The sequence below is a fragment of the Nicotiana sylvestris genome, chromosome 5 (assembly GCF_000393655.2).
Source record: "Nicotiana sylvestris chromosome 5, ASM39365v2, whole genome shotgun sequence".
NCBI lineage: Eukaryota > Viridiplantae > Streptophyta > Magnoliopsida > Solanales > Solanaceae > Nicotiana > Nicotiana sylvestris.
The window spans coordinates 90,926,091-90,990,038 of record NC_091061.1 but is presented as its reverse complement, the minus strand read 5'-3'; the positions used below and the strand labels follow the sequence as shown (position 1 = coordinate 90,990,038).

Genomic DNA, 63,948 nt, shown 5'->3' with positions numbered 1-63,948 from the left:
ATGGTATACATGTATATTAACAGAGTATATGATTGCTCTAGAATACTGCTACAACTATCTACGACTATACCATTGTACCAAAACATTAAAGGATACAATAAAAGTATGAGAAAATTACATGCTCACATTGCAAGCTAAATATTCGCAAAGCAACTTGCTTATTCTGTATACTAACAGGGTATATAGTTATATGAGGTCGTTCCAACAATTGCCTATAACTATAAAAACTATTATATAATACACATGCATAAAGGAAAATTAAAAAAATTCAAGATAGCATACTATTCTACAGTTACTAAAGAAAAATCAAATAGTGTACCAATTAAATGTAGCTAATACAACCAAAAAATATTTCAACTAACATATGATACCAATATAGTATATAGTTATACCAACAAAGTATATAATTGTATGCAAGAGTTTTACTTTTTTTTAATTCAATTATTAAAATAAAATAATATCAATTGTCACATAATCTAATTAACTCAACGAGAGCTTATGCAATGAATAATACCTCCATGGAATTCTATTAAATAGTTCATTTAGAAAAGTATTTGAAAAACAAATGAGAGCTTCGTCTAAATTTCAATATGAACTTCCCAAAAGGTACTATAAAAAATATTTTATAATACCCAATTCGAATCAAACAACAAAACTTCAAAAAGAATTTTTAAATTCAAGAGCTTCAAGCTCAACAATGGTTGGTCTTCAAATACACACAAAATTCCAGATCTGGAGTTTGAAAAAGAGTTCAACAAGAAAATCTCTGGAAAACAACTTTGAACACAACATCCAATTAAGTAATCGGGTGTTTTTAGGTGATTAGTACGAGGATCGCGCGTGACGTTGAATAAAAATTTCATATAGAGAAAGCCAAAATCTGTCGAATGCAGTGAGATTGAGAATTTTGAGAAGAATATATTAAAAACCTAAATTTTTTTTTATAGATTTACTTTCTAGCTTTGTTTTCCTGGAATACATGAAAAAGAGAGGATAGAAAAAGTGGATTGATTAGAGATTACAGGGAGGGATATAATCCAATTAGAGAAAGTGAAGAAAGAGAAGGAGAAGAAAAATATAGAGAAAAAGTACAAGGCAACTTTAAACTACATAGTTGCAGTAGAAGAATAAATAAGAAAAATGGGTATACGGGTAAATAGTTTTGGTCGGCTAGGTGTATAGTGTAACTATTTTAAAAGTAGGTAAAAGCGGGTAATTAGTTTGTCTTTAGTAGGTATATAGCATAAATTGCTCGATAAAATAGTTTTGGGGAAACTCACTTTTCTCCATCTTTATTTATAAGTAGTCATCATTAAATAAAATAAAAAAGTAATTACGTACAATTTTGATTTTCAATTTTATGCGTTTACGGTGCAAAATCTATTTACAGGATCAAATCACTTAATAGGTAATTGTAAGTAAATTTACTGGTAAATATAAATTAGTTATCTGAAAAATATAGTAATTAATTTGTATCACAGGCTAAAATTATTAATATTGTGAAAATACGTATATAGCTTAATTCCATAAATTTATCACACCATCAATATATATTGTATAGGGGTAAAACTGAGGCTAAAGAGCGCTCCGATTTTCTGGTGGGTGAAACGAAGAGAGGATGTAACTACAACGAATCAAAATCAAAGTTGAGAACCTCCCGTATCAAGGCTCAAACAAAGCACCTGCCCCTGAAGCCATCGAGACCATGGCTCGGACCCGATTGGAATAACGAGACCTCGGGGAGCATTGCTAGACGTCCGCACATGATTAACAAAGGACTGTGGTGTTCGCGCCCGACCGAATATCACAGCGTGAATCTTGGTCCATATCAGCAGTTGATCAGTGATTAGCGAAAAGCAAGATCATTACCTTTCTTAGAATTGTACTTAGGGTAAAACTCCCCTACTATATAAAGAGGAAGTTTATTATTCAATATACACATTGTACATGCAAACCAAGGCAATTCACATCTGTTTTCTCTGTTTCTAAAGAAACTCAAGGTTCTTATCATTGTTCATGAGTTCTTCATAACTGTTGGCTTCGAGCCAAAGGCAAGCTACTTGTTAACAAAGGACTGTGGTGTTCGCGCCCGACCGAATATTACGGCGTGAATCTTGGTCCATATCAGCAGTTGATCAGTGATTAGCGAAAAGCAAGATCTTTACCTTTCTTAGAATTGTACTTAGGGTAAAACTCCCCTACTATATAAAGAGGAATTTTATTATTCAATATACACGTTGTACATGCAAACCAAGGCAATTAACATCTGTTTTCTCTGTTTCGAAAGTAACTCAAGGTTCTTATCATTGTTCATGAGTTCTTCATAACTGTTGGCTTCGAGCCAAAGGCAAGCTACTTGTTAAGCTTTTAATCGAGCCCGGATTCGGTATCATCACTGGTTTGGCGGTTTAATCTAATTTTTATCTTCTTATCTAGCGTCATTTATCATTTGTATTGAATTAGTCCACATATCCTTGAAACCGCGTATAAATTCAATTGTTATCCATTTTTTAAGGGTAAACAGTTTGGCGCATATCATAGAGCTAAGGATAATAGTGGTAATTTGATACATATCTCCATAACATACTTTATTTTACCGTTGTTCTTTGATATTTTAATTTCAGATCTATCTAAGAATGTCAAACTCTCAATCTGCTCACTTGAACGTTGGTGCTGAATTTGTCCACCATGGCGAAAACAGCAATATAGTTCCTAGCAACCAGGTGCCCCCTATTGACCCCAACGGAGTCCCACTTGCAGACCCAATCGATGCCAACTCACATGTGGCCATCGATTTCAACCAGCCGACCGACCTCGAGAACAACGTTCGCGGAGGAGCCCGATCAAGTGCTCGAGGTACGCCCAACGGTGAAGGCGACGGGATCAATCTGCGATAGATCTTCGAAATGTTATAATCCCAACAGGCAACGATAGCCCACATGTAGAACCAAAGCCCAACATACGGTGATATACCAGCAGAGTTGAGCCCGAACCATCCCTAGAAAACACCCAAAGAAATGAGTAAGTCACGAAAAGGCCGAGTGAAGCGGAGCCCTGGACCAACGCCGAAATAATAAAGATGCTTAAGGAACTGACAAAGGTGGTAGAATCGGGGGAGAAGAAAATTGAGGCCAACGAAAAAGAAAAGATACATATAACTCTAGAGTTGATCGAAATCCCAGGAGCGCCCCCGATATTGTAAGGCCTGGACTCCAAGAAATTTGTCCAAAAACCTTTCTCCCGAGCGCTACACCGAAGCCAATCCCGAAGAAGTTTCGTATGCCCAAAATTTCAAAGTATAATGGAACCACGAATCCAAACGAACATGCGACCTCCTACACGTGTGCCATTAAGGGAACGACTTAGAAGATGATGAAATCGAGTTGGTTTTGCTGAAAAAGTTCGAAGAACCCCTGTCGAAAGGAGCAATGATATGGTATCACTACTTACCCCTAAATTCTATTAATTCATTTGCTATGCTTGCAAATGCCTTTGTAAAATAGCACGACGGGGCCATCAAGGTTGAGACCAGAAAATTGATCTTTTCAAAGTAAAACAAAGAGATAACGAAATGCTCGAGGAATTCGTATCGAGGTTTCAAATGGAGCGGATGAACCTGCCTTCGGTTGCGGACGATTGGGTCGTTCAGGCATTCACTCAAGGACTCAAACCCCGAAGTTCCTTAGCTTCACAACAGTTGAAACATAATTTGATAGAGTACCCAATAATAACTTGGGCCGATGTCCCTAACAGGTACCAGTCAAAAATCAGAGTCGAGGATGATTAGCTCGGGGTACTCCCCCCCCCGGTCCATTTATCTCAAAAGAATTAATGACAGGTCTAAGAGAGTCGTCGATCATGAACCAAGACCAAACATAAACTGGCATCAACCGTATAATGGATATCAAAAGGGTAACGGAACTAGGCGTAACCCTGCGAGAAATGAAAAAAGGAACATTCGAAGCTACAGTAGGTGGGGACTCATGAGCAAAAACGGTTTCAACAGGTCACTCGGGGCCAGGGAGGCACCAAGGTTATCAGAATACAACTTCAATGTCAATGCTACTAGTATCGTATCTTCTATCGGGCACATCAAAGACACCAAGTGGACTCGACCATTGCAGTCCGACCCTAACTTAATATGTAAGTATCATGGCACTCATGACCATAGAGCCGAGAACTGCCAACAGTTAAGAGAAGAAGTGGCTCGGTTATTCAATAACGGACATCTCTAGGAATTTCTGGGTGATCGAGCCAAAAATCACTTCAGGAATAGGGACTCGAACAAACAGACCGAACAAGAGGAACCTCAGCACATCATCAATATGATCATTGTTGGAGTCGACGTCCCCCAGGAACCAATGCTAAAGTGCACCAAGGTGTACATCACAAGGGAAAAATGAACCCGAGATTATATCCTGGATGGAACTATTTCGTTTAATGGTGAAGATGTCGAAGGCATTGTATAACCCTATAATGGTATACTGGTAATATCTGTACTTATAAATAAATCTCGAGTTAAGCGTGTATTAATTGATCTAGGTAGCTCAGTCAATATTATCATATCGAGCGTCGTAGAGCAGTTGGGTCTACAAGACCAAATAGTGCTGACAGTCCAGATTTTAAATGGATTCATTATGGCATGTGAAACTACTAAAGGGGAGATAACCCTACCGGTGAACACCGCCAGGACCATTCAGGAAATAAAATTCTATGTGATCGAAGGGTATATGAGATACAATGCTATATTCGAAAGACTATGGATTCACAACATGAAGGCAGTACCCTCGACACTACACCAGGCACTAAAGTTCCCCACACCAGGAGGAATCAAGACAGTTTACGGAGAGCAGCCAGCCGGAAAAGAAATGTTCACGGACGATGAGGTGATCCCTATGTCCGCAGTCTCGACATCAAAGAACACGGAGCTGATTATGAAGGGAGAAACCAAATAGCAATCAACGATACTGGCCTCGGCTGAATCGGAGAAGCAAGAAGCAGGCAAGGATGAAGATTACGGATTCCCTAGATCGTTCATCGCCCCTGATGATTCCAATGCCACCAAGTCAATGGTCAAGGAGCTGGAGCAAGTCATATTGATCAAACACTTGCTCGATCAGAAATTATACCTGGGCACGGGATTAACTCCTGAGCTCAGGAAAAAACTCATTAAATTACTTATAGCTTACATAGATTGTTTCGCTTGGTCACATCTTGATGTGACAGGGATCCCCCTTCCATCCCCCCCCCCCCGCCCCGAGATCACCACTCACAAGCTGAGTTTGGATCCGAAGTTCCACCCGGTTAAACAGAATAGGAGACCTCAGTCCAAAGTTAAGCACACATTCATCAAAGACGAGGTATTTAAACTCCTTAAAATAGGTTCCATTCGGGAAGTTAATTACCCGAATTGGTTAGCTAAGGTAGTGGTAGTGCCTAAAAAGGAAAATAAACTAAGAATGTGCATAGATTACAAAGACTTAAAAAAGGCATGCCCTAAGGAATCTTTTCCTTTTCCTAACATCGATCTCGATCGATGCGATTGCCGGGCATGAGATACTCAGCTTTCTCGATGTCTATTCCAGGTACAACCAAATCCGGATGGACCCGGGCGATCAAGAAAAAATTTCCTTTATCATCAAGTTCGGAACCTACTATTATAATGTAATGCTATTCAAACTAAATAATGTCGGTGCCACTTATCAATGCCTAGTAAATCGGATGTTCGAAGAACAAATAGGAAAATCAATTGAGGTTTATATCGACGACATGCTAGTAAAGTCCCTACGAGCAGAGGACCATTTGAAATATTTGCAGGAAACCTTCGACATATCGAGGAGATACAATATGAAGCTTAACCCGAAAAATGCACGTTCGGGGTCGGATCTGAAAAAATTCCTCAGGTTCATGGTATCCAACCGGGAGATCGAGATCAATTCTGATAAAATCAAAGCTATAAAAGACATCACCGTGGTGGATAGTGTTAAGGTCGTTCATGTCACGCCCCAAACATAGGAAGGCATAGCTGGCACTCGGTGTCGTACTGGCCCGAGCGAACCATTCTCTAACTCATTCTTTCTATGACCGTCATGGGCCAACATGGCAATAACCGTAGTGCATAACTGTAAGAGGGCGAACACTGTATTAATAACTGTCGTTCTTAAAACATGAATACATATGGGCCGTCAAGGCCTCTGACATACCGTACAAAATGAAACTCTGTCTACAAAGCATCTAAGATTATTCGACATCAAATGGGATAGGGTACCTGCCTACCCATAAGTCTGTAGCAAAACTCTGACACGATGACTCATAGAGTTGGCTGCACTCCGAATGAGGTGGAGTCTTACCGATCCTTCGCTGAATATCAATCTCATCTACTATGAGGTCTCGTCAAACTGATTGTCTATACCTGCAGGCATGAATACAGTATCCCCAATAAAAGGACGTCAGTACGAATAATGTACTGAGTATGTAAGGCAGAACTGAAACATTGCCATAATTCAATATTAATTAAAGACATATCAGAATCAACTTGAATTTCTGAAGTGCCACCATGTATGCATACTTATTATACTTATATATATATATATATATATATATATCCTTCGCTGAATATCAATCTCATCTACTATGAGGTCTCGTCAAACTGATTGTCTATACCTGCAGGCATGAATACAGTATCCCCAATAAAAGGACGTCAGTACGAATAATGTACTGAGTATGTAAGGCAGAACTGAAACATTGCCATAATTCAATATTAATTAAAGACATATCAGAATCAACTTGAATTTCTGAAGTGCCACCATGTATGCATACTTATTATACTTATATATATATATATATATATATATATATATATATATATATATATATATATATATATATATATATATATATATATATCAATCTCATCTACTATGAGGTCTCGTCAAACTGATTGTCTATACCTGCAGGCATGAATACAATATCCCCAATAAAAGGACGTCAGTACGAATAATGTACTGAGTATGTAAGGCAGAACTGAAACATTGCCATAATTCAATATTAATTAAAGACATATCAGAATCAAGTTGAATTTCTGAAGTGCCACCATGTATGCATACTTATTATACTTATATATATATATATATATATATATATATATATATATATATATATATATATAATGCTTTTCTTTGAGACTATTATCCATTGCCCAACTGACCAACTGATCAGTGGCAACTGCCCGACCGACCGTAGCTCGGTGGTAAATGCATAACTGCCCAACCGGTGGTAAATAATGATACATAACTATCCAATCGGTGGTAACTGCCCGACCGGCCGTAGCACAGTGGTAAATGCACGAAGATGCACATGTCAATTATATTATCAACATTAATATCTTTATCAAATACCTCAATAGAGACTTAGGAACATACTTAGACATGCTTGAATATCACTTTTACATGAATGAATAACATAGACATCCTTAACTGCAAAAAGTAGAACCACTTATGGAATATCATTATGTTTATTGCATCGTTATTTGGATCATGCCAAAAGACAGAAGAAATAGCCTTAACATACCTGAGTCAATTTTCTTGACAATCCCTCTAATCAACTACGGTAACAACTCAACCCTGTGAACCTTACACGACAAGCCACTTTCGTGCGTTCTCTACAAGTAATTGGGCTAAACAGTCTACATGATTGTATTACCATGCTCTGATAAAAAATGAGCTCAGCAGGGAATAGAAGCCAAGGACCCCTGGAACAAAAGTTCCTACAATTTCATTTTACTCATCTTTGAGGTTTGGGAAGCAGATATACCGAGAATGTCTAGTAACCTTTTCAAGTCAATGTGATTTTGGACATCTTAGGACAAAATTCTTCTTGTACTTCTACCAGCTTGAGGTTTGTAAGCACAACAAAGGAAAATAAATTTAGATAGCTACAGAGAGAAGCATACATGGGATTTCTAACTCAGGTACAAAGCTCAGACTCAGCTAACGCTAAGATGACATCAACAAAAAGAATATGACAACCAATATAACTGATGTTACCATCACTTTTACTTGATTACTACTTTCAGAAGCATTATCAGTAGGCTTTAAAGATAAAACTCTCCAACCCTATATACACATATATATTTAATGTTGCCACCACCTTCTTAAGGTCATGAGTAGATGGCATTTGCTGTCAAATTTCCATACTTCCACGTGGGTTGTTGCCTCCTTAATATTTATCCAAAATCTCACTTAAATGATTATTTTTAATTAATTTATTACTAATTTCTCACTCAATTTAATAATTAACTAATTATCCACATAATTAAAAATTATCTCAAATTACTTAAAATACTACTCACTTATAACACACTTTATACACCTTACTAATATAGTCATGTGGTACCTTGTATGACACTAGTCTATGAATATGGGATATTATAGCATGGACCGTATTTTATCCTAAATTGTCAATTTTCGACGAAACTCATTTTCTTTGACTCGTTTTATCATCTCACCTTCACGACTTTACTTATCACTTGTTTGAAATAGCGTAATGATTATAACCTCAAAATAATTTTGTCCTCATTCTAAAGTACTACTATTAAAATATTAATAAATTATGGTACCATATAAATCAATACATATACTATTATTTTATTAAAACATCCATGTAAAAATACATATATTTTCTCAACTTTTAATTTTCCTACTCTCATATAAAGAATATAAATTTTCGTACGATTAATTCTTAAAATGGTTAAAAGGTAACCTTCTTTTCTTGTGAGAAAATAATTTTTATCCTTACAATAAAGAAAATCTCATAAATTTTCTTATATTATGTGTATAATTTAAAGCATATTTGAAAGTAGTAATATTAATAACTATATAAAACCATATTTTTCATACTTTTTACAGAAATGATCCACTCAAAATACTACATCAAACGTATATAACGGTATCAATGTTATTAAACTTGCGAGGTCTTGCAATAACATAATCACAAAATCCTCTATAATCTCATGAATGGTCTTAATCCCTTCAAGATCATATGGATTACTACGACTCATCCTAATATTAAAGTACAAGATGTAACAGTTCAGAGGTTAGCCGGGTCTATAGCCGCCTGGGCCGGTTCATATCGACGTCCTCAGACAAAAGCCATCGATTCTTCTCATTATTGAAGAAGAAGAATAACTTTTCTTGGACCCCGGAATGCCAACAAGCTTTGGAAGAACTCAAACGATACCTTTCGAATCCACCCTTGCTCAATACTCCGAAGGCGGATGAGTAGTTGTACCCGTACTTGGTCGTATCTGAGGTAGCAGTAAGTGGAGTCCTAGTACGGGAAGCGGAAGGTACGCAATTTCCTATTTACTATGTTAGTATTAATTTTGGGCGACGCCGAAACAAGGTTTCCTCACCTAGAAAAATTGGCGCTCGCTTTGCTAAGCGCCTCTAGAAAGTTAAGGTCGTATTTCCAATACCACCTTATATGTGTCGTAAATCCTTACCCACTAAGGAATATTATGCACAAACCCGAGTTCTCAGGATGGTTGGCCAAATGGGCCGTAGAAATTAACGGGTACGATATCGAATATCGACCCCGAACCACTATCAAATAATAAATTTTGGAAGAATTCATGGCCGACTTTACGCCGACCTTAATACCCGAAGTCGAAAAGGAATTGTTATTATCCTTGGAGACTTTCTTGGGAATCGAGACCCTCTTTACAAATGGTGCCTCGAAAGCGAACGGGTCCGGACTCGGTATCGTGTTGAATCCGCCTACGAGAAACATAGTTAGTCAGTCTATTAGAACTATGAAACTGACTAACAACGAGGCCGAATATGAGTTCATGATTGCATGTCTCGAATTGTCTAAATGCCTTGGGGTTGAGATGGTCGAAGCTAAGTGTGATTCCCTCATTGTGGTAAATCAAGTTAATGGGAGGTTCAAAGAGGAACGAATGCGAAGGTATTTAGATAAATTGCAGGTAAAGCTACATCAATTCAAGGAATGGGCCCTTGAGCACGTGCACCGAGATCAAAATAGCGAGGCCAATGCTCATGCTAACTTGGGGTCATCGGTTGATGATGATGAATTCAGCTTAGGAACAGTCGTACAGTCATGATATCGGTAGTGGAAGAAGGCTGGCCCGAAATAAATTCAATAAGTTTAACTTGGGATTGGAGAAACAAGTATATAAACAACTTGAAGACTAAGAAATTGCCCTCAGATCCTAAAGAATCGAGTGATCTGCGCACGAAGGTGGCCAGGTTCAGTTAGTCTGAAGGTACTCTATTCAGAAGAACATTTGACAGCCTGCTCGCCATATGCTTGGGGCCGGGAGATACCGAATATGTTTTGGGAGAAGTTCATGAAGGCACTTGCAGAAACTATTCGGGGGCACAATCTTTGGTTCGAATGATAATCTGTGTCGGCTATTATTGGATCGACATGGAGAAAGGTGTAAAGGACTTTGTACAAAGATGTGATTGATGTCAGAGACACGCACTAATGATCCATCAACCCGGAGAGCTACTACATTCGGTCTTGTCCCCATGGCCGTTCATAAAATGGGGAATGGAAATCATTTGTCCCCTACCGTGGGTACCTGGTAAGGCTCAATTCATACTGTTTATGACCAATTATTTCTCTAAATGGATCTAAGCTCAAGCATTCGAGAAGGTCCAGGAAAAAGAAGTCATTGACTTCATTTGGACCACATAATATGCCGGTTTGGGATACCGGCCGAGATAGTATGTGATAATAGGAAGCAGTTCATCGGAAAAAAGGTAAACAAGTTTTTCGAAGATCACAAGATCAAAAAGATCTTGTTAACACCCAACCACCCTAGTGGGAACGGACAGGCGGAATCAACAAATAAGACCATACTTCAAAACCTAAAAAAGAGATTGACCGATGCCAAAGGGAGAAGGAAATTCTGCCCGAAGTCTTGCGAGCATATTGTATAACCTCAAAACCTAGTACCTAGAGCCGTCAAAATGGGCTTGGCCCGTGATGCCAACCCAACCCAGTCCGCTACTTGGGTAGGGTTGGATTGGGTTTTTTAGCCCATTTAAAACTGAGGCTTATAAGCTCAGCCCAAGTTAGCCCGCTGGCCCTTGAGGCTTGACCGAGGTTGGGCCTGGGCCGGCCCGTAGGCGAAAAATTAATTAAATTTAAATTTAAATATTTTAAAAATGTAAAAACTAAAAAAATATAGTATTAACTATAATCCTCATTTTCTAATCTTAGATTGCTCATTTACCCTTTCATATCAACTATAATTTATATTTTTGACATTCATGTAGTATGACAAGATTAGTTTTTCTTTTGCTTAATTAACAACGAACTAAGAAAGTTTTAAGTGGCCAATAATAATTTTTTTCAAAAGAAAATATTGTTGTAAGTGGACAATAATCAGTTTGGTTACTTTAATATGTTATTAATTATTAAATTGCGCTTCAGTATAGAAAAAGGTCAAGGTTTAATACCCAAAGAAAATTGACAACACGACTATAATGATGAAATCAATAAATAATGTTAAACCTAAATTAAAAAACCTTAACATATAAACTTATTGAAGCAATTTCCGAACATAAGTAAAGTGAAAGAAAAGTACTAAAGAATTATTCATGTAACGTTAAAAAAGAAGAGCTCGAGAAATAGAGAATTTGTATTTCAATTACGAGATTCCTTGTCAAATATCAAGATTCTTGTACGCTCTAAATAAATAGAAGTCGTTCATATAATTAAGAGATTATGTCACGAAAAAATATCTAGAGATTTGAAAAAATATTTTTTTTCTAAAAAAATTGAAGGGCCGACTCGCCATAGCCCGAGACCCTCTTAGGGCTAGGTCGGGCTGGCCATTTTAAGGCACATATAGATGGAGGTCTTGCCCGCCCTAGCCCACCAAATTGAAAAGCCCACGAGGCTTGGGTTGGGTTGGGCTGGGCTAGCCCGTTTTGATAGCCCTACTAGTACCGGGGTCACTCTATTTTCATTAGTCTACGATGTTGAAGCACTAATACCAGTCGAAGTGGGAGAACGGAGCCTCAGGTTCCGATATGCGATCAAAGAATCAAATGGTAAGGCCATGAGCACAAGCCTGGAACTATTGGATGAAAGGTGTGAGGCCGCCCTAGTCTAGTTGGACGCCTAGAAACAGCGAATAAAAAGGTATTACAACCGAAGAGCCAACCTCCGACACTTCAAGATTGGGGACTTGGTGTTAAGAAAAGTAAAACTACATACCTGGAACCCGAACGAGGGGAAGCTGGGGCTGAATTGGGAAGGACCATATCGAGTCATCGGGATTACCGACAAATGTTCGTACAAACTCGAAGTAGGAAACGGTGCACAACTACCAAACAACTAGAACGTGATGCACTTAAAACGATATTACTGCTAAGGTACGATCCCATTTACCTTTTTATAATATTATGAATTGTACTAACACTTTTAGGCAACAGCCAAATGAGAATGTGACTATTAGGTATGAAAGCACGCTTTGCACTCTTTTTCCCTTGAACCAGTTTTTTCCCAAATGGATTTTTTGGCAAAATTTTTAACGAGGCAACAGTAAATCGTGCTAACTTAAATTTGAAGAACGGTTTTAAATCAGAGTCAATGGTCACATCAACAGTATCTGAGCCTTCTCAAGATGGACCTCGAATATTGGGGCCATCACCCATCGGGTTAAGCTTCTTAGCAAGGGAAGAAGGAAACTTTGTACTTGAACAACCTAGGCTCAATGGTTAGGAGTTATTGTAAGGGCCAAATGGTCAAATGAACCGTGCTCGCATAGGCTACCTTAGCCATAATACAAGTTTTTACACGCTTTCGATCATGTACGTTATACACAAAAATGAAAGAATGTTTCCACCTTGTTATTACGTATATTTGCCTTTTAAAGCATCGAGCCTAAGGGCTATCCCTATTCGGGTACTATCAAGACCAAGAGCTACCCCTACTTGAGTCTAAGGGCTATCCTATGTGGGGACTATCGAGCCCAAGGGCTACCCCCACTCGGGGACTATCATCCAAAATAAGTTTAGGAAACTTGAGCTATCAAATCCCGAAGGCACAAAATCCATTAGGTAGTGCCTAAACCTAAAAGGCTACGACCACCCTAAAAACGGTTTTGAGACGTACGAAGCCCGTAAACATAAGGCCTTCAATAAAAATTCAAAACCTGCCAAATGGGTTACCTCCGGCAAAAGCATCATCTAAAATCACTTAAGCATCTTAGGAAAACTTCCGACTACTCCGAGTTTTCAAAGCTTCGAGCAAATAAAAATTGCATCGAAGTCAGGCTATGTTCGGACCTCCAAAAAACAAACGACTTATTACTACATTTGATTCTATGCTAAGGCATTAGAAATATTTTCAAGAATAGAAATTATGAAAAGATGCTAAAAAAGCAGAGACTCGAAATTGCCAAAAAGGGAAATTTTATTTATTCCAAAATGTCTTTACAAAGGCCCAACAAAAAACGACCTCAAAATAAACAAAAAATATATACACAACACAAAAACTAAAAAATTTCTAAGGCACTCACGCATGATGTTCACCGGGGCCCTATTCATCGCCAGAACCATCGGAGCCTTCAAACCCTTCGGAATGCTCGGAGCCCTCCGCACCTTTAGGCTCGGATAGTTTCTTCATCTCGGCCTTAAGCATTTTTTCCTCCTCGATCTCGGTCGACAGGTCAAAGCCTCATGCATGGATCTCTTCAAGGATCTCCCTTCGAGACAGCCGCCTCATATATTCAGCATTGGTCTTTAGGCGGGCCTCGGTTGCTTCGACATCATCCCTATACTAGGCCACCATCTCTTCGGCATCGATGGAGGTTGTGTACAACTGGGACTTTATTGCTTCATATTCCTTACTGAGGGCGTCCTATTTTGCTAGAGCCAAACTCAATTGTGCTTGGAGTTCATCATTCAGCTGGGACCACTTGTCAGCTTTCTCCTTCGCCACCGAAGTTGAACCTCTATTGATGTGAGCTGTGCCTAGGCAGTTTCCTTCTCCGAATCTAGCCGGTCCATCCTACTTTTCCACCCATCATCCATGCCTTGGACCTCATTCATTTCCACTCGGAGTTGGGCAATTAAGTCGATCTTTTACTGCTGCGAGGTTCGGTCGTTAGTCGCCATGACTAGTTCCTCGTTTATAACTTCAAAGACCTTTACTTTTTCGACCAGGTTGGCATGTTCCTACCTCAGGGTCTAAGCCTCCGTCTGAGCCCTATCTAGCTCGGCCTGAAAGTCCTTGATGGCCCCGTCTTATTGCTCGCGGAGGAGCTTGTACATATCCCTCTTTTGAGCCTACCCATTGAGCTCAAGCTTGAGTTGATTGGCCTCGAACCGGTATCGGAGGAAGCTCTCATAGTGAATTAGCGAGGCCTGCGAAATAATGAAAGACGTGAGAGACATCAAAACCTGAGTAAAATCCAAAAAGACGTAATGATTCCTAACCTGGTTCAGTGCATGTTGCGCCTCATTGAAAAGGCATGACATATTCACCTCGTTCATTTTGCATGGTCCTCCTCAATCACCAAGCATCAGAGGTAGCTGGCTATGCCCACGGGGGCAGATAGAACCCCGAGCATCCTCTGGGACAGTAAGAATGACCAATATCTTGCGACTGGGGTCCACACTCAGAGCGAGAAATTGTTTAATCAATTTTGGGTTCGAACTCAGCCCGTCAGCTTCCGAAGATTTATCCTTCTTCGATACTTCTAGGTCACCCACCCCGAAAAAATCTTCCAAAGTGGACAAGTCCACACTATCAAAGAAAGAATGAAGGGGATCGTCCGTGCCATGGATCCTTTCATTGGAATTCTCCTTTCCCGCTTGGACCTCCTCGAGCATGGACTCGATGTTGGAGGGAATCCTCATAATTTCTATTATTCCAGGCGCTTCCTTGGAGTAGAGTCGACGTCCCTGGGGTTCTCAACCCTGTCTCCATACCAGTTTCCCGAGTCTGAGGGAATCAGCCTCACGAATCTCCCCCTAGGCTGATGCCAGCTCCACAGGAGGGGTCGATTCATGGGCAATAAGAATATTATATTCTTTGGACTCATCACTGAGCCAAAGAAGCGAATCAGAGTCTGGCACCGGAGAGCTAGAGCTCTTCTTAGGCTTACGAGCCACTCTTTTCTTTGGCTTCACCACGGAGCTCGGGGAGGCCGAAGCCTTTCTTTTATTCTTCTTTTTCCCCTACGGCAGCCCTGGGCTGTCCCGTAATTGAGGGATCAATGGACAAGGATACATCCTCGTCCCCTTCCAAAGTCCTAAGTTCAATGTTCTTAGTCAAACCTACAAAAAGAAGGAAGAAAAGTCAATATGATGTAAGTTAAAAGCATGGTATTAACTATTTGGAGAAAGACCTTACCATGAGAACATGCATCCCGTTGGCTCTTCGAAAGTTTGCACCATGCGCGTTCGGAGTACGTCATCTATTTGCAGATGCCCTCGATCCACTCCTTAAGCCGGTAGACCGCATTTGGAACCCGGGCCACGACTGCACAACCACAAGTATGAATAAAAAGAAAGAATATGAAAAAAAAATCGACGCTTAAGGAGAGGCTGCACTTACGAGATACATTCCACTTTTTAGGGAATGGCATAAACTCGGGAGTTATCAAGTCTTCGGTCTTCACTTGAATGAAGCGTCCCTACTAGTCTCGGTCCCAGTCTTCATCAATGCTCGAAAAGGGAGCCTTGCTTTCCCAACAAGTAAGCTTGATTGGCCCCTCCCTCCCCCCCCCCTCCCGGGAAGATTCGGGGACTAAATAAATGGAGCAGATGATCAATGGTGAACTGACGAGACTCGGTCTTCTTCACGAAGTAACAAAGGAGAATCATGATTCTACATAGAGACGGGTGGATTTGCCCCAGGCACACCTCGTATCTCTTGCAAAAATCTAAAATAACTAGGTCCACCGGGGCCAGCATAAAGGGGTAAGTGTAAACACACAAATACCTCTCCACATGGGTAGTAATAGCGTCCTCGGGCCCGGGGACTACCACTTCCTTAACTCCCCAATTACAGTCCTCTGGGACCACAAGAAGGATGTCATGGGTCACGGAGCATATGTACCTTGATCCTCCTTCACCCTAGTTCTGCTTGGACGACGGTTTCTCGACCTTGAAGTCGTCCGCAATTGAGTACCCCACAGGAATAAACATTTTCAAGAGGTTTCGGCAGCCAATTTGGTGGCAGCCAACTTGGTGGCAGCTACTTCGGGAGCTGCCATTTCGAGGGCAACTACTTTAGGAGAAACCGCCTCAGTACCGAAGGCCGGTTGGGAAGATGAATAGGCAACTTGCTGAGGAACATATTTAGATTTTTTAGCCATTGTTATCTGGAGAAGTTTGAAATTTTAAAGAAAGAATATGAAGGTTTGAAAGAACAAGTTTGAAGGATGAAGAACAAAGTATGAAGATTTGAAGGAAATTTGGATAAAAACCTAAAAACAACGATGAGAAATTGTAGATCATGGATGAAGACATGAAGGTTTGAAGAAGGTCAATAATAGCTAAGGAATTCAAGGGTAGAAGCTTATTCGGAAAGTAGGAAAGGAACAAGGGATGGAAGCATTTATAGGGAAGGATCACGTCGCTTAGAATTTGGAGGTAAACAGCCGATGATTAACACGTATCCAAAGTCAAAATGATGCGACTGATGGGATGTTTTGACTTTTTCGTTTCGATCGTTGTCACACCTCTTTTTTACCACCCGAGGGGGTATATAAGGGAGTTTATCCAATTAAAGTTACATTAATCGAAATGGGATTATTTTATTTAATTTATCAGAGTCGCCACTTGGAATAGTTTATTTGGTGTCCCAAGTCACCAGTTTATTTTAAAATCCCAAATTGAGGAAATTTTGACTTTATTTTAAAAGCATGCGAACCAGAAATTCTAAGTAAGGAATTATATTAACCTGGGAGAAGGTGTTAGGCATTTCCGGGTTCCGTGGTTCTAGCACGGTCGCTTAAACTATTAATAATGGCCTAATTATCTGATTGATACATGTTTTAAACCAATTGTGCATTTTAACCTTTTAAATTACTTTTAATTATTTTAAACTGCTTTTAGGATTTATGGAATTATTTCTTGAACAGGTTACGATTGTCGTACACTTGCCATTTTGGAACACACCGCAAACCACGCTACATGAAATGCACCCGCAGTTCGTGACATGTTTATTTTATTAAAATTCAAATTTGTTATGATCGGGTTACATGAAATGCACCCCCGAATTTTGGAATTAGGCATCGTAACTATGTCATGGGAACTGTACCCATAATCACGATGGTATATTAATCGCGCCTAAAGCAACTAGCGCGTGTTCATAATTTGTTTAACCACCTAAAGTTTGAGGTGCATTGTGGAAGTCCAAAGAGTTTATGGAGTCATTTGCAACGAAATACTTAAGGGTTGGCAGAATGACAAGTTGCATAGTTGTTGGCCCAAGAACATGTGAAGTTTTGAAGAATGACAAAAAGAACTCAAGTCATGGACCAGGTCCATCTTGTGAAGCACAGTCATGATAAACCTATACATGTGAGATGCACATGAAGGAGATACGTCCTATTGATCAAGCAGCAATATCTCTTGATCTGATCGAAAAGGTTGCATATTGGATAAGGGGAGAAAGTCTCCTTATATGAAGAGAACACAATCTAGGATGAAGATAGTGTTAGAATTTGAGATCATCATGAACTCTTCTACGATAGGAGAGCAACAATTGAGTTCCAGTCAAACTCTGATTACTAGCCCATTAAATATCAGTGTTGCTCTCTTTTACAGGTAATGCACATACGCAGAAGTTAACTAAATTGAGATCAAAAGAGCAAGGCGATTTTGCAAGCAATTTATATGTGATTTGAGTATGCACTTCTGAAGCTACTTGAACGAGATAGAAGAACCAGTTCCATTGTGTTTATCTTTTATTATAGTTCAATTGTAGTAGGTGATTTAAAGTTATACCTTTTAGCTTTCATAGAAGTAATTGTATTAGGTACCTAGAGTGTTCAAGTTATAGCTAACTTGAAATTTTCGCAACAGTTGAGGCTGTGTGCCACAACGGGATTAGAGTTAATCTTTAGGTTTACAAAGAGTTTTTGTAAATGCTGTTTTGGCTCAATGATTTTAGTAGAAGTTTGGAAAAATTCTACTGAGTAGTAGGTCGTGCTTTTTTCACCTTTTGAGTCAGGTGTTTTTCATGTAAAAGTCTCTGTATTCTTTATTTTCTGTATTTATTATTCCGCAAACAGTAATAGTTGGAACACCTAGAAGAACCAGGTTCTTCTATAGTTCAGTTAAGCGAAAATTGGGTACTACACAAATCACCCCCCCCCCCACTTTTGTGTAGTATTGACGCTTAAAGCACCAATAGTTAAATGAAAACCTCATTAATTAATCTAGGAAAAAAGCTTTCAACTAAACTACAAAGTTATTGGGTTAGAAAGGTCGAGCTTCCAATTTGGACTTTCAACAGATCACATGCTACTAAGAAATGGGCTCTAATTGAACTTTAAGAGGTCAGTTATTCAGTAGGTCCAATTGCCTTAGAAACACATTAGAAATTTAATATCAAGTATTGCACAAATTGACTTTTGTAAATTTAACTCAAAAGAATAAGATCATAGCAGCAAAGCAGCTAACCTCAACTATCAATATCCATATCAAACACACTAATTCATTTGCGTCGACGTATATTCTTTTACCTGACACCATTATATTTTAAAGAAAGAAATGGAAATTGAGTAATCCAAGCCATGGTGTCCAATACCAAACCAATGCATCACATAACAAATATGATTCTATATTAGCATAGACAATATATCATTTTTTGAGCTGAAACTAAAATGAAAAGAATCAACAAATCCATACAGTGAACCAAAGGAAAACATCAGAGAGCAATTCCACCATATATACACAACAAATTTCAGCATATTTATAGCACATGGATATCCAAACAACCCTTACATTTTGAGATTGAGATAAATACCTCTAAAAAGCAGTAGAGATAAACTTGAGTATCCAAATAAAGACAGAAGGGAAGATGGAGCTCAGCGACAAAACAGAAAATAGCAACAGCAAATCAGCATGAACCGAAGAAGAAAAATTCGAAACCTAAGAGGCCGAGCAAGCAAGAGCTGAGACTGGTCAGCTGCCTTAACGGAACTAGACCTAGATGATTTTTGAGCTTGACTTTTTATGAACAACAGAAATTGAGCTTAAATTGCTATCTCCATCCTGTAACATCAACCCCTCCATAAATAGAGAAATTGGGTTTGTATAACAACCAAATCATGACCAATTTGGTATTCCCTTTAGACTCTTTCTAGGATTTTAGGACTTTGGAGTGGTTTTACGACATCTTGCTCTCCTTTTTTGTGCTTAAGGTTTAAAAAATAAGAGGGTGTTTGGGTCTGTGAAAGGGAAGGGATGAATGCCGGCTGTTTAGCGAGGTGGAGGAAAAATGGTCATCTGGGATTATCACTTTTTAAGAAGAAGAAGAAGCCATTTATGTGTGTGTATATCCCTTTTCAATTTTTTGAGAGAAGATTTCTCCAAAATCTAAAGGGGCGCTGGTTTTTCTTGAAAAAGGAGGGTTTTTTGTTGGTTTCCGAAAATGAGGGATCAGCAAGCCTAGAAACAGCGTTGTCCTCTTTCTTCTCTTGGAAGGGGAAACTCTCTTTTTTAGGTCTAGGTTTTAGGGGTTTTAATGAGATAGGGGGGCTTGGGCCGGTTCGGGTAGGCTAATTATTTGGGCCGGATTTTTGGACTGGTTTTGTATTAAATTGGCCCAATTTCAAAATAAAAAACTCCATTGTTCAATTCCCCCTTTTATTTCCTTTTTCTTTGTTTTTCTCTTGTCTTTTTCTTTAATTAAAAATTCTAAATTAAATTCCTTAAATTAATCGAAATTGTAAAATTAAGCGAATTATTTAATTGTAAAATTTATAAAAATTACTTAATCCTACATTAAAAGAGAAAGATCACTAATCTAAACATTAAAAGGTAAAAAAATGTAAAACGAGCTATTTTTGTGATTTTCATTTTTAACAATTAATTTACTAATTAATCCAAAAATGTAAAAATAAAACCTAAATGCAATGCATGTTATTTTTGGTATTTTTCATGATTTTAATAAAAATAAACGTGCACAAAAAAACAAACAATTAATATAATCCTACAAATCCTACAAAATGGCAAATAATTGGAAAAAATATATTTTTTGAACTTTATAGGAGTATTTCATATAGGGCAAAAATCACATACTCACAGCTGCCCCTCTTTGCTCGGAAACACAGAGGATTTTTTGGCAAAGATACAATGAGTAATTACAAGCGATTTTTGCCCGTTTGAAACTCCTTGAGAAGCATCTTTTGAAAAAAAATCTGATCGAACCTTACTTTGGAGGTTGCCTACATATCCTTGGCTATAAAGGAATCAAGTCAGTGTAGTTCTGGAAGTTTTGGTAGCTGGAACTACCGAGAAACTGTGATTTTACTGTTGTTGCTACTGTTTCTGCTTGCTGACCTCCTTATTATACCGAAATAAAAGATAAAAATCTAAACTAGCTAAACCTATCAACTACGAGTTACAAGATTCCTATCTATAAACCTTCTAAAGCTTGATCTTGAGTCTTGGATGGTTCTTTCTGCAGACTTTGATCTAAATCTTGATACTCGTTAGCTGCAACCGCTTGTTCATTCTTCTTCAGCTTTTCGGATCAAGACGGGACATGCGAAGCTTGTGACTTCAATCAAATTTTGAGTAGTCCGCATCTTTTCTCCGCTTCTTACCTTGAGTTCAACTTCTTTTCTTGTTTCTTCTTTTCTTTTATTCGGGTTGAGATTTTTTCTTTTGGTCATTTCAAACCTTGTGCCTCACGGTGAAAACCTATTTAGGCACCAAAGCAAACAAACGAACGAAATTTTTCTGCCCAGTTTTTGCTAGGAAAATTTCGTGAATTATTGTAAAATAAATCTAAACTATTTCTTTATTGAAAGCAATAAAATCAGGATTGTGTATCCTTGGGAAAAAGAGATTAGGGAGTGGAGACCCTATGTTGGAAAAACGACTAGGAAGTGGAGACCCTATATTGGGAAAGTGACTAGGGAGTGGAGACCTTACGTCTAAAATAAAATCAACTAGGGAGTGGAGACCCTATGTTGGAAAAACGACTAGTGGAGACCCTATGTCTAAAATAACTTCAACTAGGGAGTGGAGACCCTATGTTGGAAAAGCGACTAGAAAGTAGAGACCCTATGTCTAAAAATAAACTCAACTAGGGAGTGGAGACTCTATGTTGGAAAGGCGACAAGGGAGTGGAGACCTTATATCTAAAATAAACTCAACTAGGGAGTGGAGACCCTATGTTGGAAAGGCGACTAGGGAGTGGAGACCCTATGTCTAAAATAAACTCAACTAGGGAGTGGAGACCCTATGTCTAAAATAAACTCAACTAGGGAGTGGAGACCTATGTTGGAAAGGCGACTAGGGAGTGGAGACCCTATGTCTAAAACTAAAATCAACTATAGAGTGAAGACCCTATGTTGGAAAGGCGACTAGGGAGTGGAGACCCTATGTTGGAAAAACAGACTAGGGAGTGGAGACCCTATGCCTAAAATAAAATCAACTAGGGAGTGGAGACCCTATGTTGGAAAATCAGACTAGGGAGTGGAGACCCTATGCCTAAAATAACTTCAACTAGGGAGTAGAGACCCTATGTTGAAAAAGCAGACTAGGCAGTGGAGACCCTATGCCTAAAATAAAATCAACTAGGGAGTGGAGACCCTATGTCTAAAAATAAATTCAACTAGGGAGTGTAGACCCTATGCCGGAAAAGTGATGAAGGAGTGGAGACCCTATGTCTAAATAACTTCAACTAGGGAGTTGAGACCCTATGTTGGAAAAGCGACTAGGGAGTGGAGACCCTATGTCTAAAAATAAAATCAACTAGGGAGTGGAGACCCTATGTTGGAAAAGCAAACTAGGAAGTGGAGACCATATACCTAAAATAAAATCAACTAGGGAGTGGAGACGCTATGTTGGAAAGGCGACTAGGAAGTAGAGACCCTATGTCTAAAATAACTTCAACTAGGGAGTGGAGACCCTATGTTGGAAAAGGGACTAGGGAGTGGAGACCCTATGTCTAAAATAAAATTAACTAGGGAGTGGAGACCCTATGTTGGAAAAGCGATTAGGGAGTGGAGACCCTATGTCTAAAATAAAATCATCTAGGGAGTGAAAACCCTATGTTGGAAAAACGACTAGGGAGTGGAGACCCTATGTCTAAAATAACTTTAACTAGGGAGTGGAGACCCTATGTTAGAAAAAAACGACTAGGGAGTGGAGACCCTAGACTACCATGATTTTGAATTTTTCTTTTTTTCATTTTTTAAGAAAATGAGTAAAAATGTAGGAAAGAATTCAGAGGAGACTTCCCTTTTGGATTGATTATTGCTGCAAAGTTGTTTCTATCCCTTGCGCAGTTTCTCTTTGGTTGCACCTGTTTTATGTTTCAAACAAAGAACAATTGTTAGTTTGAAACAGTGGTGGGTTTTGTGGCCTTGATTGTTTCAATCACTTGATCTCGTCCTGACTTCTTTGATGAAGATCACAATTGCAACTGCTCGTTTCCTGGGGACCAATTTCATTTCAGGCCCTGAGAACCTCTAGTTTTTTCCAGATTTTGCCATGACGGTTGGTCGGTGGAACTCAACCTTTTCGACTTTATTTTGCCTTCGTAGGCCTTTCACTTTTGACTTGTTGTTTTTCTTTTTTTTTTTCTTTTTTTTTCTTTTTGTTTTTAACCATTCGGAGCATTGGTGAACTTTTTGGCTCCTCAAACTTGCTGCAATGGCTAGTCACGTGGGACTTAACCTTTTCCAACTTTATTTCGCCTTTATAGGCCTTTTCATTCCTGGCTTCCTTTTTCCAGCTTTAGCTTCAGAGCATTTGGGATCCCTTGGCTTTTCAAAACTTTGCTGAGATGGTTAGCCACGTGTGACTTAACCTTTTTCAACTTTATTTTGCCTTTGTGGGCATTTGACTTTAATTTCCTTTCTTTTCAGGAGTTTTTCAATTTCAAAACATCAGCCGCCATGGTCGGTCGAAATTGACTTGATGCCCCGACGAGGCTGGGTGCCTTTTTGCATATTATCTCGTATCAAATGAGAACCCTGTAAATCAGTCTTACCATCCTTTCTTTGTCTTATTTTCGGAACAGAGTTAGACCGAAAGAGATTCAAAGAAAACAAATAATGGAATGGAGAATGAGTTTAAAACAAGAAGTGTCCCTTTCGGGGAAAGGAAAGAAGGACTTCACTGGAGTACATGCAGACTTCAATGAACATGGCATGACCTTTGAACTGGATGCCTAACCCGTGTAAACCGTCCGACTCTCAGAAATTTATCACAAATTTTGCCTTAAAATCAAGAAACCTTGCCAGGACTCTGTCGGTGCCGATGGCTGTGAGGATCCTCTTTTCGATTAGGGGTGCCGTTTGCGGGTTTTCACGAGCTGGCCTTTCTCATTTCACTTCTCACCATCGCCTTATAGTGCCCGTATGGGTTTTCACTAACAAGATGCTCTCATTTTGATTTCTTTGCTTACTGTCGCCTCACGGTGCCCGAGTAGGTTTTCACCAATAAGACTCTCTCATTTTATTTCTCTCATTTTGACTGTATCGGATCCAAGTAACTATATTCTTCGGTCCTTGAACATTCTCACCGATTGATCGGAAGGACTTGAATAGGGTTTGGGTAAAAAAAGATTTGGATTGAGTTACAACTTTGGAACCTTTTGGGCGGGATCATCACTGGACCATTATAATATCTGCCCCAGTTTCACTTTTTGGGGGGCTTTGGATTTTTGTTTTGGTATGACTGAACCCTAGAGAGAGGCTGCCTACGTATCCTTTCGGAATCAAGTCAAACGTAGTTCAGGAAACTTTGCTTTTAATTTTCTTTTGTTTTTCTTCTGTTTTATTTTCTCTTACTTTTTCCTTCCCTTTTTTCCTTTCATTCATTTTTTTCATTTCATTTTTTTTCTTTTTCTTCATTCATTTTTTTTCTTTTGCATCTTTCTTTTCCTTCTCTTCTTTTTGTATCTTTCTTTTCTTTTCTTTCAATCAAATTCTTTTTAGTAACAATTTCAAGTTCCAAAGAGGGTAATCAAAGAAGAGTAACCGGCTCAAAGGGTTTGCAAATGGTTGGTAATGTTTGGGTAGCGAGAATAAAAGCCTTCTTCATCCCAACCGGAGAACATTGATATTATATAAAGGATCCAACATAGTACCTTTTGACTGCATTTGCATTGACAATTTTTTCAGGGAAATTTCCTTCGATGTGTCCCAAGTACAACGCACTCTTTTGGTAGTACTCTTGTTGTAATGTATAGACCTTTCCAATTCTGGAACCAACTTTCCTTCAGTTGTTCCAACTCTTTGTTTTATTTCCTTAAAATTTATCTTCATTGCGATCTAATCCTTGATTCATTATTTTGAGGTCTGACAACTTTTAGGATTTGGGAATGAAGTCCGCAAGCATGTCATGTTATTGAAATCTGCATTTAATAGAACTAAAAAGAGAATAAGAAAGAAAAATGACAAGATTAAGAAAAGAGACATTCTGGACAATGAAATATTAATTTCATTTGATTTTTGATTTTTGATTTTTTTTCTTCCTTTTCTTTTCTTTTTGAAAATAGAAGGGTTTACATCAGAAAGTAAGACAATAAGGTAAAACATCCGGATTACACCCTGAGATAATCCGGACGCAGAAAGGATAGCAAGACTGGCTACTAAGACTACCGTTTGATGGGGAACTTTCATGCTTGGCGACCATTTCTTGGCTTTCCTTCTGTCTCGGCAATGGATGCAACGGCCTTCAGTGCCGGATCAAATTTCTCAGCTTCACAGATTATCCCGACTATTGGCCTGATGTTGTGGGCAGGCAACAGATTGTTCATCACATCAGGAGCTTCTTCATCCTGAAAAATGATTCTTTCAGCTTCCATCAAATCTTCAACTGCCCTTTTGAGGGTCCAACAGTCCTCTGTACTGTGTCCCACTGCTCCAGAGTGGTATTCACATCTAGAATTAGCTCGGTGCAAGGGGGACTCGGGGTTTGGCCGGTTCGAGGCCATTGGCTGCAATAGATCTAGCTCGATTAGCTTTTGGAACAAGATTGAATACGATTCACCAATATGGGTGAACTGATTCTTTCCGAAAGGCTCTCTTGGGCGAGGATTGTATTGGGGATCATTTGGTTGAGGAATGTATGGAGCTTGGTAAGGATGGGCATTTATGGGAGGTAGAGCTTAATTTTGTGGATAATGTTGTGATTGCGGGTAAGGTTGCGCGTTCATCACCGCATAGGGGGGCGGTGCCATGGCATAAGTAGCATCTTGAAGGGGATAATAGTGTGGTGGGACGATAGGAGGCGCATATGATTGGCTGAATGACCTGCGGGCCCCCCTCGAGCTTGAAACCATCATGGCTTCCTCTTCACTCCCATTTCCGTTCATCAAACCCTCCGAACCATTCTGAGCAGACTGTGATGTGGCCGTAAAAGCAGCATGACTCAAGATTCGACCTATTTTTAAACCGTTTTCAACCCTTTCCCTAATTTTGATAGCCTTAGAAAATGGCTTTCCCATAGCAGACATCATGTTCTGGAAGTAGTCCACCTCTTGGGCCTGTAGAAAGACCGTGACCATTTCAATTTCGTCCTTTGGAGGCTTTACCCTGGCAGCTTGCTCACGCCATTTGACAGCATATTCGCGGAAGCTTTCCGCGGTTTACATTTTCAAATTGGACAAAGTGTTTTTGTTGGGAGCGATGTCCATATTATACTGGACCTGGCGGACAAAATCTCGGGCCATATAGTCCCACACGTGCCATTGGGTAATTTCTTGATTTGTATACCACTCAGAAGCAATTCCGGAGAGGATTTTCCCAAAATAGGCCATTAGTAGCTCTTCTCTTCCACCTGTACCCCTCAGGTGGTTACAATATCATTTCAAGTGAGCGACCAGGTCTCCGTGCCCATCGTACTTTTCAAATTTTGGCACCTTAAAGCCAACCAACAAGTGGACATAGGGAAACATACAGAGGTTAGAGTATGAGAGACTCTTTTGGCCACTCAGACCTTGCATGTTTTTTAGGCTTTGTTCCAGGCTCTTCATCTTCCGAGCTATTTCCTCTTGCTCAGGATTTTTAATGACCTTTTCTTGCTCCACCGAGAGATCACATTGTGGAGGTTGAGTGAATGAGTATGGGGTCACATATGTCATTTCTAGTTAAAGTTGTTGACCTTGATAGATGAACATTGGAGGCGGTGCCCTTGAAGCTGGTGCCTGGGGGTGAACCACAGAAGGCATGCCAGGATCATTAGAGGGCATTGGAGGGTGCCCACATGAGATGAGCAGGTTGGGCACATAGGCGTTGGTAACCTCGCCTGACCTGGGTATAAACTCAGGGAACTCAGGAATTGCACTTGGTGGTTTCCTACCATTGGACCAGGCGTCCCACATTTCTAATATGTGGAGACGCAACATCCTGTTCTCTTCAGCAGCTGCTGATTCTAGTTATGGAATAGCCGGTGCCAGGATATCCTCAGGACCGATGATTGGTAGATTGCTTGCGGAGGCCATATGTGCCTTTGGATCTTGTGAAGGAGGGGAGGCTAGACTACCAACAAAACCAACCACCAAAACCTGGCTAGTTTGCACACCCAACAACCTTGTTAGTTTTGAGACATTTAACATATAGGAAATCGCACATTGGGATGCAGTGCACCTAGCGGTTAAACGCTTCTATAATGTGTTTGAACGGTTGCATGTTTCATCCCGGCCTTAACTAACTTTTTTAGTATCTACCTCTTTTCTTTTATTTCGGCCTCTCTTAACTCACTCTTGATTTTTTTCCATCTCGTTTTTGCCGCTCTTTTATTTTTTTGGCACTCTCTTTTCTTCTTCTTTTTTGTTTTTGTTTTTGTTAATTTTTTATTTTTGTCCCTTTTTTCACTCAATTTTCTTTCTCTTTTTCCCCCCAGTATTTTATGGCTATGATCGAATCGGATGAGGATTGCCTATGTATCACAACGCCGCATGAATCAGATCTTGCGTAGTTCAGGAAGATCGAGAATGGAGTAAATAAACTAACTCTTTTTTTTTTACTTTTTATAAAACTCAGACCATGAAAGCTTTAAGGCAAAAAGAAAAACATTTTTGACTTTTGATTTTTTGATGATTTTATTTCTTTTGGAATTTTCAAAAAAAAAAACTTTAAAAGAAGAAAGGAAATATTTATTTTCTTTTGGATTTTGATTTTGATTTTTCTTTTGTTTTTGAAAGAAAGACTTCTAAAAATTTCTTTTCTTTTGATTGGAACTTTGGGATTTTTAAAAGTAAAAAGAAAATATTTTTATTTGAATTTTCATTTATTTTCTCTTTTTCTAAAAAAGAAAGAAATATTATTTTTTTTGGATTTTGGATGTTGCCTATTAATTTTCGAAAGAGGGACTTTTAAGAAAATATTTTGAATTTCTGAGTTTTTTATTTATTTATAAAAGTACTTCTAAAAAAAGCAAAATATTTTTAAACTTCAATTTTCAATTTTTTTTTGTGACATTTACGAAAGAAATACTTTTAAAGAAGGAAAAGAATATTTTTTTTGATTCTTTTTTTGATTTTTTTAATTTTTTGGAAAAATACTTCAAAACAAAGAAAACCCGTATGAAATACTCCAGAAAGAAGGAAACTACTTTTTATGAGTTTTAAAAACTTCCTTTTTTTGTTTTAAATTTTCTAAGGAAAGATTTCTAAAAGAAAATATTTTTGGATATTTTAAAATTGGGGTCAGAACCAATGAGGTTTGCCTACGTATCTCACATCCGGTGAGAATCAGACCCTCATAGTTCGGTCAGTTTTGACGGAACAAGGGAAACATGACACTTGAAAATTTTGGCTCATTTTTAAATGACTTTTTTCTTTTTTTTCCAGAATTTCGGCAGAGTTTCTGAATTTTCTAAATACCTACCTCTCACTTTTTTTTATTTTCTTCCTCTATTCTAGAAGCCGGTCAACATGCAAGCCGAAACAAACAGATGCGCAAGTAGCACATAAATACATTAGGATGGTCTTTTTAATTTGGGTACACCTGTCCTAGACAGACTCAACCCCTGTGTTGAGTCCCCAAAGTCAAATGCACGTGATGCAAATAAGCGTTCTTACTAGGGATCCGGCATGAGACTATGTTATTCTAGGTTTAAAGCCTGGGCGTATTGTTCTAGACCTAGCTTACCCGAGCGGACATCTCGAGCCGGGGGGGGGGGACGAGGGGGGGCAGCGTACCGGGAATACAGAAGCTTCACCGGCTTTGCAACTTGTCCGAACCTCGTTCTAAAATTGGGATAAGACTCTAACAGAAAAGAAGTCACACGAAGTGCACACTTCCCAGATGATTTAGAAGACTCAGAGAGAGGAGGGTTTCGTAGCAATTTATATACAGTCCAAACAATATCAAAGCGGTAAAAAGCGGCAAATAGCACATTAGGATCAAACATGTAAAAATCAGATAATAAATAAAGCCAAGTATAACATCTATTCTAAGCTCAAATTCTTGAACCCTGAACCAAAAGTTCTGGGTTTTTCTCCCCAGCAGAGTCACCAGAGCTGTCACACCTCCTTTTTACCACCCGAGGGGGTATATAAGGGAGTTTTTCCAATTAAAGTAACATTAATTGAAATGTGATTATTTTATTTAATTTATCAGAGTCGCAACTTGGAATAGTTTATTTGGTGTCCCAAGTCACCGGTTTATTTTAAAATCCCAAATCGAGGAAATTTTGACTTTATTGTAAAAGCCCGTGAACCAGAAATTCTAAGTAAGGAATTCTGTTAACCCGAGAGAAGGTGTTAGGCATTTCTGGGTTCCGTGGTTCTAACACGGTCGCTTAAACTATTAATAATGGCCTAATTATCTGATTGATACATGTTTTAAACCTATTGTGCATTTTTAACCTTTTAAACCGCTTTTAATCATTTTAAACTGCTTTTAGGATTTATGGAATTATTTCTTGAACAAGTTACGATTGTCGTACACTTACCATTTTGTAACACACCGCAAACCACGCTACATGAAATGCACCCGCGGTTCGTGACATATTTATTTTATCAAAATTCAAATTTGTTATGATCGGGTTACATGAAATGCACCCCCGAATTTTGGAATTAGGCATCGTAACTATGTTACAGGAACCGTACCCATAATTACGATGGTGTATTAATCGCGCCTAAAGCAACTAGCGCGTGTTCATAATTTGTTTAACCACCTAAAGTTTGAGGTACATTGTGGGAAAGAGTTTATGGAATCATTTGCAACGAAATACTTAAGGGTTGGCAGAATGACAAGTTTTTGCATAGTTAAATGAAAACCTCATTAATTAATCTAGGAAAAAAAACTTACAACTAAACTACAAAGTTATTGGGTTAGAAAGGTGTTTTTCATGTAAAAGTCTCTGTATTCTTTATTTTCTGTATTTATTATTCCGCAAACAGTAATAGTTGGAACACCTAGAAGAACCAGGTTCTTCTATAGTTCAGTTAAGCGAAAATTGGGTACTACACAAATCACCCCCCCCCCCACTTTTGTGTAGTATTGACGCTTAAAGCACCAATAGTTAAATGAAAACCTCATTAATTAATCTAGGAAAAAAGCTTTCAACTAAACTACAAAGTTATTGGGTTAGAAAGGTCGAGCTTCCAATTTGGACTTTCAACAGATCACATGCTACTAAGAAATGGGCTCTAATTGAACTTTAAGAGGTCAGTTATTCAGTAGGTCCAATTGCCTTAGAAACACATTAGAAATTTAATATCAAGTATTGCACAAATTGACTTTTGTAAATTTAACTCAAAAGAATAAGATCATAGCAGCAAAGCAGCTAACCTCAACTATCAATATCCATATCAAACACACTAATTCATTTGCGTCGACGTATATTCTTTTACCTGACACCATTATATTTTAAAGAAAGAAATGGAAATTGAGTAATCCAAGCCATGGTATCCAATACCAAACCAATGCATCACATAACAAATATGATTCTATATTAGCATAGACAATATATCATTTTTTGAGCTGAAACTAAAATGAAAAGAATCAACAAATCCATACAGTGAACCAAAGGAAAACATCAGAGAGCAATTCCACCATATATACACAACAAATTTCAGCATATTTATAGCACATGGATATCCAAACAACCATTACATTTTGAGATTGAGATAAATACCTCTAAAAAGCAGTAGAGATAAACTTGAGTATCCAAATAAAGACAGAAGGGAAGATGGAGCTCAGCGACAAAACAGAAAATAGCAACAGCAAATCAGCATGAACCGAAGAAGAAAAATTCGAAACCTAAGAGGCCGAGCAAGCAAGAGCTGAGACTGGTCAGCTGCCTTAACGGAACTAGACCCAGATGATTTTTGAGCTTGGCTTTTTAGGAACAACATAAATTGAGCTTAAATTGCTATCTCCATCCTCTAACATCAACCCCTCCATAAATAGAAAAATTGGGTTTGTATAACAACTAAATCTTGACCAATTTGGTATTTCCTTTAGACTCTTTCTAGGATTTTAGGACTTTGGAGTGGTTTTACGACATCTTGCTCTCCTTTTTTGTGCTTAAGGTTTAAAAAATAAGAGGGTGTTTGGGTCTGTGAAAGGGAAGGGATGAATGCCGGCTGTTTAGCGAGGTGGAGGAAAAATGGTCATCTGGGATTATCACTTTTTAAGAAGAAGAAGAAGCCATTTATGTGTGTGTATATCCCTTTTCAATTTTTTGAGAGAAGATTTCTCCAAAATCTAAAGGGGCGCTGGTTTTTCTTGGGAAAGGAGGGTTTTTTGTTGGTTTCCGAAAATGAGGGATCAGCAAGCCTAGAAACAGCGTTGTCCTCTTTCTTCTCTTGGAAGGGGAAACTCTCTTTTTTAGGTCTAGGTTTTAGGGGTTTTAATGAGATAGGGGGGCTTGGGCCGGTTCGGGTAGGCTAATTATTTGGGCCGGATTTTTGGACTGGTTTTGTATTAAATTGGCCCAATTTCAAAATAAAAAACTCCCTTGTTCAATTCCCCCTTTTATTTCCTTTTTCTTTGTTTTTCTCTTGTCTTTTTCTTTAATTAAAAATTCTAAATTAAATTCCTTAAATTAATCGAAATTGTAAAATTAAGCGAATTATCTAATTGTAAAATTTATAAAAATTACTTAATCCTACATTAAAAGAGAAAGATCACTAATCTAAACATTAAAAGGTAAAAAAATGTAAAACGAGCTATTTTTGTGATTTTAATTTTTAACAATTAATTTACTAATTAATCCAAAAATGTAAAAATAAAACCTAAATGCAATGCATGTTATTTTTGGTATTTTTCATGATTTTAATAAAAATAAACGTGCACAAAAAAACAAACAATTAATATAATCCTACAAATCCTACAAAATGGCAAATAATTGGAAAAAATCTATTTTTTTGAATTTTATAGGAGTATTTCATATAGGGCAAAAATCACGTGCTCACAATTGTATGGAACCAAAGAACATCTATCGTTTTTCATTGCTTCGGCAAACCTACTCTCTGAGAAATAAAGGGAATATCTTTATATGAGTAAAACCGATGGTAAGGAGCGCTCCGATTTCCCTGTGGGTGAAACGAAGTGATGGGTTTTCAATGTCTTAGCCTTATACTTCTTATGTTTTGATGATCTAACAAACTTGTCATGAAGAATCAGATAGAGAACCTGGATATACATTTCATGTGAACTGGTCGAAGTCTGAAAATCAGCAAATGGATGAACGACCATGGGGAGGAACACAACAGGGACCTGGTGACCTGGTCCCTTAGGGTTCTCCGACACAAGCACAAGCCAGTGACTGTACGCAATCAATATAAAGAGAATCATAATAGGGACCTGCTCTCTTAGTGTTCTGTGACAAGAGTACAAGTCAAATACACAACTGGAACGTAGCAGAAGAAAGTGACCATCTAGAAACTGTCACAGAAGAGGAACACAACTAGGACCTGGTCCGTTGGTGTGTCCTGATAGGAGTACAGAGTCCACTATCCAGCTGGAATGCAACTGCCCAGAAGTGGTTGTGCAGACAGTACAATAGTCATTTCTCATTAGGAAGAAGCGTACACCAAGAGTTGACATCACTATCCATTGTGCTATATTTTGTGATAAAACAACCTGGTGCAAGTCACACCATTCTTTGTGCATTCAGTGATATTCTCTCAAGAAACAAAAGTATTCATCCGGCATTGAAGTCACTTGTGTGTCAAGAACAAGAAGACAACTCCACTAAGGATCAGTTTCTAAATGAGTTTATGTACATCCGTAGTTGAGTTGTAATCTTGTTATTCGCTCATCACTGTAATTCCTAATTTACTTTCTTAGAAGTGTTGTCTTAGGAACAAACCAAAATTCGTAAACTTCTGAGTTTATGTTGTGACTAGGGATAGTCATAAGTTTAAAGCCTTTGTAATTAGGATAGTTATAGAGTGGCTTATGGTGGTGCATCACAAGTTATTTTGACGTCTTTGCAATAGGTTTTTGCAAAGTGGCTTGTAATAGGGAGATTGCAAGTTAGTAGAGTTAAAAGCCTACAAGAGTAGGTCGTGGTTTTTTGATCCCCTTGTGTGGGATTTTTCCACGTAGAAAATCTCTTGCCTTCTTTACTTTCAGTTTTTACTGCATTCTAAGCATCATCTCATAGAGGACCAGGTACTCTATAGTTTGGTGGACTCATATAAACTAAAATTTGGTATCAGAACAAGTTTCTCCTATCAGGCTAACACCTAGGAGGGATCTTCAATGGCTTCTCCACCAAACTTTGAAGAAGGACAATCAACCTATAGACCTCCCAGATTCAATGGTCAATACTATGGCTGGTGGAAGACCCGTATGCATGATTTTATGATCGCAGAAGATTTAGAGCAGTGAGATATCATTTGTGATGGTCCACATGTTCCCATGAAGAAGCTTGAAGAAACAGGACCATTGGTGCCCAAAGGGAGAAGAGAGTACAATGATATTGATAGAAAAGCTGTAGAAAAGAACTACCTTGCCAAGAAAATTTTGATGTGTGGCATAGGACCTGATGAGTACAACAGAGTATCAGCTTGTGATACTGCCAAAGAAATATGGGAAGCTTTACAAACCGCACACGAAGGAACTACTCAGGTCAAACAATCCAAGATCGACATGCTCACCACTAAATATGAGCTCTTCAGTATGAATGATGATTAGTTCATACAAGATATGCACACCAAATTCACCTCCATCATAAATGAGCTTCATTCACTTAGATATGTCATTCCCAGAAACAAGCTTGTAAGGAAAATCCTCAATGTTCTACATGGGTCTTGGGAAATTAAGGTAAATTCCATCACTAAAGCTAAAGATCTACAGACCCTGACCATGGATGAGTTGATTGGTAATCTGAAGACATACGAGATGAAAAAAAGAAAGATAGTGAAAGAAGAGAGCCCAAGAAGGAAAAGAACCTGGTGCTTAAGGCTGAAAGCGGTGATTCAAGTGATGAAGATAGTGACATGGCCTATCTTACTAAGAGATTTCAAAAGATGGTTCGAAGAAATGGTGGTATACCAAAGTGGGGCAGTTCAAGTAAAACAAGGAGCAACGATCCCCGTCACAGATATGGAAAGTCAGGGCATTTCATCAAGACTGCCCACTCGTGAAATAGGAGCAATACAAGCAAAATCCTAACAAAGCAAAAAAAAGGAACTTGGTTCCAGATAAAAGATTCAATCGAAAAAGTGTTGCAAACAATATCGTTAAGCAAGCTTTTGCTACTTGGGGAGACTCCTTGAGTGAATCCAAAAGGGAATCAGATGCAGAAAATAGTTCCATGATGGTAGTGGAACTAAAGCAATGAAGTATGATTCATTGTTCGCGTTGATGGCCCAGTCAGATGATGATGATGAAGACGATGAGGTAAACTTCAGGGATGTTCAGAGAAATCTAAAATCCTATTCTTCTAAGAAGCTAAGGTATTTATCTAATGTCCTAATTGATGCCTATTATAGTCTTATAAATGATAAGGAGATCCTGACCATAGAACTAGGAGAGACAGAGCAATCTAGAGATGATCTAGTGGTCTGTGTAGTGGACTTAAATGAGACCATAGCTAATCTTAAAAAAGAATAACTAGTGTTGAAAATGAGAGAGACGATCTGATGGTAGTAGTTTTTGATCTAAAAGAAACAATAGAAGGCCTTAACAATGAAAAACACACGTTAGAAGAAAAAGTTGCATCTACTGAAGAAGAAAGGGATGACCTGTTAGTAATATGCACTGATCTAGAGGAAACCATTGAGGGACTCAATAGAGAACATAAGAGTGTAAGTCTTGGGAAAGGAAAGGAAGTAGCGAGTGAGATGCACATCATGCTTGAAAAGGAGTTAACTGTTGTGAAAATCAGTCTCTGCAGTGAGCTCGAGAGGAATCAACAACTTCAAGCTGAATTGGAGAAAGTAAGAAATGATCTTGAGAAATCTCTGAAGTGGACCTGGTCCTCAGATGCTGTTACTGCCATGTATCTCAACAATAATGGGAACAAGTAGGGCATTTGGTTCCAAAGGGAGAAAACTCCCTAAAACCCGCACAACAAGTATGTCATTGTACCTGATAACTGGCTATGTACCTACTGTGGGAACAATAGGTATTTTAAAGAAAATTGCCAGGCCAGGGTTCAGTCTGCTCAGAAAAACAAAGTGTTTACTGATGAAGTGACTACTAACAAAGGACCTGGTACCACTCGCAAAAAGCACCTGCATGGACTAGGAAAGCCCTCATTCATCCTTTCTATCATAAAAAGGGACCCAAACTAGTTTGGGTTCCTAAATCTAACCCTTTATTTGCATGAGCATGAAACAATCAGAGGAAGCGGACTGTGATAGACTATGGACCGTGGATGCTTAAAAGCTTGCAGATGAAAATATCATGAATCTCGTTACACTGAAAGCCTTGCATGAAAGGAATGTATCCTTAAGACGGAAGTAAAGGGTACATTCTCAGTGAATGAAAATGAGGAAAGGTTCTATTGACACTCAAGTGGGAACGTGTACTATGTGAATAGCCTGAAAGTACAGTCACCAATCTGATAACTAGCCAAGTGGTCTCAGTGGACAAAGGAAACAAGAACATCCACTCCGAATTAATTTTGAATCTCCACAAGTTGGTGGTATGAGATAAATGAAGTTGGAACCTTGGCATGAAGGATTGGTATATGCAAGCTTCTCACCTCCGAATAAATTAACGCAGCAGGACCTGGTCTGTAATCTGCCAAACTCAAGTGTCACCTGGACATGAGTTCACAAAACAAAGGAGGAGGGGGAAGAAGGGATCACGCACAATCTCTCAACACTCTAGGACTCCACAACAAAATGGTACTGCTGAAAGAAAGAATGGAACTGGAAAATGATACATGGACAATGCTCATCAACTATGGAATCACCAAGAGATTCTGGGCAAAAGCAGTAAATACTGATTTCTACTTGGAGAACAGGTGTTAGATCAGGTCCTTCCTGAATCAAAACCCATCATGAGCTGCCAAATGGAGGAAAATGCATGCTCTCAACAACAGGAAGGATCAGCTTGGGAAGCTCAATGCAAAAAAGACGAGCGAAGGAATCCTTTTGGGGTAAAATCCACAAAACAAGGCCACAAAGTCTCCATCAAAGGGAACACTAAATGGTAGGAGGTGCTCATGGGGTATTTAACAAGACACTCTCCCTTGTCAAGAAAGAAACGGTGATGATCAATATGATGAACCAACCCTGTCTCTTGGAAATATCTGAGGCTTCAAATAGGGAGGATGATAAAATGAGTAAGATGAAGGAGACTGGCGAAAGACAACGCAACATCATCCTCCACGTCTCACAAAGAACCTGGTACGTCACTTACTACCACTGAAGCTGAAGGAAGAGTAAAGATGCAACTCATGGCACTGTATAAGCAGCAGAACACAAAGTGTGGGGAAATCAAATTAACCTCTACATATCCCTCTTCAATCAAACTTCTGTCTCAAATTGGAAAACCAAGGGCTCCTATATGTGTGACAAGTCAATCACTCTCTTCTATTCTAGAGTTAGATAAGCATGTTTTTCTATGGAAAAGGAAAGCACTTTTGGAACGGTTCACTTGTCATGATTCATGCCTCATCCTTTGGGAGACAATGAAGCAAAACTCAATGGCCTCATCAACAATTGAAGAAGAATTTCAAAAATAAAAGGATCAAGCACATTGAAAGGTGAGATCATCTTCTAATGGTCAATACGAAGAAGTGATTGATCTATGGAAAGTATTGCAGAACCGAAGATCAAATTCCAGATATCTGCATCAAAGCCTTGAGTAGAGAATATTCTGGATCAATCAAGGTGAAGATAGGGTCACAAGAGTCTAAAGAAGAATCTGATCTTCCATCAGTTGGATATAAGAGACAACACCAGGTAAAGGTAGCTAAAGTGTTTTCTGACCAAGCCTAACTCACATCAATACCATTGTAGGTAAATACGTATGACGATCATAGAAGCTAAAGGTACAGTTATGAACTGCGAGGGAGGAGTTGCTAAAACCTTTTTCAAAAATTATTCTGGCATCAGGTTCCTGTACCTCAGGTTAGTAGTAATGTGCTTAATTTTGCATGCCCTCTCAAAACAAAAACAAATTTCTTTTTAACGAAATTAACTCAACTGCCACATCATCCGACTTTTCAACGTCTACGTGTCATGTCTTGTCTTTCAAATCCTTTTATCCCCTCTGTACGGTAACACTTACCCACAAACCTACCACCATTTTCAAAACTATTTAGAACCTGTTTCGCTCTCCACTCATCATTGGCCCTTCTTCCAATAAAACTTCTTCTTCTCTCACGGCAAGTCATGAACCTTCATCTCCTTTATATAGCTAGGATCTTCTCCTCATCTCTCTCTTTCTCTCTCTACTCATCTACCAAGTACTCATCTAATGATGATAGAACAATAGTCTCATTCTTCCACCATTAACACTACTACCACTTCGTTATTTTCCTTGAAATCATCCCTAGAGCGTCACTATTTCATGCCTTCTACCACCTTACCCACTCCTGGCTCCTCCTCCATTTCTACAGTTTTCCCATTTCTGATAAACCTTGTTTACCATCATTTTGAGAACTCTATGTCTAGTCACTCCTATGATCTCATCAAAGAACACTCAGGAGATTTTACTCCTCAAGTGTCAGAAGCCCCTGAGAATGATCCTGACCAGTATTTGAACTCCTTCATACTGGACTTAGTGACTCTCAAGGAGTCACTAGAAAAGGAAGCAGCTCATAACATCATGGCTATAGCTGCTGAGAGTCTGATGAATGGAGGAACATATCTCTCATCTGAGTACCAAGGGAAGAAATTCCATTCCTAGAAAATGTGAGAACCACAGTACTCCTTGAGTCCTTGGCTCATGAGATATTCTCAGAAAAGCCTTCTGATGAACCTGATTCTCTTCCATGCAAACTTATTCATATACTTCCTGTTCACTCCAAGCTCTTAGAGTCTTCCTCCAAATTACCCACTATCAGGTCACTGCAGCAAGAGAGTTTTGAATCTTCATTGCAGAAACGTAAGAGGAGTGTCAAGCCAAAGAAAAAAAGGAAAATGAATCTAAGGGATTTCATCAAGAGTGTGTCAGTAAACCGGATAGACAAAGATGCTTCCAGGGAACCTGGTTCCTAGTACAACAATCTATGATAGTTCAAAAGTCTACAGAAAAGGCCTCCGATAAAATTGTTGAGGAATAGAAAGGGTCATCCGTGAAGTACAACAACAAGTATAAACGGAGTCAAACTGAGCTAGCCGTGTCTGAGGACAATATTGTGGGGATATCAAGCTGGAAAAGAAAGCCTGCCGAAGGGCCTAGCAAACAAAAAAGGGAAACTGTTAAAGAACCTGGTTCAATAAGGTCCATGACCTGTGATGGTAGTCTTTGGCAGCAGAGATTAAGAACTCAGAAAGTGTTGTGGGGTCATATATTTGATCCAGTAATTTTGGGGATGGCAGGCATGAGACAAATTCTGGAGATTGTGGAATTTCAATAATGAGAACACTTGTTTGAAGGGAGCATGCCTCTGGTATACGAAGATGCAGTACAAACTTTCTACGTATCTCTTTTCACTGTTGAGGGGGATCACATCTGTGCACTCGTAAATGGAGTAGACATCGTACTCGACGCTTCAACATTAGGAAAGGTTCTCAGAATTTCGTGTGAAGGTATATCCTCGGTTAAGGGTGTCTGTGGAATAAACTTTCGGAGAACTATCATGAAAGAGCATGCTATTCAACAGGGGGAACAAGTGCGTAAGAAGGTATTGCTTCCTGAGTACCAGCTTCTCTTTGAACTGGTCAATAAAGTACTCTTACCCTGCTCTGAGAGGTGCTCTATTGCTATGAAATCAGATATGGTCCTAATGGAAGTACTTGATGAATTTGTCCTAATCAATTTGCCAGCAATCATGATAGATCATATGCAGAAGGTGACAAATTTTAAGGGTGGAAATCATGGGTTACCTTATGGCTTTCTCCTAACTCAGGTGTTCAGATTCTATAAGGTCCCCCTGGGGAATCCCAGAGTGGGCACACGCAAGCAGACCTTTCTAAAACTACTCTAGAAGAATGTAAATGTATAGAAAGAGTTGGTGGAAGCATCTCGAGCATTTCTCAGCTGATCAACGCTCAAAATGTAGCTTCTGAGGAAATAAGAAGGCTAAGGGCTCGAAATGCCATACTGGAAACTCAGCTCAGTCAAGCAGCTAAAGGACCTAATTCTGTCAATGAAAAAGTTGCACGACTGACAAAGGAAAATGATAGACTTCAGGCTCAATTACTTGAAGAGCAACTGTCTGCAAATGCTCGACTGGACTAGGTTCTCAAAACCATTGTTGTCTCTTCCTCCAAGCCTCCTTCCTCTAGTGTTCCCTAGGACCCTCTTAGTGTCCAACTATTTTTGCTCCGAAATCTCATGGCTGCTGTTATACTTTTGTTTGCTTTTTGTGTGATGGCATGTTGAACTTAACCATTACAGCTCTTGACTTACTTAGTCCAATGTAAACATTAATAAAATAGCTCCCCTTTCTTTGCCTGTACATTACTGATTTTCTCTTGCTTTTCTTTTCTGTCATGTTGTGTGCACATATATGGCATGAGCTAGCTGTGTTAGACTTCTTTATGCTTATTACCTGTTCTTTTTAATGATGCCAAAAGGGAAAAAGTGTATAGGTAAGGGGTAATATGTATAGGTGCGGGGTAATATGTGTAGCTGAGAGATAATATGATTTGTGTATAAGTGAGGGAAAATCACAAAAGAGGGAGATCTGAGATTAAGGGGGAACTTCGTGTAATTCTGGCATCTCATCTGGTTGTTTCTGCTCTAAACAAATATTGTTCATGCCTATGTTTGTCATCATCAAAAAAAGGGGAAATTGATGGGTTTTCATTGTCTTGGCCTTATGCTTCTTATGTTTTGATGATCTAACAGACTTGTCGTGAAGAACCAAATAGAGAACCTGGATATACATTTCATGTGAACTGGTCGAAGTCTGAAAATCAGCAAATGGATGAATGACCACATGAAGGAACATAACAGGGACCTGGTGACCTGGTCCCTTAGGGTTATCCGACACAAGTACAAGTCACTGACTGTACACTATCAATATAAAGAGAAACACAACAGGGACCTGTTCCCTTAGTGTTCTCTAACAGGAGTACAAGTCAAATACACAGCTGGAACGTAGCAGAAGAAAGTGACCATCCAGCAACTGTCATAGAAGAGGAAAACAACTAGGACCTGGTCCATTGGTGTGTCCTGATAGGAGTACAAAGTCCACTATCCAACTGGAACGCAACTTCCCAGAAGTGGATGTGCAGACATCACAACAGTCACTTCTCATTGGGAAGAAGCGTACACCAAGAGTTGACATCACTATCCATTGTGCTATCTTTTGTGATAAAACAACCTGGTGCAAGGCACACCATTATTTGTGCATTCAGTGATATTCTCTCAAGAAACAAAAGTATTCATCCGGTATTGAAGTCACTGGTATTTCAAGAACAAGAAGACAACTCCAGTAAGGATCAGTTTCTAAAAGAGTTTATGTACATCCGTAGTTGAGTTGTAATCTTGTTATTTGTTCTTCATTGTAATTCCTAGTTTGCTTTCTTAGAAGCGTTGTCTTAGGAACAAACCAAAATTTGTAAACTTCTGAATTTATGTTGTGACTAGGGATAGTCATAAGTTTAAAGCCTTTGTAACTAGGATAGTTATAGAGTGGCTTGTGGTGGCGCATCACAAGTTAGTTTGAAGTCTTTGCAATAGGTTTTTGCAAAGTGGCTTGTAATAGGGAGATTTCAAGTTAGTAGAGTTAAAATCCTACAAGAGTAGGTCGTGATTTTTTAATCCCCTTGTGTGAGATTTTTTCACGTAGAAAATCTCTTGCCTTCTTTACTTTCAGTCTTTACTGCATTCTAAGCATCATCTCATAGAGGACCATGTACTCTATAGTTTGGTGGACTCATATAAACTAACACGAAACAAGGACGTAACTACAAGGAATCAAAACCAAAGTTGGGAACCTCTCGTATCAAGGCCCAAATAAAGCACATGTCCCTGAAGCCATCGAGACCATGCCCCCAGACCTGATTGGAATAATGAGACCTCGGAGAGCATTGCCAAACGTCCGCACATGATTAACAATGAACTGTGATATCCGCTTCCAACCAGATATCAAGTCGTGAATCTCGGCTGTATCGGCAGTTGATCAGTGATTAGCGAAAAGGAAGATCTTTACCTTTCATAGAATTGTACTTAAGGTGGACGTTTATTATTCAATACACATGTTGCGATACGCATACCAAGGAAATTCACATCTATATTCTCTGTTTTAAGTTACTCAAGGTTCTTATCTTTGTTCATAAGTTCTTCATAAGTGTTAGCTCCGAGCCGAAGGCAGGCTACTTGTTAAGCTTTTAACCGAGCCCAGATTCGGTATTATCACTCGTTTGGCTATTTAATCTAACTTTTATCTGCTTATCTAATGCCATTAATTACTTGTATTGAATTAGTCCACATATCCTTAAAAATGGATATAAATTCAATTGTTATCCATTTTTTAAGGGTAAACATATATAAATTAAACTCTAAGTCAAATCATTCGTAATTTAACTAAACACCTCTCTGGATTTGTTAGAGATGTATAGTAAGGTTGCATTTTCTGTTTTCTCTAATTATTTTCCTGTAAAAAATAAAAGAAATGTTTTTCCCTTTTTTCTTTCCTCTTCCAAATTGGGTTCCAAGCTCATGCGAATATAAAATGGTTGTACTACCAGTCTACCACCCTAAAAAATGGCAAGATGTATAGACAATACTATTTAGTCAATGCATATTTCACATTTGTACCTGTTAATTTGCCATCTGTATCCGAGTCTGGAACCTAAGTAATAAGTTTTTTGACTTAAGAGATAAAATTAGGTACAACAAAGAGTTGAGAACCATTTTACATACGCAATATGTTAACGGTCAGTTACCCCGTTAACATGGTCGTTAACGTATAGGGATGTAATATATGCGATATACTGCATATTATTATTTCATCCAAAATTTAGATCTAGGTTTAAACAATTAGATTTCTATTAATTAGAGTTAATCTTAGCCAATATTAATATCTAAAAGATGGATTAACCTATTTTGTAGCAAGATGCCACATATACTATTTGAGTAGCAATAAATAGCAACAATAATACAATACCCAATGATTCAAGAACAAAAAAGGTAGCATTAAATGGTAGTAAATAATGATGAATGACATTTATGTAAATAAATGTGTGTGGGTCACCCGAAAAGGGTTAGATTATTTGATATTCCTTCTGACAAGGATAGGTGGTAATAAGCCTTTGAATATTCGGATCCTCCTTGGATCGTGGGAGAAAGATAGATAAAGATCTCAAGAAAAAGGTTCATTTTATATGCCAATGATAAAGTGAGAAGCTTTAGAGAATGTTAATGTATTGCTTGTTCTACAATGAGTGTCCAACCCTCTTCATAACTACATATCTTTCTATTTATAAGGGCACATGGGCCACAAAACCCTAATAGCACAGATGGGAGGAATATTCACTAGAATATTCTCTGTAAGGAACTATTTCTAAACTAGTCGTTACTGCTCTGTTAAAGGGAATGTTCGTCCTTTGTTGGCTCCTCGACCTCGACTTCATCTTCTGCTGAAAATAGCTTGATGACATGTGGCAGCCTTCAAAGGCTTCCTAAATGTTTATTAGACTCATATATAATTATGATAATTTTTAGCCCATATAATTAGTTCCTTCGCTTGTTGAGGTCATCTTCATGGTCGAGTTCAATGAGCGGATAATAGCGGTCGTGGTCGTTGTGATAAATATGTGATGTGGCCTGATGTACCTGGAACATCAAGAATGTATGCATCCCAATCATACTTGTGAGCATGTGATTTTTGTCATATACGAAATACTCCTATAAAATCCCAAGAAAATAGATTTTCTGTTAATTATTTGCCATGTCAAGAATTTTTGTAGAATTTTATGTAATTGTTTGCATTTTTGTGCATGTTTAAGTTTTATTTAAATCATAAAAAATACCAAAAATAACATGCATTGCATTTAGGCTTTATTTTTATATTTTTAGGTTTAATCAGTAATTACTTTTTTTATAAAAAAATAAAAATCACAAAAATGACCCATTTTTACATTTTCCTTTTTATTTTTTAGATTATTAATTTTTCACTTTCAATTTAGGATTAATTGGCTTTTATAATTATTGTAATTAGGTAATTGGTTTAATTTCACAATTTAGATAATTTAGGATTTTAGTTTTAGGATTTCTAATTAAAGAAAGGAAAAGAAAAGGAATAAAAAAGAGGTATTTGAAAATGGGTTCTTTTTAATTGAATTAGGTTGATTTTTGCATCCCAATTTAGCCCAAATCCTTTCCCCAAAATACCCAAATCTAGGCCCAAATTCGTTCCACTCGGTCCAGGTCTACCCAACCCCAAACAATCCCGTTTCGTATTTGAATGATCACAGTCGTTGGATTTTGTTAATCCAACGGCTCGGAACTGAGGAGCCCTTTACTATATTACTGTCCGAAGACAGATCCCCCCACCCAATCAAACCCCTTTCACTTCCATCTCCCTTCTCTCAACAAACCAAACCCTAGCCGCCCCTTTATTCCCTCGCCGCCTATGCCACAAACCACCCGCCGGAAATCGCCCTACGGCGGTTCCGGTGCTCCAAACATCACCATTTTTATACCACAAAATCCTCATCCCCTCCTTATCCTAGATCCCCAATCATGTTTTATCCAAATCCCCGCTGAATTGCTCAAATTTCGGATCTAAGATTCAAACAAAAAACCTTAACTCTTCCAAATTACCCAAAATTCATACCAAGTGATCCCCACCACCCCTTCTTCCCAAATCCACTACCAGTTTCCTTCAAATCACCATTAACACTGTCAATTCCCAAATCCGAGATTCTGAAAGAAAACTGAAAACCCCTAATCCGTTCCTAATCTGGTTTCAACGGGTTCAAAGAACTGATTTGAGCCAAAGTTTATGCCAATCGATTGTTCTTGACAAGAACAATTGATTAGCATTAGTTTTGGTTGATTTCAAGACCTACCAGATTCCGACCATGTAAGCACTGACCGGCCAAGCTTCATCAAATACCATCGTCCTTTGATCTGCTCTGTTTGTTCAAGTTTTTCCGGCCAAAATCAGTTCGTTTCTGTTTCTTCTCTACTTTTCACTAGTTAGTTATTTTTATTTTTATTTAGGTATCAGTCTTGCTTGTTTTGATTGTTGGCTTGTTTGAATTTCAGTAAAATAAGTTTACTTAGTTAATCATTTTAATGAAATATAGTTCGATGCATTTAGGATAATTAAGTCGGGTTAGTTTAAATTAAGGTTTTGCTTTTTTTAATTGGTTCTATGTCTGATTTAGCCGCATGGTTTAGGTTCTCTTTTCTTTCTTTAATTGCTAGTTTCATTACTTGTATGTAGGTTCAAGTTTTTCTTAATTAGGTTTTAATAATTTTCCTTTGAAACTCATGCTAATATTAGGTTTAAATATTTCTTCTGTGTTTGTTTAATTTCTGATTCTGTTCATATCAAATGATTTTAGGTTTAAGGGTTGGTTGCTCAATAATCTGTTCTTTTGATCTTTGCTTGTGTGTTAACTTCTGACTTGTGGTGTTGGTTTTGATTTGCCAACAAATATGAACCCTAAGGACTTAACTGAACCAAAAAAGTTTAGGTAAAACTGCAATAAGCAGACTTTAGAAGGGCAATTTGGGGTTTTCTAATTAAGAAAATATTAGAATGTTCTAGAATATGGTAGTTGTCCCCATTCTTAGCGTGAAAATGCTGGTAATGGATAAGAAAAAGGACAGTCAGCTGTATAAAAGATGTTGTACCTTTCTGCAGTCTAAAATTATGTCAGAATATTCCCTTTTGATGCTTTGTTTGTGCACTCTGTAAAAGGGAAACATTCCCTTACTCTCACACACACAATCATCAGCATTTTTTCTGCACAAAAAGGTCCTGAAAACACATAGATAAAACATTCTGAAAATCACCAAAAGAAAAGAGCACTTTGAGGATTTAGGGGTCCTTTTGTTCATCACTACCGATTTTTGAACTAAAACCTCTTAAAGTTCCTCCTATTATGGCAAAAATCTGATTCAGTGTTTCTTTTTAAGGTTCTGGTTTCTTTGGCTGTGGACTGCTGGTTAAAAACTGGTCATTTTGCTAGCATTCTGAGTGTCATTATACTGGGTTTGTTGTTGTGTTTGGTTGCTGAAACTTATTGGTTTTTCCTTGACCTTTATTTGGTCATTTTGTTGTTTCTCTTTCAAGGTATGTAACCAATCTTTACATCAAATGAAATCGTTGGTCTAGATCTATACTTCATGTCTATGTGTATTGGCTGTCTGATTCAATGGTAGAATTCAATATGTGTTCACTTTCTTTATCAGCTTTTTCTTGTGTTGTATATGCATTTCTGTAGTATGAAAATTTTCTATGTGAGTTTAGCCCTCAGCATGTATACCTTTTCTAGCCAAGTATCAGTCATATGCATTAGATTTCTACATGATCTTCAATTTGTTCCATGTTATTTGATAAAAAAAATGTCCAGTAGGTAGGTCAGAACTTGTGGATCCAGCCACCTGATGGTTTGGTTTACGATTCAAGACATTGAGCAAATTATATCTCGTGGAGCATTTCCTTGATTTTGGACTTGTGCTTAGTCTAGTTTTGGTTTTGTTTTGTTACATAAAAGTCTGGATATTCTATAATAAAGAATGGTTTGTAGTATTTTTTTTTTTTTGGAAACATGATTATGTATAACAATTTGAATATGTGTATCAAATTGATGTAAAGCTTTTGCCCAAGGCTGAAGGATCTTAACAGGCTGGGCTTAATGTTGGCCCAAATGAGGGAGGTTTGGTTGAAATCGCCTTTGTATGGTTTCTGGGCTTCTACATACTGCTGAGATTCAATTTGAGCCCAATCCATACTGCATGTAACTGTTCCCTACAATACCATTAACGAGTAGTCCAAATTAAACCTCTACGTCCTGTAGCGTGATAGTCGCCTCGTCGGTAGGGAAATAGAACGTATGCCTCTCTGGCCTCCAGCACTCGATCAGAGCTGTGATCAATGGCCAGTCGAACTGTAGCCGGTCGACCTCGATGACTCGATAAAAACTAGTCTGAGTGAGGCACGCGACAATAAGTTGATATAGTGGGTGATCCCTAATAAAATTTCAGAATTCATTAATGCGTCGCGGGTGGAAGTTCTGGCTAAAAAACTCTCCATCACATATACGTGATGACATATGGCCTGCCTGGAGCGTAAGTAGCTTACGTGACACGGGTCCAGGATAACAGTCGGACGATTTATAATGACGTGTGTATATTGAATAATATTAATTAAATATACGTTATCTTACTTTTTTCATAACGAAAGATTTATTTATTACTATTGTTTAAGATTATAAGGAGTATTATCTAACTGCTGATTCTCGTTTGTGCTAACAGGTATTTAAAATTTTATTCGTTAGTAAAATACCTACAATATTTTACTAGTTTTAATTCTCGGAATATATTAAATATTTTGATACAAATTAATAATTAGTTTTTATTTAATTAATAATGGTTTATACGTTATTTTTTAGATTTAGCGATAACAATTCGGCAGAGTATCCTTTGTACTGACAACTATTCAAATTTTAATTCGTCAGTTATAGAACTCTACATTATTTTAATTGTTGACTTATCATGATTTCTTAAAATAGTTAACTAATTAATTAAAAACGAAGTATTATTTATTATTTAATTAATTCATACATTTTTGTACGTTTAATTTTTGGATTTCGTGACAAAAATTGACAGAGTATCCTCTGTATTGCCAACTAAATAATTTTTATTCAACAGTCAAAGAATCCTAAGTATGTTATTTATTTAACTTGTTTGTGGGGGCGAAGTAGGAATGTAACAACCAAAGTAGGAATCAAAATACTACTTTTATGGCGGGCAAACAAATAAAGTAGTCAACATTTAACAAATAATTAATGTTTACATACTATTACACAAATAATTCAATACTATTAATAAACAACAAAATTCACAAAATTCTGCAATTAAACAATATTCAACAAAATAAATAAATAACAAAAAAACTCGCTAAATTTCAAATAATTTGCAAAATTGACAAACACCAACAAATATCGCAAATTCCATACAAAAAATATAACTATTTCTATTTTTTTGGAATTTAAAAAAATCCCGAAATCTATTTTACAATTACTACAACTTACAAAAAAACAATTGCACAAATGATCCGAACTAAAGTGCACAATAGTTAATACACAATGTAAATAATTAATACGGAGAAAAGTTTTTAAGAAGTACCTAATTTTGAAGATTTTTGGAATGTTTGAATGTGAATTTGGACTACCGTTTCTCGAAATTCGACATTTGACCGCCTACTTTGTTCTATGTCATGGAAAGACCTTTAATTTTGTGGGACCTATATATATAGGCTCCAAGGAGGACAAGAATTTTTACACTGGACGGGGGTGGGGTGGGTCTAATTTATTAGGGTATAACGTATGTATTATATGACTTGTTTCCAATTAAGGTATAACGTATATAATACATACCCTATACATGAACGATTTCAAATTAATGTATATCATATGTATTACATGTGCTATACATTAACGCCAGTTACCAACTCTTGTTTGCACCTATTTTAGTCTCTTGAATCCAAAATTTGTTCTTTGGTTTCGGTCTCTCTATATCCCAACCAGGGGCGAAGCCACATATCTTAAAAGGGTTGTAAACTGACAATCCTTTATCAGAAAATTACACTGCGTATATAGGTAAAATATTAGGTTTAGAGATATAGAACATATATTGAATACTCTTTACGGGAGAATTTTTTCACTTCTTTCAAGTTTGAACACCCTTGAAAAAATTTCTGGTTTCGCCACTGATCCCTACACACGTGCACATAAACAGAGAGATAATAAAAAGACTATTTATTGCTCTGGAAAAGAACTTAAGTGTCATGAGCAAACAAAAGAGGTAACACATAGATTTACCGTCCCAAAAAGTAGACACTGGAAAAAAAGATTAATAAAACATACTACAAAATCCTCAAACGAAAGATCTAAAGGACCAGTAATTATTTCTGTAGTCCATCGTAATAACAAGCCAAGAACAAAGACGAATTAGCTAGTTGTTCTTGAGTGTCATGAGAAAACTCTTCCCTTGTCCAATTTCATTTTCGGATAGGAAACTGAGAAAATCAGAAAAGCTGCTTTCTTTATAACCTTTTGGATGCTCTTCATCTACTAGCTCTTTAGCTGTATCAATTTTCTCATCCATTCCCAAACTATGCAAGCTAACAACAGAAATTACTCTTGTCTTGTCAGAGTTAAGTGTAACCCTATGTACCACACTTTTATACAAACCATTACTTAAATGGTTACCTACATGAACTTGAAGGGTACCATATATGCGTGGAACTACTCTCCATTCTTCATAGCTCAAGGCCTAATGAGCTCTGAAGGACAACTGTTAAGATACTGTAGTCTGAATGTGGCGGCAAACCTAATGCAAGGCCTGGTTGAGGACATGGAGGATAAGAATTTACTGCTATCACATTTACACCTTCCTTAAATTTACTGCTTAAATATGTTGGACCAAGTCCTAGTCCTTCAGTAATGAGACCCATGATATTCATGGCTAAGTTTTGTTCTTCCTCTGCATATTTGCCCATCTTCTCCCTGAAATTCAATATTCAAAGTAAAGATTTATATAGATTCGATATTATCTATAACAGGGGAAAGATGAGATATATTTTGTTCCATCACACAAAATTATTTTATTCTTGTCTTTTTCACGAAGAATCATTTATAGAATTTAATGATTCCTAACAATCGATTCATCTCTTCCACTATCTGAATTTGGTATGGTTATATGCTTTAATAATAAAAAGAATAATGAATAAAAAAAGAATTATGGCTACGGTAGAAAAGAAGGTTCCATAAGAACATTATTTAATTCTTTTTGTAAATTTATGAAGAATTAAATTTGATTTCTCTCCTATTTACTACTGCAATTATTACTATATTTATCAAAAACCTTTTTCTACTTCTTCTTTCAAGTGCCCAAGAGGTTGAAATTTTTTCCTACTAATTGGGGCTCTTTTAAGTGCAATTTAACTGCTTATAACAGGTTATTCATTTGTTTTTAAGTTATTATATCATACTTGATAAGTTGATATGGTAAATTACCTATTGTTATAGACCAAATTAACTTGATAATATAAACTCATCTCTATAATACAAACTACTATGAAGAAAATATTGTTTTAGAAAAACATTCTCTTGTCATACTAAACAAGGTTACAATAGTGGATGACGTAAATAGAAATAAAATAATTAGTATATATTGCAAATGAATTTTACACTATTTGGTCATCGAAAAAATAATTGCAAGTAACCGTCCATAAAACATGAAATTAGTAACTTGAAAATAAAGTAGGTTAATTGCTGCAACAACTTTAAAATTACAACTAATATAAAATTATATAGTGTTAGTAGATATAAAAGTTTTAATTCAAATAGAAATTCATAACAATATGAAGGTAATAGCACTCATGATCTATTTATAGTCAAGACTCAAGAAATAAACGAGGTACGTACCTATAGTCGGGCGGGTATTGAGGCCACTGTTGAATCCAATCATTTAAAGGATTTGCATAGTGCTTGAGGAAGACCCTCCAGAACTGAACCTTGTCTTCACCGTCCCTCAAGCTTGTGCCATATCGGACTGCTTTGAACACATCATTCGACATAAATTTTTCTTTCTCTTCAGTAGGCAGGTCAAAGAAACCAAAGGCGGCTGAAAGTGCTGCATCCATTATATCCTGGGATATTCCATGGTTGATTACCTTTAAATGAGGACATATTAATATAAACAAGTTGTAAATTTGGATCAAACAATATAGGTTTTTTTTCTTTTCATCTCCCATACTAAAAACAGAAAATGGTATATTCAATTGTTTAGGCCATGCATGCTTGTAGTACATTTTACTAAAGGAGAGTATCATAAGCTTCATTAACATGCCAGTTATGGTATTATTTTTCACTTTGTCTGTTTGAAATATAAATTTAAGTTGTATATGTTGAAGTTTGGCAAAATGCCAAAGTCCCACATTGGTTGGGAGTTAAGTTTGGGGGGATTTTTCCCCTATAAAAGAAGGCCTAATGTTTAGGATTGAAACACACCTCTCATTTGCCTTCTCATCTGTTTAAGGCATTTGTATCTTCTCTCTTTAGTATTATTTCACTTGTATTTTTGGAGTGAAATAAAATATTGGTTGTGTCCGAGGAGTAGGCAAAATTAGCCGAACCTCGTAAATTCTGGTGTTCCCTTTATTATTGTTTTATTGTCTTATTTATTATTTGGTGGCTGTCATAATTTTTGGTATAGTAGTTGTGACTTATTCACACTATATACATTTGGCTTCCGCAACAATTGGTATCAGAGCCAAGGTACTGTCTAAGTATGCTCTGTGGTTGCAGCATAGTCTGATCTTCCACATCAGAAAAGATTTATCTTGGTAACTGAGTCAAGGTTCTGTCTGAGTATGCTCTGTAGTTGCAGCTTAGTCTGATCTTCTACATCAGAAAGGAAATAATCTTGATTTGTGTCGTCAGCTATTAAATAATATTTGTGTCAAATATGGGGGACAATAAACAAGAAGAATCTACATCAAGTGTCAACAATACGTCATCATTGGCATCTTCGCTTATGACAAGAATTGTGTCAAATGCGAAATTTGCGGTAGAAATTTTTGACGGGTCCGGACATTTTGGGATGTGGCAAGGCGAGGTTCTAGATGTCCTTTTTCAACAAGGGCTAGATCTGGCCATTGAAGAAAAGAAACCAGATGTTATTGGAGAAGAAGATTGGAGAATTATCAACCGTGTTGCTTGCGGTACCATTCGATCCTACCTTGCTAGAGAGCAGAAATATCCATACACAAAGAAAACTTCTGCAAGTAAATTATGGAAAGCACTGGAGGATAAATTTTTGAAGAAAAACAGTCAAAATAAATTGTACATGAAGAAGAGACTGTTTCACTTCACCTATGTTCCTGGTACCACGATGAATGAACATATCACCAGTTTCAATAAGTTGGTCACAGATTTGCAAAATATGGATACAACTTATGATGATGGTGACTTGGCCTTAATGTTGTTGGCGTCACTTCCTGATGAGTACGAGCACCTTGAAACTACTCTACTCCATGGAAATGACGAAATTTCTCTCAGAGAAGTTTGTTCAGCTTTGTACAGCTATGAACAAAGAAAGCGAGAAAAACAGAAGGGCGGAGAAGGAGAAGCACTGTTTGTGAGGGGTCGTCCTCAAAATCAAACGAGGACAAAGAAGGGAAGATCCAAGTCAAGATCCAGACCCAGTAAAGATGAATGTGCCTTTTGTCGAGAAAAAGGGCACTGGAAGAAAGACTGTCCGAAGTTGAAGAATAAGGCCAAACATAACAATGGAAAGGCTATTATGGATTCAAATGTAGCTGATTGTGATGATTCAGACTTCTCATTAGTTACAACAGAGTCATCAACATCATCAGACATATGGTTGATGGACTCGGCTTGTAGCTATCATATGTGTCCCAACAGGGACTGGTTCATGGAATTTCAAGAAGGAGAATATGGAGTCATCCACACAGCGGATAACAGCCCTCTTACCTCATATGGCATTGGTTCAATACGATTAAGGAACCATGATGGAATGATCAGAACATTGATAGATGTTCGATATGTACCGGATTTGAAGAAGAATCTCATCTCTGTGGGAGCCCTAGAATCAAAAGGGTTCAAAATCATTGCAGAAAATGGAGTGATGAGAGTATGCTCCGGTGCACTAGTGGTAATGAAGGCTAATCGGAAGAATAATAATATGTACCGCTATCGTGGCAGTACAGTTATTGGGACAGCGACAGTAACATCCAGTGACGACAAAGAGGCAGAAGCAACCAAGCTATGGCACATGCGCTTGGGACATGCTGGAGGAAAATCCTTGAAAACTCTATCAGATCAAGGATTGTTAAAAGGAGTAAAGGCTTGCAACTTGGAGTTTTGTGAGCATTGTGTTAAAGGGAAACAGACAAGGGTTAAATTTGGTACAGCGATCCATAATACTAAAGGCATTTTGGATTATGTACACTCTGATGTTTGGGGTCCTTCCAAAACACCTTCATTGGGTGGGAAGCACTATTTTGTAACCTTTGTTGATGATTTTTCCCGAAGAGTATGGGTGTATACAATGAAGAGCAAAGATGAAGTGTTGGGAATTTTTCTCAAATGGAAGACGATGGTGGAGAATCAGACAGGCAGGAGAATCAAGTGTATTCGCACAGACAATGGAGGTGAATACAAAAATGATCATTTCAATAAGGTCTGTGAAAATGATGGCATCATCCGACACTTCACTGTTAGACATACACCACAACAGAATGGAGTGGCAGAACGTATGAACCGGACCTTGCTGGAGAAGGTACGGTGTATGTTGTCCAATGCTGGCTTGGGCAAAGAATTTTGGGCTGAGGCAATTACATATGCATGCCACCTCATTAATCGTCTACCATCTGCTGCTATTGATGGCAAAACACCATTTGAAAAATGGTACGGAAAACCTGCTGTAGATTATAACTCTTTGCACGTGTTTGGCTCAACTGCATATTATCATGTGACAGAGTCAAAATTGGATCCAAGGGCAAAGAAGGCTATTTTTATGGGAATTACTTCTGGAGTCAAAGGATATCGCTTATGGTGTCCTATGACAAAGAAAGTAATATTCAGCAGAGATGTTACCTTTGATGAATTTGCTATGGTAAATAAGGTAACAGAAGATACCAAACAAAATGAAGGTGCTTCTAAGCAGGTGGAGTTTGAGGGAAAATTTATTTTTCCTACACAAGAAGCAGAGGAGGAAACAAATGAAGATTACCCTCTGGAAGGAGAGCCAGTAGAGGAGATTCCAACTCAGGAATCTCAACAACAACTTGAATCAATAGCAACCAGCAGGCCAAAAAGAACAATAACGAAACCTGTTCGTCTCATAGAGACGGTTGCTTGTGCAACCTCAATTGTAGCTGATGATGTTCCTACTACTTATAAAGACGCTGTCCAAAGTTCAGAAGAAGATAAGTGGAGGATTGCCATGAATGATGAAATACAGTCCCTTCATCAGAATCATACATGGAGATTGGCCAATCTCCCGAAGGGAAAGAAAGCAATTGGGTGCAAATGGGTATTTGCAAAGAAGGAAGGATTTCCTAACCAAGTAGATGTTCGCTACAAAGCAAGATTGGTGGCCAAAGGATATGCTCAAAAGGAGGGAATTGATTACAATGAAGTGTTTTCTCCAGTTGTAAAACATTCCTCCATTAGAATTATGTTGGCTTTGGTAGCACAATTGGATTTGGAACTAGTTCAGATGGATGTAAAAACTGCGTTTTTACATGGAAACTTGGAGGAGGAAATCTACATGACTCAGCCAGAAGGATTCAAAGTTGCTGGAAAAGAAAATATGGTGTGCAAACTTGAAAAATCGTTGTACGGATTGAAACAATCTTCTAGACAATGGTACAAGCGATTTGACGAGTTTATGTTGTGGCAAGGGTACAAGAGAAGCAAATACGATCATTGTGTGTATTTGCACAAGCTTAAAGATGGTTCCTTTGTATATCTTCTCCTATATGTTGATGATATGTTGATAGCTTCCAAGAATTTGGAAGAAATTGATAAGTTGAAGATTCAACTGAAGAAGGAGTTCGAGATGAAGGATTTGGGTGAGGCAAAGAAAATTCTTGGCATGGAGATAATTAGAGATAGACGTTCAAAGAAACTCTGTTTATCTCAAAAGGAATATTTGAAGAGAGTACTTCAACGTTTTGGCATAGATGACAAGACTAAGCCAGTTAGTACTCCACTTGCTTCCCATTTTAAGCTAAGTACTACTATGTCGCCAATGGATGAAGCTGAACGAGAGTATATGTCAAAGGTACCATACGCAAATGTTGTTGGTAGCTTGATGTATGCAATGGTTTGCACAAGGCCTGACATTTCACAAGCTGTTGGAGTTATTAGCAGATATATGCACAATCCAGGGAAGGAGCATTGGCAAGCTGTGAAGTGGATTCTACGGTATATTCATAATACTGTAGATGTCGGGTTAGTTTTTGAGCAGGAAGACAATCAGTCTGTAGTTGGATATTGTGACTCAGATTTTGCGGGTGATATGGACAAACGAAGATCAACTACTGGTTATGTGTTTACTTTTGCAAAGGCACCAGTTAGTTGGAAGTCTACTTTGCAGTCAACAGTTGCTTTGTCTACAACAGAGGCAGAATACATGGCTATTACAGATGCTGTGAAAGAGGCAATTTGGCTTCAAGGATTGCTAAAGGAGCTTGGTGTTGAACAAAAAGGTATCACAATTTTTTGTGATAGTCAAAGTGCTATTCAATTAGCGAAGAACCAAGTTTATCATGCAAGGACGAAGCACATTGATGTTCGGTATCATTTCGTACGCGAAATCATAGAAGAAGGTGGAGTCACGGTGAAGAAAATTCATACTACAGAGAATCCTGCTGATATGCTGACAAAGGTGGTGACTGCGGTCAAGTTTCAACATTGTTTGGATTTGATCAACATTGTTGAACACTGAAGATTGAAGATGAAGACACAACCAAAATTTGTTATTGAGAGAGAATTGAAAATGTGGAATTTTGCCAAGGTGGAGATTTGTTGAAGTTTGGCAAAATGCCAAAGTCCCACATTGGTTGGGAGTTAAGTTTGGGGGGGATTTTTCCCCTATAAAAGAAGGCCTAATGTTTAGGATTGAAACACACCTCTCATTTGCCTTCTCATCTGTTTAAGACATTTGTATCTTCTCTCTTTAGTATTATTTCACTTGTATTTTTGGAGTGAAATAAAATATTGGTTGTGTCCGAGGAGTAGGCAAAATTAGCCGAACCTCGTAAATTCTGGTGTTCCCTTTATTATTGTTTTATTGTCTTATTTATTATTTGGTGGCTGTCATAATTTTTGGTATAGTAGTTGTGACTTATTCACACTATATACATTTGGCTTCCGCAACAATTGGTATCAGAGCCAAGGTACTGTCTTAGTATGCTCTGTGGTTGCAGCATAGTCTGATCTTCCACATCAGAAAAGATTTATCTTGGTAACTGTGTCAAGATAAAATTTAATAAAATTTTTCCAACATGATACATAAATATGTTTGGATCCATTCTAGTGGTTCTTTCTCCAATTATTTTAGTATATGACTCCTTGAACAAGAACGTTGTATTACTAATATTTGATTGAAATGTGAAATCATTCAACTTTACATGACATGAAGACGTGGGTACGTGTGTTTTAGATATATCTATTTCATACTATTAATTATTACAACTGTTTGTGATAGCGTACGTTCACTTGAAAACAACATCCACTTCTTTTTTTTTCAATCTATTAGAGTGCTAAAACTTGTACTCTTATCCCATTCATGCTTTAGAACTCATACAGGTATTCAAACTAGACAAATACTAATAGTCCTTATAATTTTTATAACTCAATCATATCTTACTCTATCAATAATATCTTTCTAAAGAACTTCATTTACGTGCATGTACCAGTTATTGATAAAGTAACCAGAGTTAAAATTTAGTAGTTTTGTATGCAATGCATTTGTTAATATTTTACGTATATGTAATATTACGTAATAAGTGACTAATTCATAAAAATAATTAAACCGACCAATAAGCTTAATTGGCTGGAAACATATTCCAGGCAACTTGGATGTAATAAATAAAATTTAGTAGATTTAATATCATAAATATTAATAGAAAATTTTAGTTCAAAATAAAAAATAATTTATGTGAGGTAATATCGTATTTGTATAAAGTCTTAAATTTTAGGACTTTGCCTGCATAACTTTTTTTATTAAATTATTTTAGAAAATAGGTTTATCGTGGTATTTTCCAAATTATATTTATGAATAATTTTTTTAATAGTTTAAGGTTATGATTTAGGCGTCCTAGCATTTTGATGTTTTAAATGGTTAGTCGTTTGCTTATATTTTGATTTGTTTTTCAGAAAAGGCATATGTAACAGCAATGATCTTCTATTTAATTTATGGAAATAAAAGGTATGGAAATAAAAGGTTCTCTCAAATATATCTCAGAAGTATTCGATAAATAAATCTCAAACTTGCTATGAGATCTTTATCAGAAGTATATGAATAACTTTTGAACACCGTTGTTGCTAACATTAAGTAACTAAAATCTTGTTACATTGCCAAGATAAGAGAATGATTTATATAAGGTACTAACGTTTTAATTTATTATAAGGTCCTAAATATTATAATATTTTACATAATCAAATATTAAATTAAGATTTTATTCAACATATTTTAAAGGGTAAAAAAGCAAACGATATTTCGCTAATGCACTTCGCACTTTTAATATAGTATAGATATAGATTTAATATGTTATAAGAAAATTCTGAATAAAAAACAAATATTTATGAACAATGTGGATATTATAACAGATTACTTAACCATTTGTGTATTTTAAGATAGTAGTATGGCACCAATTTTAAGTCATTTTAACAACACTACTTACTTGAAAAAGACCATTGTGGCGGCAAGCCTTTGCAATATCTTGGATGATTTTTGATCTCCTCTTGGAATCATCATTTAATCCAGCAAAATCAACTACAGGGACTGTAGCAACCTCTGGATTCAAACTGGGCCTCTGCGACGATGGCAACATGTAACATTTGGGAACATATGACATCCCCATCTCTTGTGGAGTTTTTCCTATAGGAAAGGAGCTACAACTTTCATTTTTTCCAGCCATCAAAAACTAGGAGCAATGTTGCTGAAGTTTTAAACTGAAAATGGGAAACAGAATGGATTATGAAGACAAGTCTCCTGGCTATTTATACTATTCCATCTGACCATTAATTAATGGTCAAGATGATTAATAGACATGCATCAAATCTAGACTATATGTGTATGAAGACAAAAAATACCTTTTTCGGTTTGAAATAATAAAACATATGCCACTCGCCAAGAAATTTTAGTCCCCTGGGCATGACGGTGACCAAGTTGCCTTGTTCCTTATTTAAAGCTTTGGTTCAGGGGTCTGGTCCAAGTTTATCTGTGTTAGGTCCGAAAAAGTCAGGTGTCATACGAAAGCTAGCAAAGCAAATCTTGAACGACGATAAATTATACAACAAAGGAGAGAATATACCAAAAGAGACACAAACATTTAACGTGGTTCGGTCAACTGACCTACGTCCACCGTGGAGATGAACAATCCACTCTATAAAAAGAGAGTACAAAATATCGAGAGAACAACCTCACGAAGAGGCAAACACAAGTGACACACTAACACTTGTCCCGTAAAGTTCTTCCCCTAAACAACTCTCAAACCCCATATGGCTGCATTGTGGATGCTACTGAATGAGAATGACATATCCTCAATTTATAGAAGTCCAAACCTTTTCCTACAAGAAAAAGGACTAGCCAAGTATATGAGAATTATAATTTCCTTCTACAAAAAGGAAAACCCAATTAAGGTAATTATATTGTCCTTTCCTTTAACAAATAGGAAAACCAAATATGGTAAGAAAATTATGGCAAACACCTAACAATTCCCCTTGGCCGGAATTTTCGGACAAAATAAACTTGATCCACCTTCTTCACAAAGCCTTCAACAGGCTGCATCTCCAAATCTCCACCACAAAGTTTGTCTCAACGTGCGTAGCACACCGGTCAAATTTCTCAGGCAAAAAGCACGATTATCGTCAAATATGTTGCGGCTAGAACTGAACCCGCCAAGATGAACCTGTCTTGAACCTCGCTCTGATACCACTTGTTAGGACCGAAAAAGTCAGGTGTCATACGGAAGCTAGTAAAGCAAACCTTGAACGACGATAAATCATACAACAAAGGAGAAATATACCAAAAGAGACACAAACATTTAACGTGGTTCGGTCAACTGGCCTACGTCCACCGCGGAGATGAGCAATCCACTCTATAAAAAGAGAGTACAAAATATCGAGAGAACAACCTCACGAAGAGGCAAACACAAGTGATACACTAACACTTGTCCCGTAAAGTTCTCCCTCTAAACACGACTCTCAAACCCCATACGGCTGCATTGTGGATGCTACTGAATGAGAAGGACGGATCCTCAATTTATAGAAGTTCAAACATTTTCCTACAAGAAAAAGGACTAGCCAAGTATAGGAGAATTATAATTTCCTTCTACAAAAAGGAAAACCCAATTAAGATAATTATATTGCCATTTTCTTCAACAAATAGAAAAACCAAATATGATAAGGATATTATGGCAAACACCTAACCATCCGCAACAAGACGATATTAGCATTTTTGGTATTCAATGTATAACAAAAAGGGCTGCTACATATTTAATATTTAATTGTAAAGAGACTTGTTATGTAATAAATGTCATACATGCTGTCATCCTCTAGACTTTTTGAGAACTTGGATGAAGAAGAAAATGATTAGTCGCTTTCTTTAGTACAGAAGAAGACAAAGTTTAGCCTTTTGAGCAACCGTATTTGCGTCGTGTAGTAACAGCGTACTTTTGCGATGTTACAATAATTTCCGCCATTATTTCAGGAAAAGTAGGTTTCTTCGCAGTGCATTGCATTGCATTTGGATAAGACAACGAACGAAGATACAAAGAATATGGAAGCTATCTAATGATTTTCCATCCTTTGCGGTGCATTTTTGATGTCTAATTTGATTTACTCCCTAATATTAGATTAAAACAATGAGCACCACATCACAACTCAAATTCATGAAGTTATCACCTCAAAACTTTGGACAAGAATCATGAGATATTTTTAGGTATATATATCTAGTGAGAGATTTTATTGAAGTGCAGAGAGAGATAGGTTACAAGATATGATTAAGTTGATGCTAAATTTCTATTGACAGAGCTAATTGCTATATGATGAGTGTATTGGTGGGAAAATAGACTCATCACGTGGATTAATGGCATGTTGACGGGTGGCATAAGGGAGAAATTCAAAAATAGCCAGATTTACAAGTGGTCATTCAAAAATAGCCACAGTTTCAAAAGTAATCGAAATTTAGCCACTTTTCTTGCAAAGATAAATCTAAACAAAAAAATTGTTCAAAATCCGGAAAAATACTCCAGTATAATATACTGGATCCGTGTGTTGGAGTTCCAGCATAATATGCTGGAAGTTCATACACAGATGCACCGATCTCCAGTATATTATGCTGGAACTTTCCGTGTTGCAGCAAAATAGTGGATATTTTTCAATAACTTTGCAAACGCTGGCTATTTTTGAATGACCAGTCTAAAAACTAGCTAGACCGTGCTATTTTTATGTAGCATAAGAGTCAAAGAGATAAAGAAGAATGAAGGTTAGGAAAAGCATGAGTAAAACACCCACGGAATTGCTTACAAAGATGCCGTTCCTGACAGCTCGAAAAGAAGAAATAGGCACAGGATGGATAATTAAAGACCACGAGGAAGGAAGGTTCATTAATAGCCACGAATATGGAAAGAAATCAACATAATCTCTTATTGTACGCGATTGGCTATTATTACAATAACCGTTACAAATTATCCAAGCAACGAATAATCAATATAATAAATATTAGTAACATGCGAGAATAATTACATATTGTACCCTCATATAAACACCCCCCCCCCAACCATATCTTGTAGGATCATCAAAGAATTCACAATATTATGCTGTCAATTGCTCATCTTTTTACTTTCAGTTATTTGAAGATCTCATTCTCTCCTTTTGGAAGGAAGCTGCAATTATCAATAAGATTCTTTCTTCGTTATTCTCTCAATATTTTATTTTATTATTTATTATTCATCTATATTAGGAAAAGTAAAGTAAATATTAGTTATTAGAAACCCGAATTATTCTATTATTTGCTTTGACCACAAAAAATATTTTTTGGTTAAATAAATTGGTTCTGTTACCGGGAAGTCTAGTAATCTTTTCACTTTCCATTTACATGTTTTGTCTTTAGCAACAAATTATGTCTGGTACTAATGAAATTGTTCAGGATGAGGATGGACAACAAGAAAGGATTCCTCCACACAACACACCCGCACATCCTTCACAACGTTCATAAAAAAATTCACCTGTCAAAATCTGCTCATCGTAACGTTGGGAAGTAACTTGAGGAACAGTCAATTATTAAGGATGACTTGAAACAATTCATTGTGCAGCAGATCGATGAAGCAACGATTTATCTAAGCAGGAAATCGAATTAGTGTTGGTCAAGAAATTTGGTTGAACCCTTACGAAATGGGCACTAACATAATATTCTCTCTTACCTAAAAATTCAATTGACTCTTTTATTGAGTTTTTAGATTTATTCATAAAAAAATATTTGGGAGCTCAAAAAGTAGAGAAAAGAATGGAAAATATCTTCAAGATAAAACAAGGGAGTATGGAATTGCTCAGAGAATTCATGGATCGATTCCATCGAGAAAGAATGATGTTACCTCGTGTACCTGATAATTGGGCAGCAATGGCATTTGCAAGCAACTTGAACGAGAGAAGTTCAGAAGACATAAGAAGATTAAAGGAAAGCTTACGGGAATTTCCTGCAACTACTTGGAATGATGTTTATAACAGGTACAACACAAAGTTACGAATAGAAGAAGATATTGTTTCCCAGCTGAAGGTGGAAAAAAGGTTCGGACCTAGACGCTCAGAATCAAAAAAGAAGATCTGGAAAAAATAGGTACGAACCTTACATGGGACATGTGGGATGATATCGTAGGTCAAAACCAGAACAAGCACGGTTTGATCAGAGATCAAGGAAGAAGGAGGCAGGTTCTTCTTCCCCATTTGGAAAGGAACGGGACATCACAAGGAGCAACGATCCGAATTTCTGATAAAAAATAGAAGATTATAATTTCAAAGTCAGTACTTCTGAGTTAGTAGCTGTGTTAAGAGGTATAGGTGATAAGGTACGATGGCCAAAAGAGATGAGATCAGATCCTAGCAAAAAAAGTCAGGAATTCTGGTGTGAATTCCATAATGATCATGGTCATAGAGCAACAGATTGTAGGCTCCTACAAGCAGAAGTTGCTTACTTACTGAAAAAAGGTCATCTTATTGATCTATTTAGTGAGAAAGGAAAGAAGTCTTATATGAAAAATATGCAAAAACCACCAAAGCCCTCACCGCCAAAAAGGACGGTGAATGTAATAACCGAGGGTGAGGAGGTTAATGGAATTACATACATGGCAGCAAAAAAATAGCCAAGATCTTAGTGACCCACGGAAAGTGGATTCGACAAGTCTCAGAAGGAGACATCATAACATTTGACGATGAGGATGCAAATGGCTTTTTCATCCCTCATAATGATGTACTGGTAATATCTTTACTTGTTCATGATACTAATGTCAAGCGAGTTTTGATTGATCCAGGTAGCTTTGTGAATATTATATTTTTAAGAGTGGTCAATGAGATGCAAGCGATTGATCATGTGATACCCAAGGCTCGATCTTTGTCTGGTTTCGACAATTCAAGTGTTATAACAAAGGGAGAAATTACATTATCTACATTTGCCGAATGTGTCATGAAAGATACCAAATTCCAAGTGGTGGATGCAGACATAGCTGACAACATAATTTTAGGAAGGCCATGGATTCATGATATGGATGCAGTTCCATCAACTTTGCATCAGGTAATTAAATTTCCATCATAGTGGGGGATTCGTCAGATCAAGGAGATCAACAAAGGGCACGAGAAACCAACACACTCGATGTGGCAAGTGGAACATCCAAAGACAGAGATGAAAAATAGCAATACAGTGTTCAGTTGAGGAGAACTTATCTTCTACCTCGACTGAAAGTGCGAGGAACAAAGAAGATATAGATGTCAGGCCCGATGTGATCAGGATCCAGAGGAGAACGAAACTATTAAAATAACTACGGAAGAACTCAAAGCTGTTATATTGTTCATCCACTAGCCCGACAAAAAAGTTTATGTTGGAACAAACCTAAGCCCGGAGATGAAAAGTAAGTTAATTAACTTTTTACGTGCTAACACTAATTGTTTTGCCTGGTCGCACTCAGATATGACAGGTATTCTACCGGAGGTAATGACTCACAAGTTAAATGAAGATTCATTACACCCCTTAGTGAAGCAAAAGAAATGAAAGCAAGGAGCATTCAAAAATCAGGTAATTCAAGAGGAGGTACAGAAACTTCTGAAAATTGATTCAATTCGAGAGACAAAGTACATGACTAGTTAGCTAATACTATTGTAGTGCCAAAAAATAATGAAAAATGGCGAGTATATGTAGATTATGTTGATCTAAATAAATCATGTCCCAAAGATTCATTTCCTTTATCACATATAGATCAACTAATTGATTCTACCGTCATTCATGAACTCTTAAGTTTTTTAGATGATTATTCTAGATATAATCAAATAAAAATGGATCCTCTAGATGAGGAAAAAAATTCTTTTATTACAAACAGGGAGACTTATTGCTACAAAGTCATGCCTTTTGGCTTGAAGAATACTGGAGCTATGTACCAGAGGTTGGTGACCAAAATATTCCAAGAACATTTAGGGAAAACCATGAAAGTCTACATCGATGACATGCTAGTGAAATCGGCACAAACAGAAGATCATCTCAGACATTTGAATGAAATCTTTGACATATTTCGCAAGTATAATATGAAGTTGAACCAGGAGAAATGTGCCTTTCGCGTAGCCTTAGGTAAATTTTTGGATTTCTTTGTCTCTAATAGGGGGATCGAAGTAAATCCGGATCAGATTAAAGTTATCGAAGAGACACTAGATGTGCTCACGAGTAGAAAAAGAAGTACAAAGGTTAGCGGGGAGAGTAACAGCTCTAGGGAGATTCATATCTAGATCCTCAAATAAATGTTTTAAATTCTTCTCGTTATTGAAAAAATAAAATCAATTTGAATGAACTGATGATTGTCAACAAACTTTGAAAGATTTGAAAACATAATCTGTCAAAACCGCCTATATTATCAAAGCCAAGGGATGGAGAGAGATTACTCATCTACTTAGCTATATTAGAAGTAGCAGTATGTGCGACATTGGTGCAAGAAGAAAAAGGTTTGCAATCTCCAATTTATTATGTTAGTAAGTCTTTGTTGGATGCTGACACACGATACCCTCATCCAAAAAACTAGTATTAGCATTAATAATGGCGTCAAGAAAGTTATGACTTTAATTTCAATGCCATCCTATTTATGTCATAACCACTTTTATTAAGAAATATTTCACATAAACATGAATTATCAGGAAAGTTAGCTAAATGAGCAATAGAACTTAGTGAATATGATATTGTTTATTAGCCACGAACTGCCATAAAGTCACGGGTACTAGCAGATTTCTGTTCGAGTTTACTTCCTGAAGCTAAAAATGAGGTACGAATATTTACCGAGTCTAATATGGGAACATAGACATTATTTACTGATGGATCCTTGAACGTCAAAGGAGGAGGTTTGGGTATTATATTAATTTTACCTTCACGAGAAATTATTAGGCAAGCAATAAAATATTACCCTATAACTAATAATAAAGACAAATATGAGACAGTGATTGCAGGTTTGGAACTTGCAAAAGAGATGGGGATTGATCAGGTTGAAATAAAAAGTGATTCACAACTTGTTATAAATCAAATACAAGAGAATTACGTGGCTAGACATAAAAGTATGCAACAATACTTAGAAAAAATGTGCGCATTATTGAATCAGTTTAGAGTATGGAAAGTTATTCAAATACCAAGAGATGAGAATGCAGAGGCTGATGCACTAGCAATCTGAGATCCGCAGCTGATATGTCAAATATGGAAAATGCAATCGTGGTGCACCTATTTCACTCAGTGCTTGATCAAACTAAGAATGAGGTAAATTTTAATAAATTAATATGGGATTGGAGAAATGAATTTGTAAATTATCTGCAGTATGAAATATTACTCGAGGATAAAAAGCAATCCCAACTGCTAGGAATAAAAGCATCTCGATATTTCTTAGTTGAAGGCAATCTGTATCGAAAGATGTTTTGTGAACCTTTAGCTTGGTGCCTTGGACTTTCACAAACTAAATACATGATGTGAGAGGTAAATGAAGGACATTG

General features: G+C 37.4%; 1 protein-coding gene and 1 pseudogene across 1 annotated transcript; one reads left to right on the top strand and one right to left on the bottom strand.

Annotated features, from left to right (window-relative positions):
- Positions 1 to 47,810: 47,810 nt before the first annotated feature.
- LOC104227680 (2-oxoglutarate-dependent dioxygenase 21, chloroplastic-like) lies at positions 47,811 to 49,541 on the bottom strand (annotated as a pseudogene).
- A 10,688-nt stretch (positions 49,542 to 60,229) lies between these two features.
- Positions 60,230 to 62,255, top strand: LOC138868965 (uncharacterized). The gene is made up of 5 exons (XM_070146546.1): positions 60,230 to 60,510; positions 60,599 to 60,651; positions 60,781 to 61,025; positions 61,109 to 61,510; positions 62,250 to 62,255. Exons 1-5 carry the CDS (start codon positions 60,230 to 60,232, stop codon positions 62,253 to 62,255), a joined length of 987 nt encoding a protein of 328 aa, XP_070002647.1.
- Positions 62,256 to 63,948: the final 1,693 nt, after the last annotated feature.

Coding starts and splice junctions, on each gene's coding strand:
- LOC138868965 (XM_070146546.1), top strand. CDS start 60,230: ATGGAAAATATCTTCAAGATAAAACAAGGGAGTATGGAATTGCTCAGA. Junction 60,511..60,598: donor CAGCTGAAGGTGGAAAAAAG/GTTCGGACCTAG, acceptor ATGATATCGTAG/GTCAAAACCAGAACAAGCAC. Junction 60,652..60,780: donor ATCAAGGAAGAAGGAGGCAG/GTTCTTCTTCCC, acceptor TAAGAGGTATAG/GTGATAAGGTACGATGGCCA.